Here is a 72,089-nt window from a genome sequence, read left to right on the forward strand (position 1 = left end):
AGACCTTGTTTCCACTCCAGATTTTTCCATGACCGTGTCGAATGGCTGATGCACAGGAAGAGTAATTGAATGTACTAAAATTGTTGACAAATTTAATACGTAATAAAAAAATGATGGCATGATATAATTCACATATAAGATGACTGGCTAACTAGGGTGGCATTGCAAAATTCACATATATGATGTCTGGCTAAACAAGATGGCATTGCATAATTCACAGATACGATAAAGAAACTAAACCGATGACATTCACACAAAGCATGTCTAAACTAAGCAGATGACATATTTGATGTATAAAGTAAGCAATGCAAGGCACCATATGCATGATATTACCAACATCAGCATGCCAAGTTAGAGCGAAGACCTCAGGGGGTAAATAGGAGTGGTCTTATCCTTCTGAATCCCCCTCAGAACAGTTATCTTCCTCTTGATTACAATCCGAAATGTGTGGAGGGGGGCTGCCTTTGCGCCCACCATGGAGTGACGTCTGCATGAAATTTTATTGCCACGCAAGGCTCGTCTATTTTGCTCTACATGTTCAGTTTCATTGTGTACAATAACTGACATGCATAGGAATAAAACATAGTGAGATTATGCAAGGAGTGCATGCACAAATCCAGAGTGATGGTAGCAAACTGTGGATAGACCCAATACCAATGACAGCACGCAGCTAATAGCTTTAGTTAAAAAATACAGATAATGGCTCCTTTAATGTTTGTTTGCACCCAACATGAAACTCATAGTAGACACCCGAGAATAACCAGATAGTAGACAAATAGTACTGGTTGCTGCCCCAATATGTACCCCACAACCATTTAAAAACTCAAGTTTCAACATTAGTTTGGACCTGACTCAGAGTCTAATAGGTGAACAGGACGATAAAGTAGCATGTCATAATATTAAGTGATGCATAATGTAAGCAGACATGGAAGAGTGTGACCTCTCTTGCGGACCCGTGTAGTCCTCAAGGTCATCTGCTTAGTTGATGATGGTAATGTAGTTGTCGTGGCTGCCGGCGGCGGGGAAGAAGATCTGAGGCAGCGAAAGACAGTCTGGAGAGAGGATCCCTGCTGTGGTGAACCCTTCCGTCGTTGGAGCAGCTGTGGGGTGGAACACAGCGCAACAGGAGCGGAACAAACCACACAAGATTTTCTTTGACACATATGTGTAACAGAAGTAATTGTGTAAGGGCTTGTTTGAATTTGAGGATTCTAACAATGCATGGATAGGAAATACACAGGAATAGGATAAGAATGCACGTGCAAAATAGAGAATAAAAAAAAACAGAATTTCTGCCAATCTGGGTGTTTGGTTCACAAGAATTGGAAGATCACAGGATACAAAGAAGCATGGTGAGATTAAGTCAAACCACAAGAAAATGTACGGTTATAATGCTATTATGCTACTATCTCTTAGTCTTATGCTTCATGAATAGGAATTTGAAAAGGAGGATAAGTGGATATAAAAATTCCTACGGTTTTTCTTTCAAGGAGACACTAAAGGAAAAATCCTACAGTTTTCCTTTGCTCCATTCCTTTGAACCAAATGCATGAATAGTAGTACCATAGGAACCTTTCCAATTCCTATGTTTTTCCTTTACTTTTCCTTTCAAGCACTGGGGATTCTAGTTGGCAGGCTTAAGTAGGGAAAAGCCTACACTCAAAAAATGTTTTTGTGCTACTTCTAATACTTTGGACCCAGGCCACTGCCCTACTAGCTCAACTCCCAGGCCCATCTACAAATGCACAGCTCAAACGCACAGAGATAAATAATGATGGCGTTCAAGAGAGTCAATCATGGATAGCTAGTTGCCTGGTACCTCACTGCTTGTCATATATTAGGAGAGACTAACCGTATTTCACGTTACTACGTGTGCTCAGTGGACAATATATATAACATGTAGAGTAAAAAAGAGATGCAACAAGTGTACGACCTCTTTGGTGAAGCCATGTCGATCTCAGCGTGATTGGGTTGGTCAGTGAGGATGCTCCGGCTCATTTGGCTGTTGGAGGAGGGGAAGAAGATCTTAGGCGTCTGGAGATGGAGCCCGGGGTATTGCTCCGTTGTGATGGAGGGTTTCGTTGTTGGAGCAGCTCCGGTGAGTTGTACGACGGCGAGGCTGAAGCAGGACAAGAGAGACAACGTTGACCTGAGTGCAATTCTAATAGCATCTCCAACAGATGAGGTAAAATACATAACCACAAAGTGCTAGATACAAAATACATCAGCCGCTTATCTCTGAACTTAATTGTCAAAACTGAAATTAATTGTCGAAACTGAATTTAACTGTCGAAACTGAATTTTGCTACCGCAACTGAATTTTACTGTCAAAACTGAACGCACTAGTAGCAGAAAAGCAGTAGCAGCAGCAGCGCCAGGAGCAGCAGCGCGTGCGAGAGCCGGGGTAGCTGGTCGTGTAGTAGCATCTCGGGTAGCAGCTGCAGGGGCTCGAGTGAGAGCAATATCTGCTGCTCGTGCAGCAGCAGCGCGCGCAAGAGTAGAACAGGAGGCAGGGTGAGGCTACATGTCAGTCGATCGACTTTTTCATCTCTGGTCAGTCTATTTTCCAGCCATTGGATACGAAATCAAGGGCCTGCAGTTCATCTTCAACCTCCACCCCCCTGAGCCGCCAGCCACCACCGGCCAAACCGCCGGCCCCCGCCGCCCGCGGCCGAGCGCCGCGTCACCGCCCTGAAACCACTGCCCACCGCCGGTCCGCCGCCACCCCGGCCATCCCTCTTGCCCCCCCCCCCCGCGTCGAGATTTTTCTCCGGCGATCCCCACGGCACCGCCCCACCATCACCGGTGACCACCGCCCCCACCCTGAACCCTAAGATAGATAGTAGGGTACCTCTCCGGCGAGCCCCCCTCCCCACTACGGCTGGTTCTTCCTTAACTCCGGGGAGCCCCACCACTCCCTAAAAATTGACTGACCCAAAAGTCGATTCAGTCGACTGAAGTGTAGCTAAATCGGAGCAACAGTGCAAGCAAGAGCAAGAGCGAGAGTAGCAGTGCAAGCAAGAGCAAGAGCGAGAGCAGCAGCGTGAGCAAGAGCAAGAGCAAGAGCAGCCCAGGCAAGGGACCGAGAGCAAGAGCAGAGCAGCAGCGCAAGCGAGAGTGAAAGCAGTAGCAGGTCCTACTGATGTGGACGTCGCCGCCGAGCGAGCGACACCGTGGAGGAAGTGGCCAGCGACGCTGCCGTGGATGGAGCCGCGCCATGTCGGCTCGGGCCCGAGCGCCGGCAGCACCGTGAGATCGAATCAAGACGAAAATACGGCGATTAGTGTAGAACCTCTTTGGTGGCGCCGATTAGGGCTCAGCTTCATCCGAGGAAACGGTGATGATGTTGCTGTTCCGGTGGTGCAGGTGAAGACGGCGGTGTGGGAATGGAGGTGGCGCAAAAGACAAGGGGAACGTCCGGGCAGCTCCTTGGAGGTGGAGGACGGGGTGGGTGAACCGGCAGGGCGACGAGATCGACGACGGATCCTCGTCTGATGCGGTGGATGAGGGACGTCGAGGTGTTGCTGTGGATGACGTCGTCGGGAAAGAGGCTCTGGCTGGGTGGCGGACGGAGGAGGGTGTGGGGCTTCGTGGGTTTTCACGGCCTCGGGCACGAATGGGTGGGCGGATGGGATGGGAGGGGGAACCATGGCTCAGGCACGCGCTTGTCCGAAATGTGGGGTAAGTTACGAAAGTACCCCCACCGATTTGAGCTAGGCGGTTCTTTCGATTCAGGGGTATCACGGGCATTTCGCATGTCGGGATTTCATAGGAGGTGGGAGTTTTCGAGCGCGTTGTAATTTTGGGATAGCAAGGTGCGGGTTTTGATGGAGGGAGTTTTCGGAGCACAACGAGACAAAGATATATCTTAAATATTTCGGGGTAACAAGGCGCGGGTTGAAGAGGCGGGAGTTTCGCATCACGATAGACAGAGATGCTAGCTTGAAATTTCGGCATAACAAGGCGCGGTTTGAAATTTTGGGAGAACAAGCTTAACGTGTACAACAAAAAAAGACAATTCGCACCTCATCACTAGAGAGAGCCATGTCCCGTTTTACTATATTACTAGAAATGCATTCAAATACAACAACAACAAAACTAAAAAAATTGGGACAACAAACATAACGTGTACAGTACCAAATCAATTTGCACTTTCCTCAACAATAAAAAACAATTCGTGTTGTCTAGCATATGGACTAAATTTGAGTACATTTTCCCTGTTTGAATGGGATTGTACTCGGGTTAGTTATACAACCATCTAAATATTATCTTCACAACACATGATATGAATATAGGAGTAGTAAATTCCTATATAAATGCGAACTACATGTACATACAATCTAAAATTCAAATATATGTATCCATTTTATGTTGAATTCAAATCATAGTACATGTACTCTAGCTAGATGTTCAGAATCTAAACCATGTATGATACTACGTACAATGTGTTTAACACGCACAACACACACACAAACACCATTTAGACTAGTAAGGTACACGTGCATTGCACACATGAGATTTGGCAACCAAATTATGAATAAATACCACATTATAGCATGTAAGCTTTGAGTCATATATGCATGATGTAGATGTTCGTTTAATTCTTATAGTTCATCTCATTCAAAATCATCTAGTTTTTATAACAAAGCTAATCTATTTTAAGATTCATCGAATTGTGCGTTGTAAAGCATAAAGTAAAAACAAATAATGGCAAATCATGTAGAAAAACATTTGGGCAATTATGATACGGAAGATTCTATAACAAAGAAGAAGTGCTTGTGTTTTGAGGTTTGTGCATCATGCTTAAGTTCAACCATGGAGTCTTCTAGATTGTACATGTGGCAAAATCTGGTGGAATGTAGATGATATCCAACGACCAGCAGTGCTCGAATTTGCCATCTCTGCACCGTCGAGTTGGCTTCATCCAACGACCATCTTTCAAAGTTAAACTTATTTGCACACTATATAAAAAATATAAAATATAATATATAGGGGTATAGATATAGAAATGTGATGCGAAAGCCACCCATCATCTCCGATTAGAATAGTGTGTCCATGCACGGATGCAGTGTGGCCAAACGATGTCTGCCATTGGTATCTCAAATTCAAATCAGTCTGACCTTGTTCAATGTGTATACACTATAGCATGCTCATTTCCAAACCACACCGTACATATCTCAGTTATATTCATGCATGCATGGGTTTCAAACATCATGATGTCTCATTCAAATATTTGAATTCAACTTTACATTGATTATGACCTCACCTAGTCTTTTACACCCACACAGTCGTCTTCTCTTTATAATTGTACCACTAACTTTCTCTCGTGCATGCATGCACACACACTACCACTCGGCATTATCCATCGCACACATGCAATCTTTTTCTTCAGGTCGGTCTCCCATGCATGTACACACACTCACACACCTCCCCCTCTTCATCATATCGGGCATTCTTTATCTCTCACGTGCATGCGCAATGATCGACGTTCCTCTATGTGTGTGTGTATAGCTAGGTCTTTCCCAGTTTTCCACACAAACCGATCAATCTATATATCTAGTGAGGTCGCACCCTCTTTCCCACGTACACATCGATCAATCTATACCTATCTATATAGGATAACATAGCTAATACACCCACATTAATTATATATCCAACGCCCGCCTCTCATCATCCATGGCTTCCGCTTCATCTCTCACACACGCGTACATTGGCGAAGACAGGGGGTAGCAAGGGCCCTGCCACCCCCCTTAACATCACTATATATTGAGGCTAATATTAATGTGATCGGTAGATCAATTGCTGGTAAAATGGTTTAAGTTGATGAATTGGCCCTCCTCGTAAAGGATTAACAATGCTTGGCCCCCTAGCTCACTCATTTTTCATGGCTCCGCCACTGCGCGCAACAGCGCACGTTCTCGCCCCCTCTCTTTAAATATTGATCTCGAACTTGTGCACTCCTTCATAGTCTCCCTCCACTTGGCCCCTCGCACCATCTTCTAGCCCCCCACTGGATTTTGCCACATGTACAATCAAGCAGACTCCATGGTTGAACTTAAGCATAATGCACAAACCTCAAAACACAAGTGCTTCTCCTTTGTTGTAGAATCTTCCGTATCATAATTGCCCAAACTTTTTCTAGTTGAATTGCCATTATTTGTTTTTACTTTATGATTTACAACGCACAATTCCATGAATCATCAAATAGATTAAGGGCTTCTCTGATATAAAGGATTCTCAAAGGAATTTTGGAGCATTCTAATCCTTAGGAATTTTTCCTATCTTGGTTGTTTGATTCGTAGGATTGTAAACCATAGGAATTTTTCCATAGGATTCATTCGCACTAGATTTCATAGGAAACTTTCCATCCACTCAAACCTCTTTGAAAGAATCCTACATTTTTTCTATGCACAATCAAACACTCGTACAATCCTGTAGGATTCAAGACGACATTCCACTCTAATCCCATGTTTCTCCTATTCCCGCATTTTGGAAATCCTACGAATCAAAGAGGCCCTAATTTTTTTATAAAAACTAATTGATTTTGAATGAGATGAACTATAAGAATTAAATGAATGTCTACATCATGCATATATGAATCAAAGCTTACATGCTATAGTGTAGTATTTATTCGTAATTTGGTTGCAAAATCTGATGCGTGCAATGCACGTGTACCTTACTAGTACTTCCAGTATGTGCAAAACACGTAAATTAGAATTCCAATGGCACGCTACATAGTGTCTCTTTCAGTTCATGAAGCCACGTGGCACATGTGGAGGCGTTGTCACGACCTCCTTGTGTGGATTGATCACAGTGACGTGCTGCTGGTTCCAGAAGAATGTACACGTCCTCTCTTAGGCACACTAGCAGTACATGCACAAAGCGAGGATGTGCACGCACACACATGCTGGTACACGGTGGGACACATTTTTGTACGAAGATCCACCCCATGTGATAATTTGACGCGTGTAAATTCCTTCACTTCATTGATGGTCAATTAAGACGGCGCATGCAAATTGAGTGGACGTGAGGGAGGAAGTAGTTGAGAAAGACATTACTACTCCACTGCATGCATGCGAGTAGTTAAATCATGGGTTGCTACTTCCATTGGTCTCCTTCGTATTTTGTGCCAATTTTGACCATATTTTTAAGTAACATAATATTTATGCATGTCATAAAAAGTGGCACAAAAAAGGGGGCCAATAAACTAGGACGCAGGCAACATGATCAATTTTTGCCAGGGCTACTGTTGGTGGCCTCTGTATTTAAATATGGACGAAGTGGAGTAGTACTATCTTTATCTTAACCTCCTAGGGCTCTCCCAGCGCCTAGGCTCGCCTCCCCGCCTCACCCACCGGATCCCGCCATGGAGGATTCCGCCATGGATAATCCCTTAGATCCCAGGATCCCGCGGGCTGCCCTCTCACTGTGGCCCACAGCACTGCCACCTTTGAGTGAAACCCACATGTGTTTTAGAGGGGATCCATTGCTCTGGAATCACAGATCGGTGGCGCCGGAGGACATGCCAGGGCTGCGTTTCAGGTGGTTGGCAGCAAGGGCAAATCGGATCAAGGAAGCGTCACATCGATTGGTGGGAAGTTCGAAGGAGCTGCGCCTGGCGCAGCACAAGGCAGAGGCGCATGTCTCAGGGGAGAGATGCCGAGGGATGTCAGCATCTGGCAGCGTCGCATTGATTTCGAGTAAGGGCTAATGGCAGAGATCATATTCACGGAGTCAACTGCGGAGGAAAGAACGCGCATGCCTATGGAATGGCATCAGCAGCCGGTGCAACTATTCAAATGGGCGGTAGGAGAAGCCAAATCGTGGGACCAGGTGCGGCGGCGCCGTTGAGCATGCATCGTAGGCGAGGTGAGCTACTGCAGTGAACTTGCGGCGCCATGGCGGTTTGCAACCGTGACAATCATTCCGTCTATATGTATTGTATTCCTGTGAAAATACTTGGTCGTTTGGAAAAAGATGGTAATTGATTTATCACTAGTTTTTGAATGCTTGGTTGTGACAATCACCCAAAGCCACAACCAGAAGTCACCATCGCGTAATACTTACAGTCGGTCGCACCAATAGACGGTCAGTCGGACCCGCGACACGCATCGGCTTGGTCTGACATGTACGACCAGTTACATCACTGACTTGTGCGACCATATTTGAGTAGTAGTACTTGAAATTTGTGTTCGAGGAAACTCATTCGGAGCCGTTTCGGGCTTCGAAACCAAAACCATCAACTAAATGTTCCCATCACATTCCAAAGTGTATAGTATAATTAAGTGAAAACCTGCTCACACCTAGTAGTATGTATCAAACCTGAACGTGTTCCCATGATGCAGGTTTTAGTACTTGTGCTAGTACCAGGTTATAAGAAGGGGAACTAGTACCTAGCCAAAAATCACTCTACCTCTTCCTCCTCATAAGTCTTTCTTGTTCGTCCGTCCTTGCCATGGCTGGTGTGCAGAGCTCTAGGTCGATAACTACTCGTAACAAGGGAGTGGCAACCAAGGCCGCGGAACAAAAGAGAGGGCTCGCCGCCTAGCAGAGACAAGCGAGGGCTCCCAGGAGCGCCCTAGCCGCGGAGGCGAACATGCCGAGCTGGCAGCGCTGGAGTCGTTATCCCTCGACGACATGCCCGATCAGCTCAATAAGCACGAGGAGTTCATCGACGGCTTGTTGGAGCTACTGAAGGAGAGCCTCGACGACATGCCCGCTGAGCTCAATGAGCAGGGGGAGTTGACCGCCGGCTTGGTGATGCTGCTGAAGAAGAGCATTGCGTTGGATACGAAGGCGACCGGCGAAATTCTGCAACTTTAGGAGGACAAGGCGAAGCTCTGCCACGAGCTCGACCTACTAAAGGAGGAGAACGTCGGCTGGAAGAAGCTGCATGAGAAGAGTAGTTCCTCAATGAAGATGCTGCAGGCCCTCGTCATGGAACAGAAGGAGGAGTTGGCGAAGCTCCGCATCGAGCACCCGACTGCTGTCAAGGTACATAATGCGGCCGTGGAACAGATGATGAAGGCTCGCGTCGAGAAATCCCGTGTCATGGACAGAATGAAGAAGATGGCAGAGGAGACACGCAAGGAGATGGAGGTCGTTGAGGTGATGAAGAAGCAGTTACGACTCTGCGGCCAGCAACCCTTCATGTAGTAGAGAGCAGCGCCCCAGACTTGTGTGTGTGTCTTCCTTCTTTTTTGGGGTGATAATCTTCCTTCTTCTTTTGCTCCTGTGTTTCTTCTTTTGCTTCGGGTGTTTCGCCGCACATGTCACGTTCTCTGCGAGGCATGAATAGAACAATGCTAACGATGAGCGGCGCCGTGGGATCGATGACCACCAAATTGGATCATTTTTTATCGCCATATGGCACTGGGCTGCCATGTTTCGTGCTCCTACGTTGTACTAGTACTCCAGTGGAAAACTTGAGTATACCGCACGGTTCTTTGCTCCTCCTCAGGTTGTCGGCAACATTTATATGAGCAGTCAAATCACAAGGCCCTGCCTTCCAGCAGTAATGAGTCGTCAAATCACAAAAGCCCTCGCCTCTCGTGAAACCGACCAAGCGAGACTGCCCCGCCCTCTAGCCTTTTAAAAGATGTATACTTTTGTACAGTAGTAGTATCGATGGATTACGCCATGGAGCAAAACTAACAAAATGAAATTAAAGAAAAAAGGTGGTACATATATTGAGCGCTCGTCGCCAAATTATGCATATAGTATTATTAAAACAGCTAGTACGTGCTTAAATGGGGTGCTAAATTCTATTAAAGAAATTAGCATACCTATTTAATTCTTGGGTTCTTATTATTTATGCCACTAGTTGTGTATCACTGTTGGAAATATGCCCTAGAGGCAATAATAAATAGGTTATTATTATATTTCCTTGTTCATGATAATCGTTTATGATCCATGCTAGAATTGTATTGATAGGAAACTCAGATACATGTGTGGATACATAGACAACACCATGTCCCTAGTAAGCCTCTAGTTGACTAGCTCGTTGATCAATAGATGGTTACGGTTTCCTGACCATGGACATTGGATGTCGTTGATAACGGGATCACATCATTAGGAGAATGATGTGATGGACAAGACCCAATCCTAAGCCTAGCACAAGATCGTGTAGTTCGTTTGCTCAAAGCTTTTCTAATGTCAAGTATCACTTCCTTAGACCATGAGATTGTGCAAATCCCGGATACCGTAGGAATGCTTTGGGTGTGCCAAACGTCACAACGTAACTGGGTGGCTATAAAGGTGCACTACGGGTATCTCCGAAAGTGTCTGTTGGGTTGGCATGAATCGAGACTGGGATTTGTCACTCCGTGTAAACGGAGAGGTATCTCTGGGCCCACTCGGTAGGACATCATCATAATGTGCACAATGTGACCAAGGAGTTGATCACGGGATGATGTGAGTTACGGAACGAGTAAAGAGACTTGCCGGTAACGAGATTGAACAAGGTATAGGGATACCGACGATCGAATCTCGGGCAAGTAACATAGCGTTGGACAAAGGGAATTGAATACGGGATTGATTGAATCCCCGACATCATGGTTCATCCGATGAGATCATCGTGGAACATGTGGGAGCCAACATGGGTATCCAGATCCCGCTGTTGGTTATTGACCGGAGAACGTCTCGGTCATGTCTGCATGGTTCCCGAACCCGTAGGGTCTACACACTTAAGGTTCGATGACGCTAGGGTTATAGGGAAAGTATGTACGTGGTTACCGAATGTTGTCCGGAGTCCCAGATGAGATCCCGGACGTCACGAGGAGTTCCGGAATGGTCCGGAGGTAAAGATTTATATATGGGAAGTCCTGTTTTGGTCACCGGAAAGGTTTCGGGTGAAATCGGTAATGTACCGGGACCACCGGGAGGGTCCCGGGGGTCCACCAAGTGGGGCCACCAGCCCCAGAAGGCTGCGTGGGCCAAGTGTGGGAGGGGACCAGCCCCAGGTGGGCTGGTGCGCCCCCCCACCAAGGCCCAGGCGCATGGGAGAGTGGGAAGGGGCAAACCCTAGGTCCAGATGGGCCTTAGGGCCCATCTAGTGGGGCGCCTCCCCCTCTCCTCCCCTTGGCCGCCCCCCTTGATGGGATCTAGGGCTGGCCGCCTCCTCTTGGGGGTGGAAACCCTAAAGGGGGTGCAGCCCCCTTCCCCCCTATATATACTTGAGGTTTGGCTGCCATACAGACATGAGAACGTCTCCTTTTTGGCGCAGCCCTACCCCTCTTCTTCCTCCTCCTCTCCCGCGGTGCTTGGCGAAGCCCTGCGGGATTGCCACGCTCCTCCACCACTACCATGCCGTCGTGTTGCTGCTGGATGGAGTCTTCCTCAACCTCTCCCTCTCTCCTTGCTGGATCAAGGCGTGGGAGACGTCACCGGGCTGCACGTGTGTTGAACGCGGAGGCACCGTTCTTTCGGTGCTTAGATCGGAATCAACCGCGATCTGAATCGCTACGAGTACGACTCCCTCATCCGCGTTCTTGCAACGCTTCCGCATCGCGATCTACAAGGGTATGTAGATTCACTCCCCTTCCCCTCGTTGCTAGATTACTCCATAGATTGATCTTGGTGTTGAGTAGAAAATTTTGAATTTCTGCTACGTTCCCCAACAGTGGCATCATGAGCCAGGTCTATGTGTAGTTACTATGCACGAGTAGAACACAAAGTAGTTGTGGGCGTTGAGTTTGCCAATTCTTCTTGCCGCTACTAGTCTTTTCTTGTTTCGGCGGCATTGTAGGATGAAGCGGCCCGGACCGACCTTACACGTACACTTACGTGAGACAGGTTCCACCGACTGACATGCACAAGTTGCATAAGGTGGCTAGCGGGTGTCTGTCTCTCCTACTTTAGTCGGAACGGATTCGATGAAAAGGGTCCTTATGAAGGGTAAATAGAAATTGGCAAATCACGTTGTGGTCATACGTAGGTAAGAAACGTTCTTGCTAGAAACCTATACAAGCCACGTAAAAACTTGCAACAACAATTAGAGGACGTCTAACTTGTTTTTGCAGCATGTGCCTTGTGATGTGATATGGCCAAAAGGATGTGATGAATGATATATGTGATGTATGAGATTGATCATGTTCTTGTAATAGGAATCACGACTTGCATGTCGATGAGTATGACAACCGGCAGGAGCCATAGGAGTTGTCTTTATTTTTTGTATGACCTGCGTGTCATTGAATAACGCCATGTAAATTACTTTACTTTATTGCTAAGCGCGTTAGCCATAGAATTAGAAGTAATCGTTGGCGTGACAACTTCATGAAGACACAATGATGGAGATCATGATGATGGAGATCATGGTGTCATGCCGGTGACAAAGATGATCATGGTGCCCCGAAGATGGAGATCAAAGGAGCAAAATGATATTGGCCATATCATGTCACTATTTGATTGCATGTGATGTTTATCATGTTATGCATCTTATTTGCTTAGAACGACGGTAGTAAGTAAGATGATCCCTCACTAAAAATTTCAAGAGACGTGTTCCCCCTAACTGTGCACCGTTGCGAAGGTTCGTTGTTTCGAAGCACCACGTGATGATCGGGTGTGATAGATTCTAACGTTCGAATACAACAGGTGTTGACGAGCCTAGCATGTACAGACATGGCCTCGGAACACAAGCAAAACACTTAGGTTGACTTGACGAGCCTAGCATGTACAGACATGGCCTCGGAACACAAGAGACCGAAAGGTCGAACATGAGTCGTATAGCAGATACGATCAACATGGAGATGTTCACCGATGATGACTAGTCCGTCTCACGTGATGATCGGACATGGCCTAGTTTGACTTGGATCATGTATCACTTAGATGACTAGAGGGATGTCTATCTGAGTGGGAGTTCAATAATCAGATGAACTTCATTATCATGAACATAGTCAAAAGGTCTTTGCAAATTATGTCATATCTTGCGCTTTAGTTCTACTGTTTAAGATATGTTCCTAGAGAAAATTTAGTTGAGAGTTGGTAGTAGCAATTATGCGGACTAGGTCCGTAAACTGAGGATTGTCCTCATTGCTGCACAGAAGGCTTATGTCCTTAATGCACCGCTCGGTGTGCTGAACCTCAGCGTCGTCTGTAGATGTTGCGAAACATCTGACATACACGTTTTTGATGACTACGTGATAGTTTAGTGTGTAATGCTAACGGTTTAGAATTGTGGCACAAGAGACGTTTTTTGAAACGTCGCAGAACATATGAGATGTTCCAAAGACTGAAATTGGGATTTCAGACTAGTGCCCACGTCAAGAGGTATGAGACCTCTGACAAGTTTCTTAAGCCTGCAAACTAAGGGAGAAAAGCTTAATCGTTGAGCATGTGCTCAGATTGTCTGAGTACCACAATCGCTTGAATCGAGTGGGAGTTAATCTCCCAGATGAGATAGTGATAGTTCTCCATAGTCACTGCCACCAAGCTAGTAGAGCTTCGTGATGAACTATAAAGTATCAGGGATAGTTATGATGATCCTTGAGCTATTCGCGATATTTGACACCGCGAGAGTAGAAATCAAGAAGGAGCATCAATTGTTGATGGTTAGTAAAACCACTAGTTTAAGAAGGGCAAGGGTAAAAGGGATACTTCATGAAACAGCAAGTCGTTTGCTGCTCTAGTGAAGAATCCCAAGGTTGAACCCAAACCCGAGACTAAGTGCTTCTGTAATGAGAGGAACAGTCACTGAAGCAGTACTACCCTAGATACTTGGTAGATGAGAAGGCAGGCAAGGTCGACAGAAGTATAATGGATATACGTTATATGAATGTGTACTTTACTAGTACTCCTAGCAGCACCAGGGTATTAGATACCGGTTCGGTTGCTAAGTGTTAGTAACTCGAAATAAAAGCTGCGGAATAAATGGAGACTAGCTAAAGGTGAGATGACGATATGTGTTGGAAGTGGTTCCAAGGTTGATGTGATCAAGCATCGCATGCTCCCTCTACCATCGAGATTTGGTGTTTGCGTTGAGCATGATTGGATTATGTTTATCGCAATACGGTTATTCATTTAAGGAGAATAATGGTTACTCTGTTTATTTGAATAATACCTTCAATGGTCTTGCACCTAAAATGAATCTCGTTCGTAGTGATACACATGTTCGTGCCAAAAAGATATAAAATAGTAATGATAGTACCACATACTTGTGGCACTGCAACTTGAGTCATATTGGTATAAAACGCATGAAGAAGCTCCATGTAGATGGATCTTTGGACTCGCTCGTTTTTGAAAAGATTGAGACATGCGAACCATGTCTATTGGTATATATGCATGAAGAAACTCCATGCAGATGGATCATTTGGACTCACTTGATTTTGAATCACTTGAGACATGCAAATCATACCACATGGGCAAGATGACTGAAAAGCCTCGTTTTCAGTAAGATGGAACAAGAGAGCAACTTGTTGGATGTAATACATTTTGATGTGTGCAGTCCAATGAGTGCTGAGGCATGCAGTGGATATCGTTAAGTTCTAACTTCACAGATGATTTGAGTAGATGCTGAGTGTATTTACTTGATGGAACACAATTCTGAATTATTGAAAGGTTCAAGTAATTTCAGAGTGAAGTTGAAGATCGTCGTGACAAGAGGATAAAATGTCTGTGATATGATCATAGAGATGAGTATCTGAGTTACGAGTTTGGCACACAATTAAGACAATGTGGAAAGTGTTTCACAATTAATACCGCCTGGAACACCATAGTGTGATGGTGTGTCCGAACATCATAACTGCACCCTATTGGATATGGTGCATACCATGATGTTTCTTATCGAATTACCACTATCGTTTATGGGTTAGGAATTAGAGACAACCACATTCACTTTAAAAGGGGCACCACGCAATTCCGTTGAGACGACACCGTTTAGAGAAACCTAAGTTGTCGTTTCTTAAAAGTTTGGGGCTGCGATGCTTATGTGGAAACGTTTCAGGCTGATAAGCTCGAACCCAAAACGGATAAATGCATCTTCATAGAATACCCAAAAAACAGTTGGGTATACCTCCTATTTCAGATCTGGAAGCAAAAGTAATTGCTTCTAGAAACGAGTCCTTTCTCGAGGAAAAGTTTCTCTCGAAAGAATTGAGTGGGAGGATGGTGGAGACTTGATAAGGTTATTGAACCGTCACTTCAACTAGGGTGTAGCAGGGCACAGGAAGTTGTTCCTGTGGCACCTACACCAATTGAAGTGGAAGCTCATGATAGTGATCATGAAACTTCGGATCAAGTCGCTACCAAACCTCGTAGGACGACGAGGATGCGTACTACTTCAGAGTGGTACGTGATCCTGTCTTGGAAGTCATGTTGCTAGACAACAATGAACCTACGAGCTATGGAGAAGCGATGGTGGACCCATATTCCGACAAATGGTTAAGAGCCATGAAATCCGAGATAAATGGATCTTTGAGAAGAAGACGGACGTGGACGGTAATGTTACCGTCTATGAAGCTCGACTTGTGGCAAAGAGTATTTCCACAAGTTCAAGGAGTTGACTACGATGAGATTTTCTCATCCGTAGCGATGCTCAAGTCTGTCGGAATCATGTTAGCATTAGCTGCATTTATGAAATCTGGCAGATGGATGTCAAAACAAGTTTCCTTACCAGTTTTCGTAAGGAAAGGTTGTATGTGATACAATCAGAAAGGTTTTGTCGATCCTAAGGATGCTAAAAGGTATGCTAGCTCCAGCGATCCTTCCATGGATTAGAGCAAGCATCTCGGAGTCAGAATATACGCTTTGATGGGGTGATCAAAGTTTTTGGGTTTATACAAAGTTTGTTAGAAACTTGTATTTACAATAAAGTGAGTGGGAGCGATACAACATTTCTGATAAGTATATGTGAATGACATATTGTTGATCCGAAATGATGTAAAAATTTATGGAAAGCATAAAGGGTTGTTTGAAAGGAGTTTTTCAAAGGAAGACCTGGATAAAGCTGCTTACATATTGGGCATCAAGATCTATAGAGATAGATCAAGACGCCTGATGATACTTTCAAAAGAACGCACACCTTGACATGATTCTGAAAGAGTTCAAAATAGATCAGCAAAGAAGGAGTTCTTGGTTGTGTTACAAGGTGTGAGTATTGAGTAAGACTCAAGACCTGACCACAGCAGAAGAGAGAGAAAGGACGAAGGTCGTCCCCTATGCTTTAGACGTAGGCTCTACAGTATGCTATGCTGTGTACCGCACATGAAGTGTGCCTTGCCATGAGTTGGTCAAGGGGTACAATAGTGATCCGGGAATGGATCACATGACAGCGGTCGAACTTATCCTTAGTACCTAGTGGACTAAGGAATTTTCTCAATTATGGAGGTGAAAAGGAGTTCGTCGTAAAGGGTTACGTCGATGCGAACTTTGACACTAATCCGGATGACTCTGAGTAGTAAACCGGATTCGTATAGTAGAGCAATTACTTGAAATGGCTCCAAGTAGCGCGTGGTAGCATCCACAAAGATGACATAGATATTCGTAAAGCACACACGAATCTGAAAGGTTCAGACCCGTTGACTAATAACCTCTCTCACAAGCATAACATGATCAAACCAGAACTCATTGAGTGTTAATCACATAGAAATGTGAGCTAGATTGTTGACTCTAGTAAACTCTTGGGTGTTGGTCACATGGTGATGTGACCTGTCAGTGTTAATCACATGGTGATGTGAACTAGATTATTGACTCTAGTGCAAGTGGGAGACTGTTGGAAATATGCCCTAGAGGCAATAATAAATAGGTTATTATTATATTTCCTTGTTCATGATAATCGTTTATTATCCATGCTAGAATTGTATTGATAGGAAACTCAGATACATGTGTGGATACATAGACAACACCATGTCCCTAGTAAGCCTCTAGTTGACTAGCTCGTTGATCAATAGATGGTTACGGTTTCCTGACCATGGACATTGGATGTCGTTGATAACGGGATCACATCATTAGGAGAATGATGTGATGGACAAGACCCAATCCTAAGCCTAGCACAAGATCGTGTAGTTCGTTTGCTCAGAGCTTTTCTAATGTCAAGTATCACTTCCTTAGACCATGAGATTGTGCAACTCCCGGATACCGTAGGGATGCTTTGGGTGTGCCAAACGTCACAACGTAACTGGGTGGCTATAAAGGTGCACTACGGGTATCTCCGAAAGTGTCTGTTGGGTTGGCACGAATCGAGACTGGGATTTGTCACTCCATGTAAACGGAGAGGTATCTCTGGGCCCACTCGGTAGGACATCATCATAATGTGCACAATGTGACCAAGGAGTTGATCACGGGATGATGTGAGTTACGGAACGAGTAAAGAGACTTGCCGGTAACGAGATTGAACAAGGTATAGGGATACCGACGATCGAATCTCGGGCAAGTAACATAGCGTTGGACAACGGGAATTGAATACGGGATTGATTGAATCCCCGACATCGTGGTTCATCCGATGAGATCATCGTGGAACATGTGGGAGCCAACATGGGTATCCAGATCCCGCTGTTGGTTATTGACCGGAGAACGTCTCGGTCATGTCTGCATGGTTCCCGAACCCGTAGGGTCTACACACTTAAGGTTCGATGACGCTAGGGTTATAGGGAAAGTATGTACATGGTTACCGAATGTTGTTCGGAGTCCCGGATGAGATCCCGGACATCACGAGGAGTTCCGGAATGGTCCGGAGGTAAAGATTTATATATGGGAAGTCCTGTTTTGGTCACCGGAAAAGTTTCGGGTGAAATCGGTAATGTACCGGGACCACCGGGAGGGTCCCGGGGGTCCACCAAGTGGGGCCACCAGCCCCAGAAGGCTGCGTGGGCCAAGTGTGGGAGGGGACCAGCCCCAGGTGGGCTGGTGCGCCCCCCCACCAAGGCCCAGGCGCATGGGAGAGTGGGAAGGGGCAAACCCTAGGTCCAGATGGGCCTTAGGGCCCATCTAGTGGGGCGCCTCCCCCTCTCCTCCCCTTGGCCGCCCCCCTTGATGGGATCTAGGGCTGGCCGCCTCCTCTTGGGGGTGGAAACCCTAAAGGGGGCGCAGCCCCCTTCCCCCCCTATATATACTTGAGGTTTGGCTGCCATACAGACATGAGAACGTCTCCTTTTTGGCGCAGCCCTACCCCTCTTCTTCCTCCTCCTCTCCCGCGGTGCTTGGCGAAGCCCTGCGGGATTGCCACGCTCCTCCACCACCACCATGCCGTCGTGTTGCTGCTGGATGGAGTCTTCCCCAACCTCTCCCTCTCTCCTTTCTGGATCAAGGCGTGGGAGACGTCACCGGGCTGCACGTGTGTTGAACGCGGAGGCACCGTTCTTTCGGTGCTTAGATCGGAATCAACCGCGATCTGAATCGCTACGAGTACGACTCCCTCATCTGCGTTCTTGCAACGCTTCCGCATCGCGATCTACAAGGGTATGTAGATTCACTCCCCTTCCCCTTGTTGCTAGATTACTCCATAGATTGATCTTGGTGTTGCGTAGAAAATTTTGAATTTCTGCTACGTTCCCCAACAATCACTACTTAGTTTGCCATTAGAAGATACAACTACTCAAAAATACCATTGATCCGTGAGATGCTTGCTCAAAAATGCAATTAGATATCTCAAAAATGCCATCGTTCCGTTAGATGTTTGCTCAAAAATGCCATTAGACATTGTTATTTTCACGTCAAACCCGTTGACCATGTTATATGACAAAAATAAGCCGATTCTCACAATGATAAGTGTGGCCCCACTTGTCAGGAGTAACCATGTGAATAATTTTACAAGAAAATAAGAACGCTGTTGGGATCAAGTAGGCCCCACACTTTATTCTACTGTAGAGATAGAGGGAGAGCTGGCATGTTGGTCCATAGGTATTTATGTCATTATAACATGGCAAAAGAGATTTGAGTCACAATAATGGTATCCAGCACAACACACCTCTCAAATAAAACTGAGCACCCTGAAATTCTTTGACAACTAAACTGCTGGCTATACGATGTTGGCCATATATATTGTACGTATATAATGTGAAGAAACGAGTGGTAGTACTATACCAACTAAAAGATAAACTATAAGAAATACTAGTATGTACGTACTGAAGAGTTAAAGTAACGAGAAGGAACGTAACATAGTTCTGCTGGCGGCTCTGCACAACACACCCCTCAAATAAAGCTAAGCACCCCTGCAATTAAACTAAGCAACTAATTTGGTAGACACTGCATTAGAACCACCATGCACAATGACACTACCACCTTACTCGGACTCCTCGTCCACGTGCTCGACTTTGTCCTTGTCCCTCCTCCTCTTGGCCGATACTTCTTTACTTGAATCGCACACTTGGCTCTTGCTCTTCATCCAACCCTTGTAGATATTGAAACAAAGGTATGCATCCATTGCAGCGTACTGGATGTGGTCTATATCTAGTACATTCCACTGCCATGCATGACGATGAAACTTGTGCGGAGGTTTCTTCACTTTACCGTACGAAGGATGAACCATGGCTCCTGCCAGGGTCAGCATTGAAGGCTGATCATGGGAGGGCATGAGCCCATTCTTCTGGAGGTCAAATGGCTCGCCTACAATGAGGCCTATCCGACCCAGAACCGTTATGTCGTTCGTAAAGTCTATAGTGATGATTTTGACTAGGCCGCCTGCGAGGAAGTTCTTAAATTCCTTGCACTCAACGTCGGCATGGCATATGTGGTAGACCAAGCATAAGTTATGCACGCAAACCTGGATCACGGCGGGCTTCATCTTCTCTTCCTCCTTTAGATTCTTCTCTTTGGCTAGGGCTGTGGTGTACTCAACATCTAGCCCATTGACCAATTCATCATTTGACTTTTCGAACATGCGTCTGAAGCGAGCAAGGCATCCTTTCACCGTCGCGGAAGAACAGGTGTAGATAACGTCGAACTCCGGTGATGGTTCTAACCTTGTACTCACCGCCGATCATGGAGATTTGGGACACCATGGATTTGGGAGGAGGGTTAGGATTAGTGGAACTGTCGTAATGTGAAAGGACGGGACGACTAGGAGCGAACTGTCGTAATGTTAAAGGACGTCCGGGGACGAGTAGGAGTGAACTGCTAGCGGTTTTTCGATTGTAAAAATGCTGAGTGGGGCGTGCAAACGGCAGGGTAGTGGCTTGCCTGGTGGATAAATGTATTCATGCATAGTACTATGGGGGCCCAATTAGATGTCATGTCTACTCGATGCCCAATTAAATGGCTTCATGCATCAGCGTGTTCGCACGTCAAGCGTCTTGAAAATTACAGGTAATACGAAGCTTTCCATGCTCCCATGATACGGGCTTCCGAGAGCCCTTGGATCTGAGATCGAATGGTTGCATGGCGTGATTCTAGACCTATGGGTGAATATCCTATCCTGGAGGGTTATTCTGCAAAGTTTCAGCAACTTAGCATGAGACCGTTCGATCTCAGATCCAAGGGCTGCCAGCAACCCGTATCATGGTCGCGCCTACCACGACCGTCGCCTCGCTCGCGCGGTCGCGCCATTGGAGATTTCACACGGTGCGATAGGCTATCTGATGTTGGCATGTCATACATAGTCATCACTTAGTCACTCATACAACAAGGTTAGCTATAAGGTTGGCTATAAAGTATTTTTTTACTTCTCTCTATCTCTTTCTTCGTAGTATTTATTGCATTTGCCAAGGAGTGACCTCTTCCAATGAAATGGCTTAGATGAGGTGCTAAGGGCATTAAATGGCTCAGCAACTCAAGTCCCTAATGCATAGGTGTTTAGTTTTTTGTTGCTAAGCTTGCTTCATTTAACTAGCTATAGACTCAAATTTGTCTTTTCACCTAGGTACACGCGCTTAGCACCGTTTCTTCCTGGGGTCACCAAACTAGTCTCTCTCTTCTTAATTAACTTGCCACATAAGACTTTATGCCTATGTGGTAGGCTTAGCACCTGTACAAGCAAGTACAATAGTGGGCTATAAGCCCGCTTACATGGAATTTTTGCATATGTGGGGGAGAGAAGCAAGGAAAAAGTGGAGGAGTGGGCTCTCATGCAAGAGCCAGCCTCTACACATGCTCCTAGACAAAAGCATTTAATACAAGGAGAGAGATAGAGAGAAAGTGAGAAAAACCTTATAGGCAACCATATAGCCAACCCTATTGTATAACTAATAAATAATAGTACTAACTTTTGATGACATGGCATGTTTATATACTCATGCAGCACCAACAGTTGGCTATACTAACCATGCTCTATATGGTGGAGCATTGGGAGAGGCACCTGTATACCATGGAGGTGGTCAGGAATCAGGAGACTCACGCCGAGCGTAGCGCCGCAGTTAAAATGATAATGGCAAGTCAAATCACGGGGCCCCACCTGTCCAGCAGCAACTCGCTGTCAAATCACACAGCCCTACGTTTGCAGCTGCCTGCTCCCTCATCTTCTCGCGTCTCTGTCGAACCGACTAGGCGGAACTGCCCCGCCTATCGCGCGGGAAAAGCCCCGCCCTCGACTTTTAAATAGTACTCCCTCCGTGCCCAAATATAAGTCTTTCTAGAGATTCCAACAAGTGACTACATACGAAGTAAAATGAGTGAATCTACACTCTAAATTATGTCTATATACATCCATATGTTGTAGTCCATTTGAAATGTCTAAAAAGACTTATATTTAGGAATGGGGGGAGTATAATTTTGTATCCATGGATTGCGCCATGGATCAAAGCCTCAAGAAAACGGTGGTACACATGTACGGAGTATAGAGCACGACCATCGCATTCGCGTCGCACCCCAGACGGTCGATGGGTCTGGCACGCCGCTCTCCGAATGGAACATGCGCCATATTGCGTTTGCACACACATGTGGGACCGCAATTGAGAACTGACCATAGGCACACTCCCCGGCCCCGCAAATCGGGTGAGTTAATAGATGAGAGAGACGAGTGATAGTACTAGAGCAGTGTTGTACAGACGTCGGTGCCTGGACGATCCCTGGATGACACGAAAGATCAGTTCGTCCATGCATGTGACCAGACTCCAGCAGACACGGCTGGATTGGATATCGTCTACATATCGTGCAGGCTGTGTTGTATAAGGCTGTAGTTCTGATGAGAAATCTAAAAAAGTTTCTTGTCATCTCGCAATATCAGGTGTCATGTGCTTCGGATCACTGCGAGGGTTAAACAGCGACAACTGAGTTCCTCCAAGGCGCTGGTCATTTGGGGCACATGCACGAAGACTACTCGGCTACCATCTAGGTCAAGCCGGCTATGTTAATTAGAACATCTATCGATGGACCCCTTTTCTACAAGTTTATCTTTAATTTGAGCTTTGATCCTCATCTAGTTTCTCCGTCGGGATTCATGTTGTCTCCTTGGGGCAGTGAGGTTATGGTTTCTTGTCATGTGACATTTTTTTGTGTTATATGTTAATCCGGTGCTTCAGATCAAAATTACAACAACTGCGCCTCCGGGGCACGTGCATGAAGACTTCTCGATAGTCATTGACGAGGTGAAGCCGGCTCCAGTAGACAAAAGAAAACTACTCCACTACATACGCAGGAGCCTCCGCGCTTGCTTGCTAGTGTTGCTCTCTTCACACTGTCTCGTCCTCTCCAGCTCTAAACACGACAGCGGTGGCCACACTCTATCTCTGCTCACCGCTGGTCATAGATCCAGTCGGATCCTCTTCGCCAGGGAAGGTGAGAAGGTGCAACGTTCACGCGGTCGTCCTCGGCGGCGTCTCTTACCCACTGCTGGCGCATCCCGATCAGCGTGCCTTGCCGTTCTCTCCCACGCACCGCCGGCTAGGGAGGGCCTCCGACCCCATCTTCCTCCCGCCACCCACCTAGTGACATCCCGGCGACTCTCGGGTATAACTTCCTTCAAAACCGGCCTTGCTTTACTTCCCTAGCTCTTGGCGCCACTACATTTGTATCTTTTAAAAAATTTCAGGCCCCCTCGTAGATAGGATCAATCGGCTGTTCGAAAACCACCTAAATTTTTACTGTTAAGAGGTAAAACTAGTTCATTGATACATCTCCGTCGTATCTATAATTTTTACTGTTTCATGCCAAAATTATATCACTTTCACATACTTTTGGCAAATTTTTATATGATTTATTGGACTAACCTATTGATCCAGTGCCCAGTGCCAGTTCCTGTTTTCTACATGTTTTTGTATTGCGGAGTATACATATCAAACGAAGTCCAAATGCAATAAAATTTCACGGAGAACTATTTTGGAATATTTGTGATTTTTGGGAGTTGGAATCACCGCAAACGGAGGCCCACACATCCCACAAGACAACAGGGCGCGCCAGAGGCCCCTGGCGCGCGGTGGTGGGTTGTGCCCTCCTCGAACGTTGGTTGGAGCTCTACTTCGGGTGCAAGGAAGCTTATATCTGGAAAAAAATCGTGTTAAATTCTTAGCGCAATCGGAGTTACGGATCTCCGGGAATATAAGAAACGATTTTTGGTCAGATCTGGGGAACGCGAAACAGAAGAGACAGAGAGGGAGATCCAATCTCGGAGGGGCTCCCTCCCCTCCGGCGCCATGGAGACCAAGGACCAGAGGGGGAACCCTCCTCCCATCTAGGGAGGAGGTCAAGGAAGAAGAAGGAGGGGGCTCTCCCCCCTCGCTTCCGGTGGCGCCGGAGTTCCGCCGGGGCAACGATCGTGACGGCGATCTACATCAACAATCTTACTACCATCAACACCAACTTTCTCCCCCTCTATGCAGCGGTGTAACACCTCTCCTCCCCGTTGTAATCTCTACTTAAACATGGTGCTCAACTCCATATATTATTTCCCAATGATCTATGGTTATCCTATGATGTTTGAGTAGATCTGTTTTGTCCTATGGGTTAATCGTGATCTTGGTTGGTATGATTGTATATTTTATTTATGGTGCTGTCCTACGGTGGCCTCCATCTCGCGCAAACGTGAGGGGCCCCCGCTGTAGGGTGTTGCAATATGTTCATGGTTTACTTATTGTCAGTGTTGCGGGGAATGACAGCAGCCCAAACGCGGATAAGTGGGTTATGACGTATGGGAATAAAGAGGACTTGATACTTAATGCTATGGTTGGGTTTCACGACCTTAATGATCTTTAGTAGTAGCGGATGCTTGCTAGAGTTCCAGTCATAAGTGCATATGATCCAAGTAGAGAATGTATGTTAGCTCATGCCTCTCCCTCATATAAAATTTCAAGAATGATTACAGGTACTTGTTATCGATTGCCTAGAGACAAATAACTTTCTTGTTGAAAAAATCTCTCTACTAAAACTAACTTAGTTGTGTCTTTATCTAAACAGCCCCATATTTTATTTGCATGCTCTTTATTATCTTACAAACCTATCCTATCACACCTACAAAGTACTTCTAGTTTCATACTTGTTCTAGGTAAAGCAAACGTCAAGCGTGCGTAGAGTTGTATCGGTGGTCGATATAACTTGAGGGAATATTTGTTCTACCTTTAGCTCCTCGTTGGGTTCGACACTCTTACTTATCGAAAGAGGCTACAATTGATCCCCTATACTTGTGGGTTATCAAGACCTTTTTCTGGCGTCGTTGCCGGGGAGCAATAGCGTGGGGTGAATATTCTCGTGTGTGCTTGTTTGCTTTATCACTAAGTAGTTTTTATTTTCTATTCTAAGTTGTTCTCTATCTTTAGTTATGGATATGGAACACGAAACATCAAAAAAAAGGTGTACTTGCTAGTCATGGAGATGGGGAACCTCCTAAAACCCTCGATGCTCGTTATGTGAGAGATATTATGCACTACTTTGATAATCCTGAGAAAACCCCATTCAACTATATAATGAGAGTAACGTTGGATCAACGTGAATACTTTAGGGATTATCGCTTGACTCATAAAGGGAAATTGTTTGGGATCAAATTCATATGTTGCATTGGTATGCTCGGGAGCTATGCTTGAGATATGATTATACTTGTTGCTCTAAGATTGATGCTCCACATCTTCCCTTTTCATTTGAATTTAATGATAATGAAACCTTGGCTTCTTATGCTAGAGGTATATATGATTACTATGATTTGGAACGAATAGAAGAATTTGTTGCTTTTAAGGGTGCTGATGAAATTGAATCTTTGTTTGAAAAATATGAAGCTTTTGATGATGATGTTTATAGACCTGAAAATTTTGCCATCCTTAAATATTGCTATGTTAATTATAAATATAACTCCGATATTGATGAATTTATTGAGAAAGTCTCCGCTGTCTAAGAAGAGACTAATATTTTGCAGGAATCTATGGAAGAAGAAAATGATGAAACTGTGAGCTCATTGGATGAAAAAGATGAGGAGGAGAGCGAAGAACAAAAGGAGGAAGAACAGATTAGCTACCCGTGCCCACCTTCTAATGAGAGTAACCCTCCAACTCATACATTGTTTAATATCCCTTCGTTCTTACCGAAGGATGAATGCTATGATAATTGCTATGAACCTGTAGATTCATTTGAAATATCCCTTTTTGATGAACTTGATGCTTGCTATGCTTGTGGCCAAGATGCCAATATGAATTATGCTTATGGAGATGAACTTGCTATAGTTCCTTATGTTAAGAATGAAATTGTTGCTATTGCACCCACACATGATAGTCCTATTATCTTTTTGAATTCTCCAAACTACACTATATCGGAGAAGTTTGCTCTTATTAAAGATTATATTGATGGTTTGCGTTCTACCACTACACATGATAATTTTGATGAATATAATATGCATTTTCTTGCTGCTCCTACTTGCAATTATTATGAGAGAGGAACTACATCTCCGCCTCTTTATGTTTCCAACACGAAAAAATTGCAAGAAACTGCTTATGCTATGTATTGGCCTTTACTTCATGTTCATGAATTGTTCTTGTATGAAACGCCGATGGATAGGAAGAGAGTTAGACTTCGTAATTGCATGATATATGTTGCTTTGTGCTCACTACTAAATGACAAATCATTGCTAATTCAAATTGGCTTTGATATACCTTGGGATCCAGGTGGATTCATTACTTGAGCACTTTATGCCTAGCTTAATGGCATTAAAGAAAGCGCTGCAGGGAGACAACCCGGAAGTTTTAGAGAGTCATTTATTTCTATTAAGTGCTTTTATATAGTATTAAAAACAAAAAATATAGAGGGGAACTTAAAACTTCACAAAAAGGAAAGTGAAAGTGAGATAGACGAGCACCGTGGAAGCGGGAGCTAGCCTTGAACTTTGTTCATGCCCATGGAAACTTTGTGAATCTTAATTACAGAAACTATTCAACAAAAATAATTATCCCCTTGTACAATTCCAATTCATTATAAAAATAATGTGCCAAGGTTTGCCTTTAGGATGATTAGATTGCTTGTTGGTTTGTGCGGTGCAAAACAGAAACTTTGGCTGTAGTGCACGATTTTACATTTTTTACTGGAACCTCAAACGGTTCTGAAACTTTTTGCACTGTCTTTCTATACAAAATTTTTATTTTTCCTATTTTTTCAGAATTTTTGGAGTACCAGAAGTATGGTGAATGTTCAGCTTACTGCAGACTGTCCTGTTTAAGACAGATTCTGTTTTTGATGCATTGTTTGCTTGTTTTGACGAAACTATCAATTTCTATCAGTGGATTAAGCCATGGAAAAGTTATATTACAGTAGCTACAATGCAAAAACAAAATATGAATTGGTTTGCAACAGTACTTAGAGTAGTGATTTGCTTTATTATACTAACGGATCTTACCGAACTTTCTGTTGAGTTTTGTGTGGATGAAGTGATTAAAGATCAAGGAGGTTTCGATATGAGGAGAAAGAGGAGAGGCAAGAGATCAAGCTTGGGGATGACCAAGGCTCCCCAAGTAAATATTCAAGGAGGCTCAAGCGTCTAAGCTTGGGGATTCCTCGGGAGGCATCCCATCTTTCTTCAACAAGTATCGGTATGTTTTCGGTTTCATTTCATTCATGTGATATGTGCAAATCTTGGAGCATCTTTTGCTTTTCGTTTTCATTTTTCTTTTATGCACCATGCTGGTATGAGATATTCCATGGTTGATTTATAGAATGCTCATTGCACTTCACTTATATATTTTGAGTATGGCTTTATAGAATGCTTCATGTGCTTCACTTATATCATTTGAAGTTTGGATTGCGTGTTTCTCTTCACATAGAAAACCGTTGTTTGAAGAATGCTCTTTTGCTTCACTTATATTTATTAGAGCATGATCTTTTGTAGAAAGAATTAAACTCTCTTGCTTCACTTATATCTATTTGGAGAGTCAACAAGAATTTGTCAATTGCATGGTTAGTCATAAAATCCTACATAAAACTTATGGATCACTGAATATGATATGTTTGATTCCTTGCAATAGTTTTGTGATATAGAGATGATAATATGTGGGAGGTACTAGTAGACGGTTGTGGTTAGTAGGAATATTGGTGTTAAGGTTTGTGATTCCCGAAGCATGCACGTATAGTCTCTCGTTATGCTATGAAGTTGGAGCATGATTTATTATTGATTGTCTTCCTTATGAGTGGCGGTCGGGGACGAGCGATGGTCTTTTCCTACCAATATATCCTCCTAAGGGCATGCGTAGTAGTACTTTGCTTCAAGGGCTAATAAACTTTTGCAATAAGTATATGAGTTCTTTATGACTAATGTGAGTCCATGGATTATACACACTCTTACCTTTCCGTAATTTGCTAGCCTCTACGGTGCCGTGCATTGCCCTTTCTCACATCGAGACGTGGTGCAAACTTTATAGGTGCATCCAAACCCCGTGATATGATACGCTCTATCACACATAAGCCTTATTATATCTTCCTCAAAACAGCCACCATACCTACCTATTATGGCTTTTCCATGGCCATTCCGAGATATATTGCCATGCAACTTCCACCGCTTCCATTTGATGACTTGAGCATTCATTGTCATATTGCGTTGCATGATCATATAGCTGACATAGTAGTTGTGGCTCAGCCACCATTCATTATTTTTCATACATGTTACGCTAGATCATTGCACATCCTGGTACATGCCAGAGGCATTCATATGGAGTCATATTTTGTCATAGGTATCGAGTTGTAATTTCTATTTCTTTTGAGTTATAAGTAAATAGAAGTGTGATGATCATCATTATTCATTTTTAGAGCAGTGGCCCAGTGAGGAAAGGATGATGGTGACTATGATTCCCCCACAAGTCGGGATGAGACTCCGGACAATGAGAGAAAAAATATTAAAAAAAGAAAAAAAAAGAAAAAAAAAAGAAAAAATAAAAAGAAAAAAAGGAAAAAAGAAAGAAAAAGAAAAGAAATAAATAAACAAAGAGAGAAGGGGCACTGTTAGTATCCCTTACCACACTTGTGCTTCAAAGTAGCACCATGTTCTTCATATGGAGAGTCTCCTATGTTGTCACTTTCATATACTAGTGGGAATTTTTCATTATAGGATTAGATGCACACCCACTTAGTTTTCATATTGAGATTTCATACACTTATAGCTCTTAGTGCATTCGTTGCATGGCAATCCCTACTCCTCACGTTGGTATCAATTGATGGGCATCTCCATAGCCCTTTGCTTAGCCGCGTCGATGTGAGACTTTCTTACTTTTTTGTCTTCTTTATATTTATCCCTATCATCATACTCTATTCCACTCGTAGTGCTATATCCATGGCTTGCACTCATGTATTGCGCGAGGGTTGAAAAAGCTGAAGCGCGTTAAAAAGTATGAACCAATTGCTCGGCTTGTCATCGGGGTTGTGCATGATAAATACTTTGTGTTAAGAAGACAGAGCATGACAAGACTATATGATTTTGTAGGGATAACTTTCTTTAGCATTGATATTTGAAAGACATGATTGTTTGTTTGGATGCCTGAGTGTTGATGTCTTTATGTCAAATTATAGACTATTGCTTTGAATCACTTATGTCTTAGTATTCATGCCATGATTAGATATATGATCAAGTTTATGCTAGGTAGCATTCCACATAAAAAATTATCTTTTTATCATTTACCTGCTCAAGGACGAGCAAGAATTAAGCTTAGGGATGCTGATACGTCTTCGTCGTATCTATAATTTTTGATTGTTTCATGCCAATATCATATCACTTTCACATACTTTTGGCAACTTTTTATATGATTTATTGGACTAACCTATTGATACAGTGCTAGTGCCAGTTCCTGTTTTCTACATGTTTTTTGTATCGCGGAGTATCCATATCAAACGAAGTCCAAATGCAATAAAATTTCAAGGAGAATTATTTTGGAATATTTGTGATTTTTTGGAGTTGGAATCACCGCAAACGGAGGCCCACACAGCCCACAAGACACCAGGGCGCGCCAGAGGCCCCTGGCTCGCAGTGGTGGGTTGTGCCCTCCTCGAACGTTGGTTGGAGCTCTACTTCGGGAGCAAGGAAGCTTATATCCGGAAAAAAATCGTGTTAAAATCTCAGCGCAACCGGAGTTACGGATCTCCGGGAATATAAGAAATGGTTTTTGGCCAGATCTGGGAACGCGAAACAGAAGAGAACAGAGAGGGAGATCCAATCTTGGAGGGGCTCCCGCCCCTCCGGCGCCATGGAGACCAAGGACCAGAGGGGGTACCCTCCTCCCATCTAGGGGGGAGGTCAATGACGAAGAAGAAGGGGGGGGCTCTCTCCCCCTCGCCTCCGGTGGCGCCGAGTGCCGCCGGGGCAACGATCGTGACGGTGATCTACATCAACAATCTTGCTACCGTCAACACCAACTTTCTCCCCCTCTATGCAGCGGTGTAACACCTATTCTCCCCACTGTAATCTCTACTTCAACATGGTGCTCAACTCCATATATTATTTCCCAATGATCTATGGTTATCCTATGATGTTTGAGTAGATCCGTTTTGTCCTGTGGGTTAATCGTGATCTTGGTTGGTATGATTGTATATTTTATTTATGGTGCTTTCCTACGGTGCCCTCCGTCTCGCGCAAACATGAGAGGTTCCCGCTGTAGGGTGTTGCAATATGTTCATGGTTTACTTATTGTCAGTGTTGCGGGGGATGACAGTAGCCCAAACGCGGATAAGTGGGTTATGGCGTATGGGAATAAAGAGGACGTGATACTTAATGCTATGGTTGGGTTTCACGACCTTAATGGTCTTTAGTAGTTGCGGATGCTTGCTAGATTTCCAATCATAAGTGCATATGATCCAAGTAGAGAAAGTGTGTTAGCTCATGCCTCTACCTCATATAAAATTACAAGAATGATTACCGGTACTTGTTATCGATTGCCTAGGGACAAATAACTATCTTGTTGAGAAAAGCTCTCTACTAAAACTAACTTAGTTTTGTCTTTATCTAAACTGCCGCTAGATTTTATTTACATGCTATTTGTTATCTTGCAAACCTATCCTATCACACCTACAAAGTACTTCTAGTTTCATACTTGTTCTAGGTAAAGCGAACGTCAAGTGTGCGTAGAGTTGTATCGGTGGTCGATAGAACTTGAGGGAATATTTGTTCTACCTTTAGCTCCTCATTGGGTTCGACACTCTTACTTATCGAAAGAGGCTACATTTGATCGCCTATACTTGTGGGTTATCATTCATGCACTCGAATCTAGTCCTACTTGGTTCAAACAAGGAAGAAAGGGGGTGGGGTGGGGGTGGGGGAAGATTTGTTACCTGAATCTAGGACTTGGTCGAAAGAGGAAATAATGGGGGCGAAAAGTAGCAGAGACTGGCTATCCAACTGGTTTCTTGGTCTAATAGGGAAATAAAGGGAAACGCAGTACAAACTCAATATAAACCCGATCTATTGGTTGAAATGGAAAAGAAAGTAGGGACTGGGGGACAAGTCAATAGAGTATGTCCAGCACTAGATTTGCTAGCCTCACATAGTATAAGGTGGCTATACCAAACAAAAATGGGACCAACCCAGATATCCTATTCTAACGTTTGTTGCCTCGAGCCCCTCTTATGTAATGCCATTGGTAAAATGTAGCATTCACATTGTTAAAAGTAAGGATACGTTAAACGAATGTCGTTTTCGATGTAATGCCTCCAGTAATATGAATCAATGGCACTGTTTTTCATGTCCTGCTAAATTTCCCATTAAGATAAGTTGCTTCTTTTCGTTAGAAATGCAACTGTCCTGGTCCACCTACTCTCCCGTGCCCAGATACCAACTCTGTAGCAGCTGTTAATGTAATGTTGCTGGTAAAATGAAGCAATGGCACCATTAAAGTAATGTCGTATTTAACGGTTGTCATAGTTAATCCTAATGCCCACACTAATATCTAGCAATGTTGCTGCTTTAGAAATTGCTACTATCCTTGTAGGATTGCCATTCAGATAAGGAACATGCTTCTTTTCATTTGATGTATGTTTCATCACTTGTTAGTCACCCTCCTTTCCACCATTTTGTGCAAACGGAGACATACATTTCACGCTTGATCTTAGTTGAACTGCACAAATGATATCCAAATTATAGTTGAACATTCCACGAGCTTCACAACCAACCTTGATGTTGCTCAATTTTATCGCAACTAATGAAGAAGAAGCTCTGTGGGTTTTGTTTTTTGATGGAAATGGAACCGGGGCTGGAGCCCTTTTCTTAAAAAAAAAAGAAGAAGCTGCTAGCTCATGGGACATTGCTTCATTTGAGGTGAACTGCACAAAAGGTCCCATGAATTGAATCATCCATGTTGGTGACACGTGTCATCCCTTCTAAGATGGCGTTGACTGCAGATATGGTTCCCATCATGAGGTATGTTCCTTTTTGGTCCGACCGTTTGCCAATGATCATGCATGTTGAGTCTGCTCTTATGCTACTATTTTGGCACTGCCATGATAAAGCAGTAATGTTATTATTTTGCACCTTAATCTAGTGGCACTATTAATTTGAGGCAACGTTTTGGCACCACTAGTGCCACAGATTTTTTTATATATCGAAAGAGGGGGTTTCCTCCGATTTCATTAAAGAAACCCAACCATAAAGAACCATTATCCGACAACATCTCAGTGTAAACGGGCAGTTATGCAACTACTACTATAACGGACTGAGTACTAGCAGGAGACAAGTTTGCCACATAAGCTAGGCAGGTAGGGGGACGCAGCACCAGCTCGACCAAGTTTGGATTACAACCCAAATGCTACCACAAAAACATCACGGGGGAAGAGAGGGACTCAAAGAGCCAGCTTCAGCATCCTAGTCTAAGCACCCCAGGCCTCCATCCTTGCGACGCACGGTACACCTCGTTTGCCACCTGCTCGACCCTAGAGCCACTGATAAAATGAAGTAATAATACAGTTAAAATAGAGCGAGTGTCCTCTCTATCATTTCATTTCCAATGTAGATAACGAAAGTGCTTCTCTTTGTTACTATATGTTTCATCAACTTGTCCCATTGTTAATGTTTAAGCGTTTCTACAAACTAGGGTGCTTAATTTTAGTTGATCTGCACAAAAATAGAGATTGGAATGTCTCAAGGCCCCTCCTTGTACTACCGATGTACACTGATGTTCATCACTGGCAGAAGGTGTATCGGGGAGAATTGGGTCGTTTTCCTGTATGAGGCCTACCGTATGAGGTGTCGCAGGGCCCATCTCGCCCTCGCAGCATGGCATACTATGATACTATCGCAATATTTTCTTCTATTTATTAGTGTATGTTTCATCAACTAGTGCCACTATAATGTAATCACGCTTTTTCATTATCTGTGCAAACAGGGTTATTTAGCTGCATTTTGGTGGAACTGTAGAAATGTATGGATGGAACCGGCATATATGCAGAGTGCGAGGTGTGCCAAGTAAAAATTACTGACACCAACCATGCTCCATGCACGCATTGGCATCCACCACCACCAGTGGGAGGTGTGGCGCTCTCTGTGGACGGATCTTTCTCGGCAACAAATCCTCTAACCAAATACTAGTAGCTTATATTGGCAGTTTTCTAGGGAGTACTCTTTTCTGAAAGAAGCACCAATCTATTTTTCTTTATTTGTACACAGTGTCACAACTTTGACCCAAAGGTCAAGAGCTATTTTAGGGTGATTGGCGTAGTACTCGGAGACTGATTGTAAGCATGATTTTTGTAACACCCACGATGCGGCTATATGTCCCACGTGTCGAGGCACGACTTAGAGGCGTAACCGCATTGTGGTTTTGTCGCAAGAAGGGACATCTTCACACAATCCCATGTAATGAACAAGAATGGGATAAAGAGTTGGCTTACAATCGCCACTTCACACAATACATAAATAAATCTTACATCAATCAGAGTACACACATAGGTCCGACTACGGAACCAAAATAAAAGAAGACAACCCCAAATGCTAGATCCTCGATCGTCCCAACTGGGCTCCACTACTGATCATCAGGAAACGAAACATAGTAACAACCAAGGTCCTCGTCGAACTCCCACTTGAGTTCAGTAGCATCACTTGCACTGGTATCGTCGGCACCTACAACTGTTTTGGAAGTATCTGTGAGTCACGAGGACTCAGCAATTTCACACCCGCGAGATCAAGACTATTTAAGCTTATGGGTAGGAGAAGGTAGTGAGGTGGAGCTGCAGCAAGCACTATGCATAAATGGTGGCTAACATACGCAAATAAGAGCGAGAAGAGGAGCAACGGAACGGTCGTCAACTAGTAATGATCAAGAAGTGATCCTGAACTCCTACTTACGTCAAACATAACCCAAAAGCCGTGTTCAGTTCCCGTACTCCGCCGAAAAGAGACCATCACGGTTACACACACGGTTGATGCATTTTAATTAAGTCAAGTGTCAAGTTCTCTACAACCGGATATTAACAAATTCCCATCTGCCACATAACCGCGGGCACGGCTCTCGAAAGTTTATACCCTGCAGGGGTGTCCCAACTTAGCCCATTATAAGCTCTCACGGTCAACGAAGGATATTCCTTCTCCCGGGAAGACCCGATCAGTTTCGGAATCCCGGTTTACAAGACATTTCGACAATGGTAAAACAAGACCAGCAAAGTCGCCCGATGTGCCGATAAATCCCGATAGGAGCTGCACATATCTCGTTCTCAGGGCACACCGGATGAGCAAGACGTCGGGTTGGCATAGACCCTGGTTGCCCAGGGGGCGCCGGACATAGCTCGGTTTGGACCAGCACTCGAAGGAGCACTGGCCCGGGGGGTAAATAAAGATGACCCTTGAGTCTGCAGAACCCAAGGGAAAAAGGCTTAGGTAGGCAAATGGTAAAACCAAGGTTGGGCCTTGCTGGAGGAGTTTTATTCAAAGCGAACTGTCAAGGGGGTCCCATAAATCACCCAATCGCGTAAGGAACGCAAAATCAAGGAACATAACACCGGTATGACGGAAACTAGGGCGGCAAGAGTGGAACAAAACACCAGGCATCAGGCCGAGCCTTCCACCCTTTACCAAGTATATAGATGCATTAATTAAGATAAGAGATATTGTGATATCCCAACATAAACATGTTCCAACATGGAACAAACTTCATCTTCACCTGCAACTAGCAACGCTATAAGAGGGGCTGAGCAAAAGTGGTAACATAGCCAAACAACGGTTTGCTGGGAAAGGTGGGTTAGAGGCTTGACATGGCAATATGGGAGGCATGATATAGCAAGTGGTAGGTAGCGCGGCATAGCAATAGAGCGACCAACTAGCAAGCAAAGATAGAAGTGATTTTGAGGGTATGGTCATCTTGTCTGAGATCCCGCAAGGAAGAAGAACGAGTCCATGAAGAAGACAAACGGACGTAGTCGAACGAATCCTCACAACTCCGGAACGAAATCAAAGCTAACGGGAGAAGCAACCCGGAAAGAAACAAACAACATAGTAAACAACCACCACATGCACATGGCATGATGCAAAATCAAGTATGATGCATGTCCGAAGTAATGAGGCATGGCATGGCAAAGTGCAACAAACAACACTACGAATTAAGTGGAGCTCAATATGCAACGAGTTGCATATTGACGAAGCACCACATCAATTATTTAGTTCTCTCTCGTTTATGTACCCAACAATATTAAATGTTATTAAACATGGCAAGAGGTGAAGCATAATTGAACTAACTATTTAGGCAAGTTTAAGTGAGGCCGGAAACAAGAAACAACAATTCCGGAAAATCCCCATGTGCATATTTTGGTTATGGTACTGTTCTGCCCTAAACTATATTTTAGTGTTATTAAATAGTAAAACAAATCGCACCATGTTAATCTATGCATTTTTCTACCCCATTTACATATAAAGTTTATTAAATTCCGAGTTACGGTTAATTAGTTATGAAGTAAGTCATTTTAATACGACATTTAGCAAAGTAAATGCAAACAGCATATTAAACATTTTTAACATGGATGCAAGCAGCATATTATGAAACTAGTTAAAATTCTTAGCATTTCACATATATAATTCATTTTAAACCGATGCACGGTTCAAGAGTTATTAATGCATGAACACGAAGGACTTTTCTGCAAAACTGGCAGTCTCTGGATAATTAGAATATTCGTCTTGGCAGGAAAAAAACATCACGGGCCAAAACTGGTTGGGCCACAACAGAGCAGAGGGGCTAGAGGTGCTGCTCACCCATGGGCTAAGGCCCGGTTTGGTGGTGAGGCAGGCAGGCAGGCTTGGAACTGGGCCTGGGAGGCCGCTCGGGGCACGGTCAACGCTCGAGGGCAGCATGCGGTCTTCGCGGGACGGGGCTCGAAGCGGAGGAGGTCACAGGCGGGCGCCGGCAGGCACGGGAAGCGCCGGGCTGGCGTTGTTCGCTGAGAAGACGACAGCGGGCGGCGAACTTGGCGTGCGGGTCCCGGATCCGGGCGCGAGCGAGGCGGCGACGAACTGGACCAGGCCAACGAAGCAGGGGACCGAGAGGGACTTGGCGCTGGCCTCGTCCTCGCTGCAGAGTGAAGATGCAGAAGAGGTGGCTCGCGGCGGCAGCGATGTTGCGGGGACGACCAGATCCAAGGCGGGGAGGCGCGACGGGAAGCAGGGGCGGCTGGATCTGGGGCGGGGAAAGCTCAAGGCGACGCGATGAACTGAGGAGGCAACAACCTCGGCTCCTGCAGCAAAACGACGGCGAGGCGGAGAATTGAGTAGAGGCGCGACACGAGGAAAAGAAAGGGGTCGGAGGCGGCGCAAAGGAGCTCACTAGCGAGCGGTGAGGACGGCGCAGAGGCGACCCGCGGTCGCAGGTGACCAAGGCGGCGCGGCTCATCTCCATGGACGGACGACCATGGTTGCTCCCCTGTCCAGAACGAGAGAGAGATGAGTCCGAGGGGAGCGAGAGGCAGAAGGAGAACGGAAGGAAAGGAAGAAGGCGGGGCAGGGCGCTCATCTACTGGTTCGGTCAGCCGGCGGCGGGGCTGCTGTTGCTGTTTTGGTGGCCGACGACGACCAGCTCCGACATGGGCCGGACGCGAGGGGAGGCACTGGTCGGGAGAGAGGTCGAGATCGAGCTTGTCTCGATCTGGAGTGGGTGGTGGCGGTAGGGGATTGGGTCGATGGGGAAAACATGGAGGAGACTAGGAGAGGCGCTGGTTGGTTCGCTGGTGATCCTGAGGGGAACCAGAGAGAGTGGCGGCGGGGAGGAGGATCCCTAGAAAATAGGGTTTGGTTCAAAATGGACTAGGGGTAGACTATATATATGGGAAAAGAGCTGAGTTTGGATCATCCGATCGAAAATCGATGGACGAGAATAAATAGGCTAGGGAGTCCAATAAAGAAAACGGAGATGTTTTATAGATGTTTGGGGATGATCCGGACCCAATGGTCATGACAGCCCGGGTCGGGTTCGGGACAGCTTCGGACACGGGCGAGGGGGCGATGCACTGTGCAAAGAGGGACTTCGGTTTAAGCAAGAGGGAAAACGAAGAACAAGGTTGGTCTCGGAACGGTCACGAAAGCAAGGAGGAACGCAGCAACTACGAGCGGATGCATGTTTTAAAAACAATGACGGAAACAAGTGCCGATGCAATGCAAATGAAGACATGATGAAAGCAACAAAGAAATAATTAACACAGCTGACACGCAAAACATGGAAGGCGTCTGGAGCGTTGGTCTCGGGGCGTTACAACACTCCACCACTACAAGAGGATCTCGTCCCGAGATCTAGGATTGCACCAGAGAGAAACGGAAGAGGAAGAGGTAAAACAAAGTTGCTTCTTCGACAAACGAGTGAAACCACGAACCTGGAGAGGTTGGACAACTTGAAAGAAAGAATACAACAGAGACAAACAAGATTGCAAACACTCTGTTGGCAAAGAGGAACAAGGAACATCACGAGAACCTTGTAGGTTGAAAGACAAGAATGGAAAAATCAATGAACGAGAATTACTTCGAAACCACTCCGGTTTAAACGAAATAGAGAAGGAATGAGAGCGAAAAGAATTCAGCCAGCACTCCGGTAGAAAAGAGAAAGAAAACATGATAAGATCAAGAGAACTTGAAAGATATCACAACACCCCGGTTAAATGGATAAGCACGAAAAGAACACGTTCCTCACAAACCGAGAAGATGAGTGAAGAGAGCAACATCACAATGCCTCCGGAAGAAATAAATAATAGAAGATAGATCTTTGGAATAAAGAATGGAGAAGAAAATGACAACTTCTGCCACAAATGAGCTTGGAAAGCATCCTTCCAAGAAAGTTATAACGGAGTTGATGGAAAACCAACAACGAAACGAGTAAGCTTGTAGTGGACTTATGGAAAACATCTCAAGACTGTGAGGTGACAACCGGCCACTAATGGAAACCATTGATTTGATTGAGAGCACCAAAGAGATGAAAAACTTCTTTCACCAAGAGGATAGGAGAAAACTTCGATCATTGATAAGCACCATAATAGCAACATTCCTTAGGGAAGGCTTTAGGTGAAACATGACACAAGATAAATCCAACGAAGAGATTGGTGGATTTAAAATATCTCATTCTTGACAACATGTGAATCATGAAACGCGAACTCAAATTGTCAAGAATGACATAACACCACCTCAAATGATAAGGTAGAACGAATTGCACTTTAGAATGCAAGATGAAGAATGCTTGGACTCCACAAAACAAAACATGTGTTGAACACCATGTTTATTTTAGAGTATAGCTTGGCGGATCTTAACTCTGAGAGAAATCTTGACGAACAATTGAAGAATGAAAGGGATCCTTGATGAACCACCATGTAGAGCCTTCGTGAGAACTCCCGTAATAAAAGAATGATAGAAAGGAAGAGAAGTTGAAAGAACAAGGTGATCCTTGCAATGATTTAGATGGAGTTTCGCGACGAGATAAAACGGAAAACTTGGAACTCCGGAAAAGAAAGATGAAGCAACTCGAACCGAGAATGAGATATGATGAACAACTCCGGAAAGAAGAAATTAATCACTCGAAGGAAACAAGAATAAGAATTACATTACGCGTATCCTTCACCAATTTAGATTGATGACAAGCAACGGATTTGGCATACTACTTATTCTCGTAGAAAGGATTAAGATAGATATAGCGCAAACTTGAGAAGGACTTCAACGAACCATCGGTAGGATTTGAAAGAACGAATGAGTTGATACGATAATGAAGGAAGAGAAATCTTGAACAAACCACCGTAAGAATTGAAAATGAACGAAGTAAAGATAAAGAAACACCGGGAAGGATTAGGAAATGAACGAAGATACATGAGAGAATTTAGATACAAGTGAACGCAGAGATCCCGAGCTGATTAGATAATACTTGCATGATGCACCGATAAGATTTGGAGAACGAGAGCTGAAAGCTGGAATGAATAATTATGACATGATGGCCTTTGGATGATCCAGAAACAAAAACAACTCATGAAATGCTCTGGATGGGTATGAAAAGAATTCTCACATTCGAAAACAATTATGAGAGGATGGCATAAGCTAGAACTATGAATCTTCAAGAGAACGGACCAAGATTTGGGAGAAATTCTTCTTCGGTCTTCACATGTTGAGAATGATGATGAGAAACACCATCATGATTTTTTAGGCACTCCGGAATGAAAATTAGAAAGGTTGAACCAACGATGAAAAGAATTTGAAAGATCTTGGAGAAAGACATTTGACTGATGATAATTCATTCTTACGTCAAACTTTGCAATGAATTTGAGAATAACTTCGGGAAAATTAGAAGAGTCAGGTAAGATCCTGGGAAAAGACCCGTGGGTTAGGGCCCACTCAAAAGATACATCGTTGATCGATTACTTGAAAGGGAGATTGCACCGGTTGAATTAAATGGCTTGAATAAGATAACAACCTCAAAATAGTTAGAATTGATGCGGAGTGGAAACACGAATCTTCAGAGATATCTTCGTCACTTCGGATATGAATAAAGAGAGATGAACGATTAAGAGGTGCACCGGCATGGAAAAGCATTTGAAACAAGGAAAGGAATGTGATTAACACCGAAAACTTGAATTGAATCCACCAGAGAAGAAAAGAGAACGAAGAATGATAACCTTGAAGCTTCCTGAGCATCTTCCTGAGAATCACCAGATAAGAACATTGATGGAAAAGAATGGAGAAACTTCACATCCATAAGATGGATACATGATTAAGAAATCTGAGTCCTTGAAGAAAGAGGGTGGGAGGGCGGGAAAAACAAAGGCAACTTGGGGCATATGGAATAAACACCGTTGAGAAAGCTTATAATTGATCTTGCGGATGGGGAGAATGATGGTATCATCTCGAAGAGAAGCGCACCGGTTGGAAATAGAATTAAGATGGCAATCTCGATGATCAAGAAGGATTAGTATCCACATTGGAATATGAGAACACCACTTAGAAAAGGTATGGAATCCACATTTGACTTCGAAGCAACTCGAATACCACAACTTAAAACAAAACAAAGGATTGGCTCGCAGAATAAGCCGGAAACAAACATATGATAGATCCCATATCGTATCATGTGTGTGTTGGAAAGATATCCTACGAGATACTTGAATTCCCACTTATAAACTCCTGAAACTTTCTGGTTATGCAATCTGGTGTTGGGGATACAGGGGACACAAAATATATCACCCAAACTAACAATCCCTAGATCCAGCTATATCCATCCGTCAACACATAACCAAGAAACCTTCGGAAATCGTTTACCTCAACCTTCGAAAAGCATCCGTTATACGAGTTATGGCAATACTCCCGAACTCCCGCCCCAGTACTGGGTGGCGTTGAGGTGATCTCACCAACAACTGCATAAAAGAGATTTCCGATGTCGGCGATACTCAGGTATTCTCGAACTGCAACATTAAAATTGTGATGACAACACCTCGGAGCTCAACTCCCCGGGACACTGCCACAACCCCTAAATGTCAGGAGGCACCAAGAACAATGTTCTCGTCACAAAACCATCGGAACGATTCCAAGATACCCGCGTGATCCTAAAATTTGTTTTAGTGAAATTTGAGGAGGGGAGAGTCAAAACTTCTACGTCAGGAGGCCTCACCAGAGTGACGAAGGGACTGAGGAGTAAAGAGAATCCTACTCTCCGATATATATAATCCTAAGACTCAAAACATTTTTGTTCTAGCCTCAACAACGTCAGCGTCGATCAAGCAGGGGGCTCCTAAGTCGGGGATGGCTCTGATTACCAACTTGTAACACCCACGATGCGGCTATATCTCCCACGTGTCGAGGCACGACTTAGAGGCATAGCCGCATTGTGGTTTTGTCGCAAGAAGGGTCATCTTCACACAATCCCATGTAATGAACAAGAATGGGATAAAGTGTTGGCTTACAATCACCACTTCACACAATACATAAATAAATCATACATCAATCAGAGTACACACATAGGTCCGACTACGGAACCAAAATAAAAGAAGACAACCCCAAATGCTAGATCCCCGATCATCCCAACTGGGATCCACTACTGATCATCAGGAAACGAAACATAGTAACAACCAAGGTCCTCGTCGAACTCCCACTTGAGTTCGGTAGCATCACTTGCACTGGTATCGTTGGCACCTACAACTGTTTTGGAAGTATCTGTGAGTCACGAGGACTCAGCAATCTCACACCCGCGAGATCAAGACTATTTATGCTTATGGGTAGGAGAAGGTAGTGAGGTGGAGCTGCAGAAAGCATTAAGCATAAATGGTGGCTAACATACGCAAATAAGAGCGAGAAGAGGAGCAACGGAACGGTCGTCAACTAGTAATGATCAAGAAGTGATCCTGAACTCCTACTTACGTCAAACATAACCCAAAAGCCGTGTTCAGTTCCCGTACTCCGCCGAAAAGAGACCATCACGGTTACACACACGGTTGATGCATTTTAATTAAGTCAAGTGTCAAGTTCTCTACAACCGGATATTAACAAATTCCCATCTGCCACATAACCGCGGGCACGGCTCTCGAAAGTTTATACCCTGCAGGGGTGTCCCAACTTAGCCCATTATAAGCTCTCACGGTCAACAAAGGATATTCCTTCTCCCGGGAAGACCCGATCAGTCTCGGAATCCCGGTTTACAAGACATTTCGACAATGGTAAAACAAGACCAGCAAAGCCGCCCGATGTGCCGACAAATCCCGATAGGAGCTGCACATATCTCATTCTCAGGGCACACCGGATGAGCAAGACATTGGGTTGGCAGAGACCCTGGTTGCCCAGGGGGCGCCGGACATCGCTCGGTTTGGACCAGCACTCGAAGGAGCACTGGCCCGGGGGGGTAAATAAAGATGACCCTTGAGTCTGCAGAACCCAAGGGAAAAAGGCTTAGTAGGCAAATGGTAAAACAAAGGTTGGGCCTTGCTGGAGGAGTTTTATTCAAAGCGAACTGTCAAGGGGGTCCCATAAATCACCCAACCGCGTAAGGAACGCAAAATCAAGGAACAAAACACCGGTATGACGGAAACTAGGGCGGCAAGAGTGGAACAAAACACCAGGCATAAGGCCGAGCCTTCCACCCTTTACCAAGTATACAGATGCTTTAATTAAGATAAGAGATATTGTGATATCCCAACATAAACATGTTCCAACATGGAACAAACTTCATCTTCACCTGCAACTAGCAACACTATAAGAGGGGCTGAGCAAAAGCGGTAACATAGCCAAACAACGGTTTGCTGGGAAAGGTGGGTTAGAGACTTGACATGGCAATATGGGAGGCATGATATAGCAAGTGGTAGGTAGCGCGGCATAGCAATAGAGCGAACAACTAGCAAGCAAAGATAGAAGTGATTTCGAGGGTATGGTCATGTTGCCTGAGATCCCGCAAGGAAGAAGAACGAGTCCATGAAGAAGACAAACGGACGTAGTCGAACGAATCCTCACAACTCCGGAACGAAACCGAAGCGAACGGGAGAAGCAACCCGGAAAGAAACAAACAACATAGTAAACAACCACCACATACACATGGCATGATGCAAAATCAAGTATGATGCATGTCCGAAGTAATGAGGCATGGCATGGCAAAGTGCAACAAACAACACTACAAATTAAATGGAGCTCAATATGCAACGAGTTGCATATTGACGAAGCACCACATCAATTATTTAGTGCTCTCTCGTTTATGTACCCAACAACATTAAATGTTATTAAACATGGCAAGAGGTGAAGCATAATTGAAATAACTATTTAGGCAAGTTTAAGTGAGGCCGGAAACAAGAAACAACAATTCCGGAAAATCCCCATGTGCACATTTTGGTTATGGTACTGTTCTGCCCTAAACTATGTTTTAATGTTATTAAACAGTAAAACAAAGTGCACCATGTTAATCTATGCATTTTTCTACCCCATTTACATATAAATTTTATTAAATTCCGAGTTACTGTTAATTAGTTATGAAGTAAATCATTTTAATATGACATTTAGCAAAGTAAATGCAAAAAGCATTTTAAACATTTTTAACATGGATGCAAGCAGCATATTATGAAACTAGATAAAATTCTTAGCATTTCACATATATAATTCATTTTAAACCGATGCACGGTTCAAGAGTTATTAATCCATGAACATGAAGGACTTTTCTGCAAAACTGGCAGTCTCTGGATAATTAGAAAATTCGTCTTGGCAGAAAAAAACATCACGGGCCGAAACTGGCTGGGCCACAACAAAGCAGAGGGGCTAGAGGAGCTGCTCACCCATGGGCTAAGGCCCGGTTTGGTGGTGAGGCAGGCAGGCAGGCTTGGAACTGGGCCTGGAAGGCCGCTCGAGGCACGGTCAACGCTCGAGGGCAGCGTGCGGTCTTCGCGGGGTGGGGCTCGAAGCAGAGGAGGTCGCAGGCGGGCGCCGGCAGGCACGGGAAGCGGCGGGCTGACGTTGTTCGCCGAGAAGACGACAGCGGGCGGCGGACTTGACGTGCGGGTCCCGGATCCGGGCGCGAGCGAGGCGGCGACGAACTGGAGCAGGCCAACAAAGCAGGGGACCGAGAGGGACTTGGCGCTGGCCTCATCCTCGCTACAGAGTTAAGATGCAGAAGAGGTGGCTCGCGGCGGCAGGGACGTTGCGGGGACGACCGGATCCAAGGCGGGGAGGCGCGACGGGAAGCAGGGGCGGCTGGATCTGGGGCGGGGAAAGCTCAAGGCGACGCGATGAACTGAGGAGGCAACGACCTCGGCTCCTGCAGCAAAACGACAGCATGGCAGAGAATTCAGCAGAGGCACGACGCTAGGAAAAGAAAGGGGTCAGAGGCAGCGCAAAGGAGCTCACCAGCGAGCGGTGAGGACGGCACAGAGGCGACCCGAGGTCGCAGGTGACCAGGGCAGCGCGGCTCATCTCCATGGACGGACGACCATGGTTGCTCCCCTGTCCAGAACGAGAGAGAGATGAGTCCGAGGGGAGCGAGAGGCAGAAGGAGAACGGAAGGAAAGGAAGAAGGCGGGGGCAGGGCGCTCATCTGCTGGTTCGGTCAGCCGGCGGCGGGGCTGCTGTTGCTATTTTGGTGGCCGACGACGACGAGCTCCGACATGGGCCGGACGCGAGGGGAGGCACTGGTCGGGAGAGAGGTCGAGATCGAGCACGTCTCGATCTGGAGTGGGTGGTGGCAGTAGGGGACTGGGTCGATGGGGAAAATATGGAGGAGACCAGGGGAGGCGCTGGTTGGTTCGCTGGTGATCCCGAGGGGAACCAGAGAGAGTGGCGGCGGGGAGGAGGATCCCTAGAAAATAGGGTTTGGTTCAAAATGGACTAGGGATAGACTATATATATGGGAAAAGAGCTGAGTTTGGATCATCCGATCGAAAATCGATGGAAGAGAATAAATAGGCTAGGGAGTCCAATAAAGAAAACGGAGATGTTTTATAGATGTTTGGGGATGATCCGGACCCAATGGTCATGACAGCCCGGGTCGGGTTCGGGACAGCTTCGGACACGGGCGAGGGGGCGATGCACTGTGCAAAGAGGGACTTCGGTTTAAGCAAGAGGGAAAACGAAGAACAAGGTTGGTCTTGGAACGGTCACGAAAGCAAGGAGGAACGCAGCAACTACGAGCGGATGCATGTTTTAAAAACAATGACGGCAACGAGTGCCGATGCAATGCAAATGAAGACATGATGAAAGCAACAAACAAATAATTAACACAGCTGACACGCAAAACATGGAAGGCGTCTGGAGCGTCGGTCTCGGGGCGTTACAATTTTCATTAGCCGTCACATTGATTGTAAGCATGAGCAGATGGAAGATTAGGTTAGTGTGAAGCTTACCTTAAACCCTACCGCCGCCGTTGAAACGAGGCGAGTGTCGAGGGAACCATGGAGAACGGCAGGGAAGCAACGTCGCGCCATCCGGCCTCCTCTTGCGGTGGGAGAACGAATACTCCTATGGCTCCGGCTCGCTCTGCACCCTCACGAACAGCACACCGTACTCGATCGATTCGTTATCCTCTCGATGCTCGACCTTCGACCTATACGCCCACCACCTCCGCCTGACTTTCGCCTCGGGCGAATCTGTCTGCTCCATCGCCCAGAGGAGATACTCAATGAACTCAAAGGACTGCGGCGTGACTGCCGCCGAGGAGTACATCGCTGCCGTCTCGCTCTTTCGCATACATTGCCACATGGCCCTCACCATCCTCGAAATCTCCCACTTATTGTCAAACCAAGTAAGGATCTCCTTCAACCTGGCTATCTTTGCCTGGTCGCCGCCGGTGATCTGCCTGATTCGCTGTTGCATCCTCTCCATAGATGTCCTTCTGAGAGGTCCGGTGCTAGCTTTGGAAGATGGGAGGAGAGACGGTGGTCTTGCAATAGAGAAGAGGGAGAGGCGAGACAGTGGTTTTGCAATGGAGAAGATGGAGAGGAGAGGGGGTGGTTTTGCAATGGAGAAGAGGGAGAGGCGAGACGGTGGTTTTGGAATGGAGATGATGCAGAGGAGAGAGGTGGTTTTGCAATGGAGAAGAGGGAAAAGAGCATGCGGTAGCGATTTAGGATTGGACGAGAGGGCCAGCGCGCTGTGACTGGATCAAAATCAATTTACCCTTCAATTAAGAAAGCGACCCCACATTAACTAGTCACTCTTTTATTCTGGGTCATAATTGACCATGATGTTCACAAATAAAATATATGTTATACGTTGCAAAAATAATATAATTTTAAAGTACATTCAGATACGAACCAAATGATATAATTTTTGGTGACATGCATTCACATTTTGCTTGTCAAATACACTACGTGGTCAAACTTTGACCCAAAGTACGCAAAACAAAAAAATAATACCAAGACCAGCGTCGCTCCTCTCCTCTTAAACCACCGTCGCTCCTCTCCTGTTCCAATCTAAATCCAGCACCGCTCCTCTCCTCTTCCATTTCAAAACCACCGTCCCTCCTCTCCAATCCAAAACCAGCGCCGCTCCTCTCCCATTCTAATCCAAAACCAGCGCCGCTCCTCTCCTCTTCCATTCAAAAACCACCACCGGCGGTTGAAGGTGTTTTGGAGAAGTAGATCGATGGAGGAGTATAACTGATACATGAGGATCGCAGATGGCGACCCTGTGAAGCTAGCTAGGATGTTGGAGATACAGTCTTGGTTTGACAACAAGGACGAACTAGCGGCGACCGCGACATCCATGGCCCAATATCTACAACAGAGCGAAAAGGCAGCGATACTCCCAAAGGGAGTCGCGCCGGAGTACATAGAGCTGCTCCTCTGGGCCATGGAGCAAACAGATTCACCGAATCCGATCATGAGGCAGCGGTGGTGGGAGTATCGATCCCAAATGGAGCATCCACAAAAGATTGAAGGATCGAGCATCTACATGGTGCAATTTGTGAGAGTGTCGTGCTAGAGCAAGACGGTGGAGTCTTCGTCGACCGAACCCAACTGCAAGAGGAGAAAAGCAGTTGGCCCGACAACGCTTCCCCGCCATCCTCTCCCTCGCCGTTCACATCGCCTCACGGGGCGGCTGTCTACCGCTGAGGAATAGGAGGGGACTGCCCCCCCAGCCCAATAGTCGGGCAAGTTGTGAATTGTCAGGAGGAGCTTAGGGTTGTCAGTATTTTCAAGTTGTGAATTGTGTTTTGTGTTGTGTATGTTGAGAGTACTTTCAGATATGAATGTGTTTTGAATTTCAGATTTGCAATATTGAGCATATGAATTATTTTATGAATTCTAGAGATCTATTTTTAGCACTTAAAAAAATGTAGTTTCATAGGAGTATAAAAGTGCAGACAATGTGATTCTCAAAGAAGAAACTGCAAGTTTCAGTTTCAGAAGAAACTACAAGTTTCAGTTTCAGATAAGAGACTCCAAGTTTCAGAGGGAGAGCATTTATATTAACACGCCCTTTTCAAACAGGGATAACATCATGTTGGAAATTTTATTCATGGTCGAAAATGGAACTACCAGCCAGTTAACATCATGTTGATAAACATTCATGCATATCACATCTTCATATGATGCACAATCAAAAAGATATGCTATTTTCAAAATGCCCACACAATGTTGAGCGTGCGAAAAATAGAGAAAACGAGGGACGAAGTTTTGGCAAGTGTTGGACGTGATGTGCGTAGATGACAATGGGGACCCACATGTCAATAATGGCAGAGGCAAAAAATTTGGAGATATTTTCCCTACATCAGGTGGAATAGAACCCGGGTGGAACAACGGTAGGGTAGTGTCACTTGGCCACTGGGCTAGTTCAGTAGTTTCGGTAGAAATAAGGCACTGCTTCAGGTGGTTCGTTCTTGTCCAGCGCCTTTGTGCACTCGCCGCGGCGCCACTGTCTGCCATTGTGAACATGCTGAACAAACAAGAGGAATCTGGAGAGGACTGTACGTGGAGAGGCGGACAGTCGGGACCCACCAGGTCTATGGCCGTACGCAAGCAAGCGCCTCAATGAAAAAAAATTCCTCCTAATTCTATACTGACGTTGGGGCCCACGGGTTTGTCAACATAGTTACATTTTTTTAGGTGCTTCAACGTAGTTACTAAAGGAGATAAATTTACAACGAATTCGGGGAGCTGACAGGTATCATTTATTATCAGTGGGCCAGCAAGTATCAGCTGGGTTGAGGGCTGCCCCGTCTAGGCTTTCTTTTTTAACATGTGCAACCCACTACATGCCGGTTTGTACTTCCTTAAGGGTCGTCATGTATCGACCGGCCTATGGACCTCCCATCCGAGGTTTTATTTTTTCCTGAAACATCGACAGCCAAACTTATGTATTTTTCAGAAGAAAACGCAGAGGTTTGTTCTATTTTTCTATATAAGAATAGAAACGCCAGGTCCAACTTATGTTTCCCTTCTAACTATATTATATATATTTAAATTCTTTTATATGTTATTATATATTATTGTTATTGTCATCATATATTTAACATATACTTACATATATAAGAAAACAATATCCCACATCTTATTAACTTATAGAAATAATTTCTTAACAATGAAATCCTGGATTTTTTAACATTAAGGCAACGAAAATCCTGGTGATTGTGTACAAAAGCTTGGTAAGATTTAAGGACCAATGTAATAATAAATCACTTATTATTTAAATATATTTATAACAAAATGCTCAGCCCCTCTTTATCTTTTGATAACATTGTTGTGCTCAACCCAACATTATAATTAGAACCAGCCCAACAAAATCATGTATTTCGAGAAAGTGTAAATGGCCTGTAATTTTTTAGGAAAAAAATAAATGGGCCGCATGGAAGCTACATTATTTGTTCAGTCAGCCCAGCAAATTCGTGTATTTCGAGAAAGTGAAAATGGGCTGTAGTTTTTAAAAAAATGGGCCACATGGACGCTACATTATTTGTTCACCTAGCCTAGCAAATGGACTATAATTCTTAAAAAAAGATCAAATGGACTGTAAATTCTGAAAAAATGGGTTGAATATGTCCCACATTTCTGGAAGCTGAAATGTCGGCCAATAGGTCGAAGCCAACGCAAGATCGTTGTCAACTTAGTCAACAAATGATTCTGACATTGTTAGTCGTTGGATTTACATCCAACGACTGACATCCATCTTCAATCTCTAGTCTTCTTCCTCCCGCGCCGCGGGGACCACCTGCTCCCGCCTCCTGCTGCTAGCAGCTCTGCTTAGCATGCTTCGCTATGAAGCGCTACCCCACTGCTGGCTAGGCCATCCCTCCACCCCTCCACACCTCCTGTTCTTCTCCACCGACTGCCGAACCACGCCGCACCAGAACCAGTTAACCCTCGTACACCTCTCCGTCTGCGACTCCACTCCCCCGTCTTTCCATCTTCGGTTCGTTGTTGTCCGGGCCTCGCCCTCGTCCACCACCTTGGATGCGCTCGGCGCGCCGTGGTCAACACACATAAAAATTAATACTCCCCCTGCTAGCTGGGACCCACCATAGTGGGAGGCTGACTTGTGGGCCTACTAAGTTGACGGGGACGGAGGGCTTTGTCAACTTAGTCAATATGAACGATTCTAGCTCCAGTGACCATGCGATGTCCATCCAACTGCCGTAGTGCTTCTTCAACCTCTGGTCTTCTTGCTCCAGCCGCCCAAACCAGCGTCGGTCGTGCCACGTGCTCCTGCCTCCCATGGCCAGCTGTGCAGCCGCGGAGGCCTCACCACCCCCTACTACTCCTGCCGCTGGCCAGGCCATCCCTCTACTCACCCACACCCCCTGTTATTCTGCAGCGACGGTAGCCTCACACCGCAGCCGAACCAGTCAACCCTCGTACTCCTCTCCACGTGGCCATCCACTGCCGCGTCTTCCCAGGCTCCGCGCCGTCCCCTTCCTAGGCCTCACTGTCGTCCACCGCCTTGGTGCTCTAGGCGCGCCGTGGTCAATGTGGTCAAGGAACGACTTCCATCGGAAGAGTACTATACGTGGAGAGGCTGACAGCTGGGTCCACGACCGAAGCAAGGAAGTGCAACCTTATTATGCGTAAAATAATGATTCCTCCACCTGATAGCTGGGACCCACCGAACGGGCCACCGTATTTCACAAAAAAATGATTCTCTCCCTGACAGCTGGGACCCACCGGCTACATCTTCACATGCAAGGAAGTGCCTCCTTATCCTCCGTGATAGTCGGGACCCACCTGGTCGAAGCGTACGTAGCGTTGTCATTCTGGTCGCGAACATGTACGTACACACTGGTCGATCGGTCTGTCTGCAGGCTGCAGCGATGAACCGTGGCCGAGTAAGGAAGGGCACGTGTCGTAGTAGAGGCGCGGACGTAGCATGTACATGTATGTACTGCCAGGGTGCAAGAAAGTAAATATGGCCACATACGTACATACGGGCGGGGTCTCGAATGCCTACTCACGCATACGTACACCCAGGGCTTGTGTACATGGAGAGGCAGTGACGGCATCCTGTTCATCGGCATTGAACCGGCTGCGTCGGAATGGAATGCGTCGTGTTCATCGGGAGCCAACCGGCTTGGATGGACCAGCCGATCGAAACAAGGTCTGGCGTACCGCAGAACGGAGGAAACGGCCTTGTGTTCGACCACCTACGATCGAAATGGGGTCCTGTTCACTAGGAGGGGTGTGGCGTACCACAAAATGGAGGAAACAGACTTCTCTTCGACCTCCTACAGTCAAAACAGGGTCCTGTTGATCGGGAGAGGTGTGGCGTACCGCAAAATGGAGGAAACAGACTTGTGTTGGAGCGCTACAGTCGAAACGTGGGTCCTGTTCATCGGGAGGGGTGTGGCGTACCGCAAAACGGGACTCCACGGGCTACTATTCATCTCCACCGTCGACCTCCTCCAACCTCCACCTACGACTGTTCATCCACCGTCGACCTCCTGCCTCCACCTGCGACTGTTCATCCACGGGCTCCTGTTCATCTAGCCTCCACCGCTCCTCCACCGGCTACTATTAAACCAGCCCTCTCAACGGGGTTGTCGGGTGGTTGGTGCGACATATGCCAAGGGATGGCTTATCATTGTGGGAGCCAATAAGACGTCGCCGGTGCCTGGAAACGGGATGAGGCGAAGACATGCACGCCGGCGAATCTTACCCAGGTTCGGGGCTCTCCGAGGAGATAACACCCCTAGTCCTGCTCTGCGGGGTCTCCGCATGATCACTAGATCAAGGAAAGGTAGCTACAATTGCTCCTAGAGCTGTTCGGTTCAAGGGAGAAGAAGAACAAGGCTAGCTCTTGCTTCTCTCTATCTATGGTGTGTGTATGTGTGCTATGCTTAGAAGCCAACCCTTTGCATCGGTGCTCCGGGGAGTTTATATAGGCCTACCCCCTGGGGGTACAATGGTAATCCGGCTGGGCACTGGCCCCAGCCGTCAGCGTCTACGCTCGCCGGCTTCTCCGCCGGCTGTTGGGTCCCGCCGGCTGGTGGGTCCCGCCGGCTGCCGGCTTCTTGGTCGACAGGCCGGCCCCACCGCCTAGGGTCTTGTCGGCGGCTGCTTACTGTAGCCTCGCCTCTGATGACGAGGGCTTTGTCGAGGTAAGCGTGGCTACAGTGGGCCGCCTCGGGGGCTCTCACTGTAGCCTTACCTCGTCTTGTCTCCTTAATGGGGGCTCCTGCTTCGAGGAAGGGGGTAGCCGGCTTCTGGGGGGCGGCTACGTCCTTGGCCGACTGGGGGAGGCCGGGCCGCCTCCGCGCCTCTCTCTGGCGGAAGGGGCCCGCCGCCTGCGGGCCGTACAGGAGTTGGTCGTGGATGACGTTGAGGCTAGCATGGCTACAGTGCCGAGCCGCACGGGAGACGGCCGTCCCGTATGGCCTCCTGTAGCCATGCCCGCCTCGGGCTTCGGGGGTAGTGGACCGCATTGTGGCCACACCCCGTCTTGTCACCGTTATGTGAGTGTAGCTTTGGTGGTTGTGGTCTCGGCCGGCTTCTTGGAGTCGGAGTCCTTCTTGGCCGGCTTCTTGGAGTCGGCCACCCCGTGGTCGTCCTGGGGAGAGGTTGCTGAGGCTGGGTCGCCTTCCGGGAGTCGGCTTCAGAGGTAGCCGGCCAAGGAAGGCGGCCCAATGCTTGGAGTGCTTGGAGGCCCGAAGGCCTGATAATTTTTTCAGAAGAACCAGGGGCAGTCGGTTAGGCTACCCGTGGCCATTTACTCCGACAGTAGTCCCGGAAGCTGATTGGGCTTCGAGGTGGAGTAGGGGTCGAGAAGCTCGATCAGCTTCCCATCTTTGCAAGCCGGCAGCTGGGAGCCGGCCTTGGTCAGGCGCGCCGCCTGAGTCGAAATCTTCCGGAGTCGGAGGGCGGGAGCCCGCTAGTGCGTGCATCGGACCGCGGGCCGGAAAGCCTGCCAGCCCACGCACGTGACGGGACGTCGCCGTAGGGAGGGGGCCCGCCACGTTCGCGCCCCGGCCCAGGCGCGGATCGTCTACATCCCGAAACCGCCCGCACGTCCCGTGCGGCAGTTTCGGCTCGCATTTATGTGCAATAATCGCGAGACGTGGGGGGAGTGGGTGCAGTTAATCCCATGACTCCCCCCGCGTTCGGCTTCTCCGGTCCTGCCGCGCGAGGCTATAAGTAGGGGGAGGTGGAGGGCGGCAGGCCCTCGCATGCTCCTCCTACCTCCACCATCTTCTTCGCTCTCCCGCTCTTGCGACAGCGCCTCGCCGCCGCGCTCTTCCACTACGCATTCCTCCGCCGCCGCGCTTGTTTTTGCCATGCCTCCCGCCACGGAGCAGCATGGCGGGGATTGGGATGGCTCCAACGTCCACGACGACCACGTCGAGTTTCTCCGCAACACGCGACGGCTGCCCGGCGCGGACAAGGTGGAGGTCCGCCTCGCGCCGGCGAAGGAAATCAGGCCGGAGCCGCAGGAGGGCGAGCGGGTGGTCTTCCGCTCGCACTTCTTGCGCGGTATCGGCCTTCCAGTGAGCGCCTTCTTCCGCTCCTGGATCGAATTCTATCAGCTCCAGCCGCACCATCTCACCCCAAACGTGGTGGTGCTGCTGTCCGCCTTCGTCACCCTGTGCGAGGGCTACCTCGGCGTCCTCCCCACCCTTGAGCTCTGGGGGGAGTTCTTCCAGTCGAAGCTGGGCATGCGCATGCGGGGCGTGCCGACTCAGACTGGCGCCTTCATCGCGTCGCGGAGATCGGTCGCCGACAACCCCTTCCCCGTCATCCCGCTAATCCAATCGGTGAAGAAGAGGCAGAAGTCGTACTTCTATGTACGGAACATCGCCCCACGGGGCGACTACATCAACCTGCCGGCTTACGTAGCCGGCCCACCGGCGGGCAGGCTGCCCCAGTGGTCCTTCCGGGCTGTGACGCTGACGCCGGCTGGAAACGCCGCCATCGCCCGACTGCGGGTGATGGTCCAGTCGGAGGGCCTGACGGGGCCCGACCTTCTGGCCGCGTTCGTCACGCGCCGGGTTCTTCCGCTCCAGAGCCGGCCTCATCTGATCTGTCAGATGAGCGGCCAGCTCGATCCGAGCCGAATGTGCACCAAGGAGATGCCGCGCGCGGAGGTCGCCTACATGGTGAACTACCTTGCGAATTGCAAGCTCTCCGAAGAGTGGCAATTCGGCAAGGAGCCATACAGCCGAGCCAATCCACCGCCCACGGTATGCTCTCCCTGTGTCTTCTTTTTCTCTCAACTTCGTTGCCGAGTTCCTCTTAGCCGACTCTAACTTAGTCGGTTTGCTTTTCGACAGAGCCCTCTGCTTCGGCCGGCCGGCGGGTCAAACGCGGAGCGCCGATTCGTCCCCGACCGGACCGAACATGATCAGGAGGACCCCGACCTGGCGGCGGCCGGTATGGACGACGACGTCGAGCCGGGTGGTGGCCAAGCCGGCGGCGAAACAGGCGGCTCCGGGCTCGGAGTCACCTTCGACGACTGGCCGGACGACGATGAGGCCGAAGTCGTCCCGCGCCGCCAGCAGGCATCTGGACGCGGCGCGGGTTCCTCCGCCGCACCGCCTGCTCGAGGCGGAGGTCAAAAGCGTCGCGCCGCCCAGGGTTTGTTCGGTAGCCGGACGAAGAAACCCAGGGGCGGGGCGGCAGCCACCAGGCGGGAGGAGGCGGCCGCGAAGGCGGCTCGCTTCCGCAAGACGGTGAAGCAACCGCAGACCGTGTGGGCGTAAGTTTACTTTCTTTTGTATACTCTTTTTTCTTTCTTTTCTTTGGTGGTTCTTGAGCTCTTGTCTTCTTCTCCAATGATCAGGGCTCCGCTATCGCTTGAGCAGGCGGCTGCTGCATCCGTCGTCGAGTCGCCGAGGGGCTCTGGGAGCACCACTCGCCGCATGGACCCTCGTGCCGACCTCCAGGAGGCGACAGAAAGGAACGCGCGGGAGGCGCGGGCGGAGTGAGAGGCGCGGGAGGCGGAGGCACGGAAGGCGGCCGCCGCCCAGGCGGCACGGGAGGAGGAGGCGGCGAAGGCACTCGCCGATGCCGCAGCCAGGGCCCAAGCAGAGGCTGCGGCCGCGGCGGCGGCGGGGGAGGTTTTGATGGTCACCCCGCTGCGCGTCATGGCGCCTGGGGCCGTAGAGCCTTCGCCAGAGGGAGCCAGCGGCGACCAGCCAGGGCTGGGGGGAAGCGGCGACGACGTCATCATCTTGGAGAAGGCGCCGGTGCCGACCCCGCCAACTGGGGCGGCCCAAGGCGGCCGGCCTGATCCGCCGCCTGCACAATCGGCGGGGGGCGAGCCGGCCGTGGGGGCTGAGATGTCAGTCCGGATCCCGTCGAGCCGGCGTGCGGGGAAGGCCGCGTCGGAGCCGCAGAAGGCCGCGTCAGAGCCACAGCCGGCCGTGGGTTCCAGCTCGTCGGCCCGAGATGCGGAGGCGGCCAGCGCTACCTCGGGGTGGACGCCAGGCGGAGGGACGGCCGTGGTGAACGTGGCCGCACAAGACGCCCGGACACGGCTCCAGAGCCAAGCCGCGGCGCTGAGGCAGTTCACCGACGAGTTCCTCGCGACGCGGGCGGCCATCCGGGTTAGTATTCCCATCTTGCTTCTTCTTGATCTTGATTTCTTCCGTGGGGGCGCGTCAGCGCACCCACTGGGTGTAGTCCCCGAGTTCCGAGTCGGCTGCTGAGCAGGCGGCTTGGAACTTCTTGGTGGATTTGTCTTTGCTATTCTTGTTCTTACTTCGATCTTCTGTCCATCTTGCAGGACTACCACAACCTTCGAGCGGCCGCCTTCAACTCCCAGGCTCGGGAGCTGACTCAGAAGACGGCCGACCTTACTGAGAGCCGAGGTACGTGGTTTGTTCTTTATCTCATGTGGGGGCGCGACAGCGCACCCACTGGGTGTAGTCCCCGAGATTCGGGCCGACTGCTGAGCAGTCGGGTCGGATCTTCCTTGACGACTTCTTACTGTTCTTCTTTTCTTGCCGTCTCTGCAGCGGCCAACGCCAGTCTGAGGGCACAACTGGGAGAGTCTCAGACTGCCCTTCGTGCCAAGGATGCCGAGCTCGCCGCCTTGGTGCAGGAACGCGACCGCCTGGCCAAGAAGTTGGCCGACCAGGAGGAAAGCCACAAGGCGGCACTGAAGGCTGCGCAGGACCGCGAAGCCACTCTCCAGGCCGAGTTCGAGACGGAGGCGGCTGGCTGGGCTGAAGCCAGGCAGACTCTGATCTCTGGCTACGGCCAGATCGAAGATCTGGTTGACGGTAAGGCGCCTACCTCTTCGTCCTTTCTTGCCATCTGCCACTTTGGCTTGTTTTCTGATTTTAGTGTTCTTTTCTTCCTTTCTTCTTCCTTCTTGCGCAGAGTATTTCCCTGGCTCTTCTACTGCCGCCAACCAGACCATCGAGGCCCGTCGCCAAGCGCGAAGGCAGGCTGGCTTTGAGATCTCGCCAACCGCCGGCCGCTCGCTGGAGGAACAGCTCCTGGCGATCCAGGCTCGCATCCAGCCGGCTCACCGGCTGCTCCGCCGGCTTCAGCGTGCCGGGGCGCATGTCTTGGCCGCCCTCTGGCCCGGCCAAGTGGTCCCTCGCACTCCCAGTCGGACTGCCGACTGGCTGGAGGTGGCAGTCGGCCGCTTCGAAGCTTGGAAGGGCTCGGCGGCTCGCTCCGGTGCCAGGCGGGCGCTAGAGTTCGTCAAGGCCTGGTATCCCGGCCTGAGCCTGGACCAGCTGGCCACCTGGCGGCAGCAAGCCGACACGGAGCTGGAGCCGGCACGGCCGGCCATCATCCGGCGGGCTTCGGCAATCGCCGACTACACCGACACCAGCGTCTTCGCCCCCGAGGTGGACGACAACGGTGTCGCCCAGCCGGAGGAGTGGCTCGGGCTGGACCCGGCGTACGGTGAGGACTCGGCGGAGGAGATCGACTCCAGCGACGAGGGTGAAGAAGAGGAGGAGGAGGGTGAGGATGCCGAGCCGGCTGGTGGAGCAGCCGGCCAGCCTCAGCCTGACCGCACCTCCAGCACCACGTCACGCGCGAGTGCATCGCCTGCCGTAGGTGAGCCGAGACCCGCTAGGCGGCCACTCCTTCAGCCGGCGAGGCCGCCTTCACCGACCAGCTCGGCCTTCATGTCGCGCCCTAGTCTGCTATCTTTTGCTTTTCCTGTCTTGTTACTTTGGAACAATGTTTGGTTAAGTCTGCACAATTCCACCCACTGGGTGTATTCAAACTTATGTCTGTTGCCAGCCTGTTGGGGGCTTTATGTGTATATATAATTTATGCATGCATTTGGCCTTTCCTTGTACTTTGCTTTTTATCCTTCCGCTTTTTCCTTTGCCGCCCTCCCTTGGTTGCCGCCTCCCGAGTCAAACAGTTGCTCTGCAATCTGTAGCTGGAGGAGTGCTTGGCCAGTTGGGGGGGAAGTACTCTAGCTTCGCTGGACTAGAGCTAAGTATTTAGGAAGCCGGCCAGCCGGCTGTTCTGGCAGCCGGCAGGCATGTTTGGAGGCCGTCTCTTTGCTATATAGGTTTGTTGTTCCTTAGCCATTTTTTGTGTGGGCGTCCTTTCTGTCTTGCCTCTTGCTAGTCGGACAGTCAGTTCTTTGATCTGCGACTTTCAACAAGAGAGGACTCGGGAGCCGGCGCACTACTTTTCTGACTTTAGGGAAAACTTTCAATATAGCTCAAGGCGGCCAGTCCCCGGGCCGACTAGTCGAACCCGGTGCTGGACAAGAATTCAAAATGTAATAATACATTCATGGATATGACACTAGTCATTCATAGATAAACAAAGGCAGTCCCCGAGTACTGTTCGGGGGGCCTGTTGGTTTGTACTTAATACAAAAGGGTAGCATGATACATACTGCTTTCAACTGTAAAATCTTCTCAGGAGGTTCGCGTTCCATGGTCGCTCCGACTCCTTGCCGGAGTCGTCTCTCTTGCGTGCTCTTGGTTTTTGCGCGTCGATCAAGTAGTAGGAGTCGTTGCCGAGTGCCTTGCTGACGACGAAGGGGTCTTCCCAAGGGGCCGAGAGCTTGTGCTGGCCGGCTGTTCGCTTGATCAGCCGGAGCACAAGGTCGCCCTCTTGGAAGGATCTTGGCTTGACCTTGCGATTGTAGTAGCGGCGCAGCCCTTGCTGGTAGATGGCGGACCGGCTGAGTGCTAGCAGCCGGCCTTCTTCCAGTAGGTCCACGCCGTCTTCTCTTGCTTCTTTGGCCTCCTCCTCCGTGTACATGGTGATCCGAGGCGAGTCGAACTTGATGTCTGTTGGGATGACAGCCTCGGCACCGTACACGAGGAAAAATGGAGTGAAGCCGGTTGACTTGTTGGGTGTAGTGCGCAGACTCCAGAGGACAGCCGGCAGCTCTTCGAGCCAGCAGCCGGCCGATCGCTCCAGTGGTACAACCAGTCGGGGCTTGATGCCGGAGAGGATGAGTCCATTTGCTCGCTCGACCTGGCCGTTTGACTGCGGGTGGGCAACGGACGCTAAGTCCAGTCGGATGCCCTGCGTCGCGCAGAAACGTGCCAGTGCTCCTTTGGCGAAGTTCGTGCCGTTGTCGGTGATGATGCTGTGCGGCACGCCGTACCGAGTAGTGATGTCGGTGATGAATGTTACGGCGGTCGGCCCATTGAGCTTCTTGATTGGCTTTGCTTCAATCCACTTTGTGAACTTGTCCACAGCAACAAGTAGATGTGTCAGGCCGCCGCGGGCTGTCTTGAAGGGCCCCACCATGTCCAGTCCCCAGACGGCAAAAGGCCAGGTGAGGGGAATGGTCTCGAGTGCAGAAGCCGGCAGATGTTGCTTGGAACTAAAAACTTGGCATCCTCTGCAACTCTTGACTATTTCTTTAGCATCCTCCAAGGCAGTCGGCCAGAAGAAACCATGGCGGAAAGCCTTGGCCACAAGGGATCTTGAGGCTGCATGGTGGCCGCATTCGCCTTGGTGGATGTCTTTGAGGATTGCCACTCCTTTTTCTGGCTCGATGCAACGCTGGAAGACTCCAGTGACGCTGCGCTTCACAAGCTCTCTGTTGATTATTGTATATGCTGCGGCTCGTCGTTGCACTAGTCTTGGTGAGATCTCATCAGCCGGCAGCTCTCTGGTGACTAGGAACTTGAGGATCGGCTGGGCCCATGAGGGAGCTGTGACTTCTTCTTCTGTTAATGTAGCCACCATGACTCGGGTGGGTGGGTTGGGTGAGTCGGCCACTGCTTCTTGTGTCGTTGTAGTCCCCGGGCCGACTGCTGCAGTCCCCGGGCCGGGTTCTGAAGTCCCCGGGCCGGGTGCGACTACGGCAGTCCCCGGGCCGGTTGTCGAAGTCCCTGTGCCGTCTGTGGGGTTTCTCCAGTCGGATCCGGCTGTATCTGGTGCAGGCGGTACGAAAATGGAATCCGACTCTGGAGACGGCTTGATGGACGGCTTGAGGAGGCACTGGAGGGAGACGCCAGTCGGTATGGCTTGTCGGGTGGAGCCGATCCGTCCTAGGGCATCTGCTTGGTCGTTGTCGGCCCTTGGCACGTGGAGGAACTCGCACCCCTCGAAGTATCCGCTGATCTGCTGGACGAGGAATCGATAACTCGCCATGTTCGCGTCCTTGGCGTCCCAGTTGCCAGACGATTGCTGGACCACCAAGTCTGAGTCGCCGTAGCACAGGATCCGGCGTATGCCAAGCTCTTTGGCTAGCCGGAGCCCGTGTACGAGCGCCTCGTACTCGGCCACGTTGTTGGAGGCGGCGAAGTGGATCTGCAGCGTGTACTTGAGCTTGTCGCCTTTGGGAGAGGTGAGGACGATGCCGGCTCCCAAGCCGGTGCGCTTCTTGGACCCGTCAAAGTGCATCCGCCAATGGGTAGAGTCGGGAGCCGGCGGTAAGTACTGGGTCTCGGCCCAGTCGACGAGGAAGTCGGCCAATGCTTGCGACTTGATGTCGGTGCGGGGTTGATAGAAGATCGTGTAGGGCGCCAATGCAATGGCCCATTTGGCCACCCGGCCGGATGCATCTCGGCTGCCTATGATCTCGGCAAGCGAGGCGGTGCACACGACCGTGATGGGGTGCTCTTGGAAGTAGGGCTTCAGTTTCTTGGCAGCGAAGTACACCCCATAGCACATCTTCTGGTAGTGCGGGTAGTTTTGCTTTGAGCTGGACAGCACTTCGCTGAGGTAGTACACCGGCCTCTGGACTAGCTGGGCTCGGCCTTCCTCTGGGCGCTGGACCACAACAACAGTGCTGACGACTCGGCTAGTCGCAGCGATGTAGAGGAGCATGGGCTCCTTCTCAGTCGGCGCAGCTAGGACAGGCGGAGTGGTCAGCATTTTCTTCAACTCATGGAAGGCTTGGTCGGCTTGATCATTCCACTCGAATTGAGTGGACTACTTCATAAGTCGGTACAAGGGGAGAGCCTTTTCTCCTAGTCGGCTGATAAAACGGTTCAGGGAGGCTAAGCAGCCAGTGAACTTCTGCACATCTCGCAGCTTGGTGGGAATCTCCATCCTCTCGATGGCCTTGATCTTGACGGGGTTGCACTCAATGCCGCGTTCGGAGACCAGGAAGCCTAGCAGCTGGCTGGCTGGCACTCCGAACACGCACTTCTCGGGGTTGAGCTTGATCTGGAATCGGCGCAAGTTGGCGAATGTCTCTTTCAGGTCTTCCAGCAAGGTACCGCGCTTTTCTGTCTTCACCACAATGTCGTCTACGTAGACGTGGGCATTTCTGCCGAGTTGTTTCAAGAGACATTTCTGCATGCAATGCTGAAAAGTGGCACCGGCATTTCTCAAGCCGAATGTCATAGTCAGGTAGCAGAAAGCTCCAAACGGTATGATGAAGGCAGTCTTCAGGCGGTCTGCTGGGTCCAACTTGATCTGATGGTACCCTGAGTACGCATCCAAAAAACTTAACAGCTTGCATCCGGCTGTGGAGTCTATCACTTGGTCAATCTGTGGCAGAGCAAACGGATCCTTTGGGCAGGCCTTGTTCAGACTAGTGTAGTCTATACACATACGCCACTTGTTATTCTTCTACAGAACCAGAACTGGGTTGGCAAGCCACTCTGGAAAGAACACTTCCATGATAAAGCCAGCGGCAAGGAGCCGGGCTATCTCTTCTCCCACAATTCTTCGCTTCTCTTCTGACAGTCGGCGGAGGGGTTGCTTGACCGGCTTCGCATCAGCTCGGACATGTAATTTGTGCTCGGCAAAATCCTTCGGGACACCCGGCATGTCCTTTGGGGACCATGCAAAGATGTCTCGATTCTCACGGAGGAAGTCGACGAGCTCGCCTTCCTATTTACTGTCCAAGTTCGCCCCAAGGACAGCGAACCTCTCCGGGTTCTCCGGGTCCAGAGGTATCTTCTTTGTCTCTTTGGCAGGCTGGAAGGAGCCCTGCGCATCACAATCCTTGGGGTTGGGGGACAAGGCCGGCTGCTTGCCGGCCATGGCCACAACCCGTTCCAACATCTTCTTCTCTTCTGCCACCACGAGGGACTCGGCCAGCCGGCTACTGGCCATGGCGCACTCGATGGACTTCCTGTAGTCGCCGGCTACTGTGATGATCCCCTTCGAGCTCGGCATCTTCATCTTTAGGTAGGCGTAGTGGGGCACAGCCATGAACTTGGCCAGAGCAGGTCGGCCAAGCAGTGCATGATAGGGGCTCTCCAAATCCACTACCTCGAACCATATTGCTTCTCGGCGGAAATGATCTTTGTCTCCGAAGAGAACATCCATTTTGATCTTGCCGATTGGGGAGCAAGACAGGCCGGGGACGATACCATGGAAGACGGTGCGGCTCGGCATGAGCTGCTTTGCTTTGATGTTCAGCTTCTCCATGGTATCGCGCTACAGTATGTTGATACTGCTTCCGCCGTCTATCAGGACGCGGGAAAATCTGGCAGCTCGCCTCTCCGTCGCGAGGGTGACGTCCAAGACCATTGCATAGGAGCCAGGCGAAGGCATCACCTCTGGGTGGTCGGCCTAGCTCCAGCTGATTGGCTTTTCTGACCAGTGCATGAACTGGGGGGCGCTGGTGGCGACTGCATTCACTTCTTGATGCTGTCGGTGTCGGCTGCGCTTGTCGTCGGCTTGACTAGTGAAGACGACGTAGGCGGCGGGCTCTTCGGGGAATTCGTCTTGGATGGCGCCGACTGCCGGCCGAGCCGCCGGCTGCTGGGGGGCTAGAGGCGGCGGGCCGGGAGGCGGAGGCGGCAGCATTCCCTCGCCCTTGGTGATGCGGGTGAGCCAGCGGCATTTCCGGGTTGGGTGGTTGGACGGCTTCGCGCCGCTGTGGAACTTGCAGGGGGCGTCGAGAGCTTGTTCGTAGGAGAAAGACGGCTGCCAAGCCGGCCTTCCACCCTTCTTCTTGGGAGCGGGCCGTTCTTCAGGCTGCTCGTCTTCAACTGTGGCCACCTGCTGACTGGTGGAAGTCGGCATGGGGGCCTTGCGCTTGTGATCGTTCTGGTAGGGGCGCCGGTTGGGGTCGCCAGCCGGCGTCTTGGGAGCCGGAGCAATCACCTTCCCAGAGGCGTCTACTCTCAGCTCGGTCTTCATCGAGGAGTCGGCCGTGGCATACTTGTCCGCGTTGACCAGCAACTCATCGAGGGTAGCCGGCTCGTCGCAGAGGAGTCGGTGCTTGAGGAGGGTGCCCTCTCGGCACCCGGCGGTGAAGTACTCGATGGCCTGGACCTCGTGCACCCCCTCGCAGGAGTTGCGGAGCTCGGCCCATCGCGTGAGGTAGTCACGGGTCGACTCATTGGGCCCTTGGATGCAGAGGGAGAGCTGGCGAGGCTTGGGAGGCCGCTTGTAGGTGCTGGTGAAGTTGCGGACGAAAACTTCGGTAAAGTCCAGCCAACTATTGATGCTGTAGGGCTTGAGGCTGTTGAGCCATGTGCGCGCCGTGCCTTGCAGCATGAGGGGGACGTACTTCACGGCGACGCACCGATTGCCGTTGGCTATGCTGACGGCCGTGGAGTAGTCGATGAGCCAATCTTCCGGCTTCACCGAGCCGTTGTACTTGGGCGTGTCTCTAGGGAGCGAGAACCCTTTGGGGAAGGGCTCGTCACGGATGCGGGGGCCAAAGCATGGCGGGCCGACATCGTCTTCTTCTTCTAACGCCAAGGAACGAGCAAGGCGGTCGATCCTGTGGCGGGCGTCGTTCTCGCCGACTCCTTCTCGGCGGCCGAGTCGGTCGCCGAGAGCCGGGTGTGTGATAGGCGGCGGAGTGAGGCGTCTTTCTCTTCGAGGCGGGGGAGGAGGCAGATTTCCTTGGTGTTCAACCGCTCGAGGGCGGTCTTCCGCGTCGCGCTCGATGGTAATGCGAGTCCGGCTGCGGCTGGCAGCCGGCTCCTTGTCTTTCTTCTGGCGCGCGCCGCTCGCAGTCGGTGAGCGGGACGTCGCGGCGTGCTCCCGGCGCGGGGGATGACTATCAGCACGGGCGCCGGCTTCGTGCCGTTCTGCAGCCGCGTCAATCAGCTGCTGGATCTGTCTTGTCATGTAGGGGAGCTCATCGGCTCCCAGCCCATTGAGCTCTTCTGCAGCCGCCTGAGCGGCTCGCAGATTCTCGAGCGGGGTGGCGTAGACGGGGCGATCCGCGCCCAGCATGCTGGTGACGGCCGCGCCGCGCTTCTGGACGAAGCCGGCTCGGCTCGGGCCGCTAGGCGGCGGCATACCGAAGGCGGCGCGGTCGACTTCGCCCTGGTGGGCCTCGGTGAGGCGTCTCATGGAGGCTATCTTCTGGCCCTCCGCGATGAGGGCAAGGCGGCGTGCCTCCAGGGTCTCGGCGTCGGCGTCGGCCGGGATGGGGACGGAGAGGTCGTGCATTGCCGCTTGCAGGGCGTCGTGGGCGTTCTCGCCCGAGTTGGCGACGTGGCTGATGACCAGCACTTCGGTGACAGCGCTGCTGCCGCTGTCAGCTCGAGGGAGGGGGTCGTCAAAGACCACCACGTCGGAGGGGTAGGCGTCAAGTGATGCTGTGTCGGAGTCGATGAGCATCGGGTCGGTGGAGCCGACCGACTCCATGTCTGCAGCAGGCTCGCTGGAGACGTGAAGCTGGTCGAGGAGGCTGACGAGGAGGTTCTCGGGGTAGTCGGTGCCTGCGTCGGACGCAGGCTCGTCGGAGATGCGAGTCTCGCCGAGCAGATCGGCGAGGCGGCTCGCTGCGCAGGCGTCGTCGACGCCTTGCAGCGCGTCGAGGCAAATGCCATTGGGCGCAGCAGGCTGGCTGCGCTCGCGGGGGAGGAAGAGGGTTCCCGTCCAGAATAGGTCTCCGAACGACGGTGCACCTGGCCCCACGGTGGGCGCCAAATGTCGGGTGGTTGGTGCGACATATGCCAAGGGATGGCTTATCATTGTGGGAGCCAATAAGACGTCGCCGGTGCCTGGAAACGGGATGAGGCGAAGACATGCACGCCGGCGAATCTTACCCAGGTTCGGGGCTCTCCGAGGAGATAACACCCCTAGTCCTGCTCTGCGGGGTCTCCGCATGATCACTAGATCAAGGAAAGGTAGCTACAATTGCTCCTAGAGCTGTTGGGTTCAAGGGAGAAGAAGAACAAGGCTAGCTCTTGCTTCTCTCTATCTATGGTGTGTGTATGTGTGCTATGCTTAGAAGCCAACCCTTTGCATCGGTGCTCCGGGGAGTTTATATAGGCCTACCCCCTGGGGGTACAATGGTAATCCGGCTGGGCACTGGCCCCAGCCGTCAGCGTCTACGCTCGCCGGCTTCTCCGCCGGCTGTTGGGTCCCGCCGGCTGGTGGGTCCCGCCGGCTGCCGGCTTCTTGGTCGACAGGCCGGCCCCACCGCCTAGGGTCTTGTCGCGGCTGCTTACTGTAGCCTCGCCTCTGATGACGAGGGCTTTGTCGAGGTAAGCGTGGCTACAGTGGGCCGCCTCGGGGGCTCTCACTGTAGCCTTACCTCGTCTTGTCTCCTTAATGGGGGCTCCTGCTTCGAGGAAGGGGGTAGCCGGCTTCTGGGGGCCGGCTACGTCCTTGGCCGACTGGGGGAGGCCGGGCCGCCTCCGCGCCTCTCTCTGGCGGAAGGGGCCCGCCGCCTGCGGGCCGTACAGGAGTTGGTCGTGGATGACGTTGAGGCTAGCATGGCTACAGTGCCGAGCCGCACGGGAGACGGCCGTCCCGTACGGCCTCCTGTAGCCATGCCCGCCTCGGGCTTCGGGGGTAGTGGACCGCACTGTGGCCACACCCCGTCTTGTCACCGTTATGTGAGTGTAGCTTTGGTGGTTGTGGTCTCGGCCGGCTTCTTGGAGTCGGCGTCCTTCTTGGCCGGCTTCTTGGAGTCGGCCACCCCGTAGTCGTCCTGGGGAGAGGTTGCTGAGGCTGGGTCGCCTTCCGGGAGTCGGCTTCAGAGGTAGCCGGCCAAGGAAGGCGGCCCAATGCTTGGAGTGCTTGGAGGCCCGAAGGCCTGATAATTTTTTCAGAAGAACCAGGGGTAGTCGGTTAGGCTACCCGTGGCCATTTACTCCAACAGGGGTCCTATTCAACCACCCCTCCACGGTCTACTGTTCATCCAGCCCTCCACGGGGTCTAGCTCATCCACCCCCAACCGGCTCGATTGGGGTCCTGTTCATCCAGCGGCAACACCACGGGGTCCTGTTCATCCAACCCCCCACCGGGAACTTTTCATCCAACCCCCCAACAACGCTCACTGTTCATCAAGAGGCAGCAGGTTCGATCGGCTTCATTAGCGAAGGAATCGCTTAATCGGGTTAAGTTAACAGCCAGATCGATCGCTCGGGTTCCGTAACGCGTAGCCTGCAGTGCAATCGCTCGGGTTCAGTAGGCGAACACCTCGCTCGGGTTCAGTTAGAGCCCAACGCCTCGCACCCACGCGCGTACGTGTACGAGAGAAACGCGCATCGCTCAGCCCTCGACCACCCGCCGTAACCAGGAACTCCCCAATATTTTCCTTGCCCTCGCTTCTACCATGTTTTTTTCGTCTTGGATGGCCCAAAGAATGTCATGCAGCTGCGTCTCCGGCCCGCCCAGGACGAAAAGCCCATTTTCTGTCATGATTTTTTGTCATAGAAGTAGGAGCCCACCACATCTATGATGATACCGGGTTTTGTCACAATTATCGTCATAGAAGTGTCATAAGCATGACAGAAAAAAATCGTTCAGCCCAAAATGTCACGGATGTGTCTTTTTTTTGTAGTAACTTCCTCATGTCAACGATCCGCATGTACATGTAGTAGCTCGTGTACGCCTCCTTGGCCGCGTACATGACATGAGCTTTGTCTAGTTTCTCCATCCCGGCCGAGTGCCAGGCACGCTTGTCCTTGTTGTAGGAATCCTTCATGTCTCTATAGTAGGGGTCGATGATTGCCTCGGCGAGGTGAACCAGTGAGTCCTTCTCATGCTCCTTGCTGCCCCAGATCTTGTATTGGCCCTGGATGTCGACAAGATTCTAGCAGGCGATACCCGAATTCTTGAGCACCTTTACATCATTGGTGATGTCCATCGTAGCGAACATGTAGTGGGGGCTGGTGACAAACCTGGTGAAACGCTCGCAAGGCCTTGTGGCCAGGCATTAGTGGCAGACGAGGACGTGGTTGCGCACGCACATCTGGGCGACAGTGACCTTGGGATGAGACCCGAAACGAGCGAGGGTGTACTCGAGGTCGAACCCGACCACCTTGTACTTCTCCTCGGCAAGCAACAACTCCATGATCTGGATGGACTGCTCCACCTAGACCGGGTTGTTGGTGTACACCACAGAGAGCTCCGTGAACCTTCTGTGGGTGTCCACTATGGCATGCATAGTGAACTGCTGCTCGTCGTCGCCAGCCGCTCGGTGCGCCGTTGGAGCCGCGCAGGATCCCCTCTAAGAATTTGTCATGGTGGGTGTGCTTCTTGCAATGGTGGGGCGCGACCGAAAGGTTGAAAAGACACAAGGGTTAAATGGCCACTACAATAAATGGGGGCCGGCCGGCCTATAATCGTCACGTCTTGTCACGGTGTTCATAGCGGAGGATTCCAGTGCACGCTTGACAACACCGCGCCTCATGTGTTTCGTTTGACCACACGTGCGCTCGAAGAGGCGCCAAATGTATCATCGGTGAGCCTGTTCCCGCGCTACCGCGTAGTTTACCGTGCAAGCTTCCCGCCCGGCTAGTTTGGCCACGCGTCAGCTAGAAGAGGGACAAATCATGGGCGTTTATTGGCAAAAAGCTTTGTAAAAATGAAGTGTGTGGAATGACTTCGGTCATAAGTTTACCCGTGGGTGATGAGGTCAAAGTTACACAGAAGGGTGATGATGGACACTCGAGTGCGATAATTAATTATGCGCTCTATAGGGCACACTGTTGAAGAAACCGACTGTGTGCAATAATGTCGAAGATCGCAGTCGAGTTAGCAATATAGATCGTTTGCTATGAGATCGACAAGGTAAACAGATTCGAGAATGGTTAATAAAATCTAAGTCCATTGCATATTAAGGTCAAAATAGTGCTACCAATATACGAGTCTCATGTGATGCCATTTCAACGATTGTACCACAAAAGCTCGAAATAATACAAGGTTCAAATTCCAGAGTTATATGGCTCAATTTCGAAGATTACAAGGTTCAAACTGATATTAGAAATGAAATTCAGCTCATTAGCCGCAAACGCTCGCGCTGATCCGCTGAACATGGATATCGGAGAGGTAACTAATATTACCACTTCTAAGTCTAGTTTTGAAATATCATAATTTTTACAAAGGGGCCAGCCACTGAGAAGTCATGTATGGCGCATCTGAAGTTCCAAAATGAAATTCAGGATTTTTGGAGCCTATTCCATTCTGCCGCAGCCGCCGGCGCTGACCAACAAACCATTCATTTTTGTGAAATAAATGTAGGGCAAACCTCATTACCATTAGCACCCTTGCTCTGACAACAAAGAACCTGGCGAATATAATCTCCGGTAAGGTCCCTCGGTAGGAGTTCAAAGTAATTTCTGAGAGATGCTGATTTAGGCATTCGACCTGATTGTTATATTATATCACATTATCCACCACCAGGCCTAATCTTATTTGCAAAAGAAGAAAACGTGTTAGTGCCTACATGCAGTTTTGAACACTACTACAGGCCTGTTTGGTTTGCAGGATTTGTACAATGCACTAACATGCCATCTTCGATCCGACGTGATTAACATGGGCATTTTATTACAATCTAGAAAAATGTAGCCTTCTTCACAAGAGGTTGGAGTGGATGAAAAGTTCCCTAAGAAAACTAGTACAGATGAATCCAAAGGAGAAATGCTTATGGATTGTAACCATATGGATCAAGCAACCAATATGGGGGGACATGTATGTACTGAAATCCTCCAAAAAATCCTTCAGAAATCGTAGTACATTGTCATTGTAAACTTGGAAAAAGGTGTCACAAATTGAACTCCCTTATGGTTAACATTTAACAGGAAAGGAACATCACCTCGATATATAGCTTCTCTAGGCATGGAAAGCATCTTAGGAAACTGACAACTTGCTCCAGGTTGGATTCTAGTGCCAAGACCTTCACCGTGCACAGTTTCAGGGTCAAGCTTGTCGGAATCATTTTCTGGATGACAGACGAACATACATCAAAATTAGAAATAATGTTAATTTCTAGAAGGAGAGGTAGAAGGCGGCTGTTGTACCTGAACAGTTGTGGATCCAATAACAAGTTCGGAGTATTTGTCAGGCGAGTAGCCCACTACTGTCAATTTCGGCGCAGAAATGACATTGATTCTTGTTGGACCTTCTTGATCAACTACAAGTAATCTCTCAAGTGAAGGTGTCTCCTCAATGACCATACCGTGGTACACATCTTGTGATGTCTTCTTGCCGCACCAGCAACACACATAAATAGTCCGGAGAGTCATGGAGGTGATGTGGAAGGTACTCAACCCATTGATCGCCTGAAGACGAAGGTACTCGAGTGCAGTATAGCCACGGAGTAGGCGCTCCATGTCATTGTTTGGGAGGCAGACGGCGACGAGCTCGAAGTGCTTCAGTCGTGGTAGAATAAGAGCGGGCGCGTGACTAAGGGGGATGGCAGTTCCTAAACTTGGCGACGCGCAGCGTGGGCGCGAGGTGGAGCACGGACGTTGGCAGCAAGCGCATATGCCTGTCATCAAAAGTGAGCTCCTCGAGCTGATCTAGGGTGGGGGATCGGAACCAATCATCAAGCTTGGCTCGGTCCTTGCCGTTGGAATGGAACTTGCCCATTCTTAGGCCTCTGGTTGGGCCAGGGTGACTGCCGAGGATCTTGGAGAATGCATCCAAGCTTTTGCGATAGCCATGGCATAGCTCGTGGGTGTCGATGAGGTCGAGTGGGGTGGAGTTCCATAGGGGGCGCCACCACCGGGAAAGGACGGTTGTCCGCGCCCCATATTTGATTGGGAGGAGGGAGATGATGACTGTCAAAATATCATCGGGGAGGCTGCTGATGAAGTCTAGGCCTGCTGGAGTCGCTTGCGCTTCTTGCTCGCCCTGCCTCCACTTGTTGGCAACCCCGTTCTCCACCTCCAGAGTCTCCATGTCAGCAGCGCTTTCTGATAGAAGTGGGAGTACAGGGAATATTTAGTTAAAACAGGGCAATAGAAAAGTGTGTTGGTAACTAGAAGTTAGTAGGTAGGAATATAGTAAGGAAGTGGAATAACAATTGGTTGCTTAAATACTACACAATTCATTTGATATTGCTGGGTAAGTCAACATGCAGATACTTGAAAATAAAACTTACTTCAAACAAAGTCTGGACGGATGATATCGTCGGGGAAGTTAGCATATATCTCATGACCAGGATCTTTTATGTGCAGTGCAATTTTAGTGCCAGCTTTCAGTACATAAAACTTAGAAATTTCTTTCCAAAGGCCAGTGCCAAAATAGGAGTCACCACGTTCATCAAGTCTTACAGTAACAACGATTGTAAATCCATGGTTTATGTTCAGTATGACATCTTGCAGTCTTGATTTATCTAAAGGGAAAGATTGTGCACTACAGATTCTGTTGTATAGCAAGGGACGCGCTGCAGAAAATGGTAGGATTGTTAAAGAAAATATGGTAACATGCAAATATGGGCCCAAATTGAAAGAACTGTACAACAATTGAAATCGAATGACAAAAATCTATAATTAAACAAATAGGGTAAACATGATGTCATGGAAATATGAGAGTAATCGAAAGAACAATAATACATCATTAATTTGCCTAATATAGAAAGAAGAGGGGAAAAAATCCCCTTTGATGTATATGGTGCATGTGGCACCTTTTACCCAAATGTAGCAATATTTAGTATATGTTCAGGGAAGTAGGCCATGCCAACTAATTTACGATGAGATTGAATATACCGCGCGCATCCTCAAGTTATCTGGTACGGTGAGATGGAACTCCATGGATGTTTGGTGGAGGCCGCAAAGTCCTGATGTGTACGCGCACTGTACACTCTATGAATGAAAGAAAACCCTCAAATCAGCTCAAATAAAAATGAATTCACGGTGATTTTGGCCAGCTGATTAAAGGAGGCAGATGAACTGGGATAAGAGATGAGATAGTATCTCATTAAATTAGTTACCTTGTTGTCCATGAGAAAAAAAAAACCTCAGTACGGTGGATTCCCCAACCGGGCGGAGCTGGGTCGACCACGAGTAGCATCGAGAAAGTCGATGGCGATAGGCGACGGCAAGTGTAAGTGGCGAAATGCGATGGGGTTTGCCGGCAGCCTGGCAGCGGCGGCAGGCGTCGAGCTAAGTGGTTGCCACCGTGATAGGTGGTACCATGCATAGACGCGGAGGAGCTTGTGTAGGTGTGAATGGGGACCGGAGGGGGTGGCGGGTGGGGTGAGGGTTTTTGTGACGTGGGGATGGTGAGGGTTTTCTTTTTTACTTTTTTGAATTGGGTGGTGAGGGTTTTCTGTCCCACAAAGAGTTTCGAAGGCAACGGTTTGCTAGAGCCAACCGTGTGTGAATGACGTAACAGGCAAAATGAAAGTCATTGCACACGGTTCCAATTTTGGGAACCGTGTGTGATTGGCGTACTACCTCCGTCCTGGTTTATTGGTCCCCTTTATAATTCGTACCAAATACTGACCGAATATTTAACTAACAAATGTTTATGCATGTCACCAAAAATTATATCATTGAACACTATGTTCAAATACGCATCCAACGATACAATTTTTGCTGACCTGCACTAACATTTTGTTAGTTAAATCTTTGGTCAAAATTTAACACAAATTAGAAAGGGGACCAATAAAACAGGACGGAGGTAGATACCATCAACCGAAGTGATTGCATCCATATCCCACATTTAGACATAAGTAAACATAGATTAAACATACTCAAGCATAGGTAATAAGCGTACACAAGCATAGTTCAACCATAAGTACATAGTTCAACCGTCATTAAGACACTACATAGCCATACATAGTTCGATCCCACATCTCATCTCATGTGCCGGGACGATCCTGAAGCTTCTCCAGGTACTAGGCGTATGCGCCATGTGCCACCCTAAGAGAATACTTCTGCTTGAAGGAGCCAATGGCCCATCCTCTTGCATGTGCCAGAACACTTTGATACGCGTCATGAAGCTTGTGGTTGCAAAATGGGAATCGATAGCCGCCGTCCCAGGACCTAATACGCCTGTTATGCATTCCCACATAAAGCTCCCTCAGGATTTGCCTCTGGTACCTCCTCTGACCATCTTCATCGTTGTTGTCCACATCGTCAGACAGCACCTATACAAATAGTAAAAAAAATGTGGCATCAAATTAATGTTTACAAACTAATCTCTAGCAAACATTTGGCAGTTGCCAAAATTTGGCATCAAATTAATGTTTACATGTCGTGAAGTAGGATTAGGAATTTATGGCTATTTTTATACATATCTAGAGATTATGGTTCGATTTTTAAGCACAGTCGTCTATGTACAAACCAATCATGAAGAAAATAATGGCACAAACATATATGTAGGTCATTCAAAATCAATTGTCAAGTCCTGGCTAGGAATTATTAGCACGAACACTAACCCTAGTCGGATTACTAGCAGAAATCATTTGCACAGATGAAACAACTAATCACTTATCAGTTGTACCATTCGAACAATCAATACACTACACGGATCTAAGGAAACTTACTCAGATTTCATGGATTGGGAGAACATAACCATAGGATTTCTATTCCAAAAATGGGGAGGCAGGAGTAACCAGAGAAACCCTAGGATCTATTTGACACATAAATGGGTATAGATGACTAACCAGTTGTCCATCATCGTCGGAGTCATCGCCGGAGTGGTCGTCGGAGTCGTCGCCGGGGTCGTCGCCCGAGTCGTCACCGGAGTCGGTGTGGACCTCCGCCTCCTGCTGTGGAAGCTCGACGCTATCGACGATGTCAGGGTGCAGCGATACCTCGCCGGCGGTCTCCATCTCCACACCATGCTCCGGTGCTTCAGCAGCCCCGGCGTCGCCATTCCCTCTCATGGGGCGCTTCGGCGGCATCCTCATACAATGTCGGCCTTGAGTACAGAGAGCGGCGTCGAGGATGCAAGCGGAGAGAGAGGATTGTGTGTGCGGCAAGGATTGGGGGTGCGGCCGCTTAGGCGAGCCATTAATATGGAGTAGTGGGGGAGAGGCGGGCGGCGGTCAAACCGCTGGCTCGCCTCCCGGTGAGCATGCGCAATGGACTACTGGCATGCCTACCGTCGTTTCAAACAGCTACTTGCACGCCTCCCGATGACACTGCGCAGCGAGCATACTTCCCTTCAATTCACACACATGCACGCACGCCTCCCGGTCTGCCTGCGCGGCGGACTACTCGCATGCGTCCCATTAACTCACGCCTGCTCGCACGGCACACTGGTCACGTGGCGGCACGTATATTGTTTTCTATTTGTATGATTAATACTGCCACTTTATCACTTAACCGAAGCATGGCACGTATCCATTGTTGGTCTAACGCTCACGGTTCGAATAAATAATCCATTTGAGATATAGGTTCCCAGTTATTAATAATCTCCCGTTTGTAAGAAGATAAAGATTACATCAAAACTGGTCTCGAATTTGACAAAAAAAGTACAATGTCACTTTGTATTGGTGTCCATATGACAACACGATAAGTTTCATGAATTTCAAATAAGTTTTGGATGTACAAGAATTTTAAAATCATGATTCTCAATGTTTGAAATTTCTTGAACAGGGAGTAAACATGCACCCAGTGAGACACATGTGTTTTTGCAATCCATTTAGGTGCACTGTCACATGTGCATGTAGCTCAAATTTGATTTTTGCACATTATACCCCTAGAAAATCAATCAATGTACTAAAACATCTTAATGATCTCTGTTTTTTCAATTAAAACGTCCCTCCTTTTGTAACATATGTTCACCGCGGGATAATTTAACATGCATCATAGTTGCGGTGGATTCGCGGTGTGTGTGTGTGTGTGCGCGCGCGCGCGCGTCCGGGGGTTGCACTACAAAAAAAGATACTTCTGTGATGATACGTGTTTGTCACAGTAGGTCACGTTTTCTGTCATGCATGTACATCCATGACGATT

This window comes from Aegilops tauschii, chromosome 3, assembly GCF_002575655.3.
Source record: "Aegilops tauschii subsp. strangulata cultivar AL8/78 chromosome 3, Aet v6.0, whole genome shotgun sequence".
NCBI lineage: Eukaryota > Viridiplantae > Streptophyta > Magnoliopsida > Poales > Poaceae > Aegilops > Aegilops tauschii.